The following is a 65,469-nucleotide window of genomic DNA, read 5'->3' on the forward strand; positions in this document are numbered from 1 at the left end:
TGTGAATTAGCATGATACCCGTTTGTTGTGGTGCCATTCACAGTTTTATTAATGAAACCTGCATGAAAAGACACACGTGTGACGATCTGACTTTGAGAAGCCATGAGGGTGTTGGCCACTTAGTTAATAATTCACTTTTATGTCAAATGTATTCAGATCATAGACTGTATAAAAGAAGTGGACTAAGCAAGTGTGACGTCACCCATAGCGTTCACCGCCACTCAAATTAAGCTTGCGATGCTAATAATTACTGGAACGAATCTGGAGCCAGACTCTATGTTATGAATAACATTTTTTTGATGGACAAAATAACAAAATAATAATAATAATAAAAAAAGAATCAGGTTCACGTAGGGTTAATACAAACATTTTATGACCAAAATGACGAAGCTCACTGCAGCAGTTACAGAGAGAGGGGCAACAAGATCATAATGTAAGTCAAATGGAGCCAGGGTCAGAAGAAGCCGAAAGAGCCTCCTGATGAACTTCCTATTTGGTACGAGGCGGCTGGTGCAATAGGTATGTCCACTCATATATACGGTCTATGATTCAGATTAAACTGTTTTAACAGATACTGTAATAACACTTCACATACACTGCTGCATTAAATCTGACTGCTGGTACTTTGCAGTGACATCATGCTGGGGGTGTATCTATGTATTTCTATGGCAAAATGTTCTTTAGTTACCATAGTGACACAATGCACACCAAAAACACCAGGACGTGTTTAAACACCCATAACTTTATGTGTTAGAGACATTTTTAAGAGCACAAATAATCTCACCTGTTGTAGTTCCAACCAAGTCACTTCTTTCAGGTCAGATTGTGTTAAAATAAAGACCAGATTAAGTCTAAGTTGAGTAACAGAGTTTCAGACAGTCGTGCTTCCAACTGTCTTCAAACCTCCAGGAATGCTGATAGCGTCTGCTGCAAAGTATCAGTTGACTGAATCTTTTATTTCTGAGACAAGGGCATTTTCACTGAGCCTGTTATAGACCATGTACCTGTAGGTGAATCATTATCATTGAAACAGCAGAGGTATCAAATATCTCATGTATTTTCAAAACACATGTTCTTTAAGCTGTGGATGAGTGACCTAAATGTATGAACATCGACATTTGTCTCCCTGAATTATTCATGAATGTAACTTTATAGTAGCCTACGGTTTATTTTTACAATGATCGACTAGGGTAAAAATCAACATTGGAACATAAATATTGTTTCTAACCACAATTATGATTACAATTAATACTTTGTCGCAGATTTCATCAACATCCCCCGAGAGTGTGATGCTAACTGTAGGCACTGCTCTGTCTGAAGCTCTGTTACTCAGGTCAGACTAATCTGAGCTTTGTTTTAACTCCATCTGACCAAAAAGAAGTGATTTAGCTGGTGAACTAATTTATGCTGTTAAACAAGTCCCTCTCAAACGGCATTACAGTCACAAAGTAGCTAACATTAATGAAAATCAAACCCAGGACCATGAACGCTCATATTGATCACAAGTTCTTGGAAATGTTTTGCTCAAATCCATTTGTTTTTTTTCTTTTCCTTGAGTTTAAAACAGTTTTGGCTGTGCTTGCCTGAGCTGTGCCAAAAATCAAAAGATCGATAAATTGCGATCTCAATTTTGGTGGATCTTGACGATAAGACAAGGGCATTTTAATCATCAGGTCTACAGCCAGTCGTGGCAGTAAGAACGTGTGGTGATTTACACACTCTTGTTTAGGAAAAAAGCAAGCAGTTCTGCAGCCCTTTTCTTTGTTTTCTTACTGTTTCATAAGTTTTGAGTTAAATCTTCACAATTTGACTAAAAGTCCAATGTCTCCCTTTCTGATCCAGCGCCTCACCTCTTCCCCTCTTTCTCTTGTGCTTATGACCTTTATAATCAAAGTTGCGAAAAGTTAAATAAAAAATTTTAATTAAATAGTAAAACTATTTTCACACCACTTATGAGTGAAACAACACCTCATTTAGCGCGCAGGCATCGCATGTGTTTCTGTTACCTGCGTGAAGTTGGCCCCCCATCAAACTCAAACCTTCAAGTTACTAAAGACACATACATACTTTTCTACAGCCTGATGACATCATTCAAAATCAAAATATATGTTTTGTAGAGTTTTTTTTCTAAATGAAAGCTGCTGTTGTCAGCTGAGAGGAAATTACATCATCTAATTTCAGCAAAACTAATAATTAATAATTTTATACTCGCACAAATGAAAATTGTCAGAGCACAAAACAGCACAAATGAAGCATAAACAACTGACACCATTTTGGGCCGTTTTAGAGCAGTTTTTGGGTAGTTGTGCTTTTAATGGGGGGCCAGCTTCATGAAGGAATTTCTCCAGAATTATTGGTCCCTTCAACACAAAATAAAAATTGTAGTGATCCTGATCTGACCTGTTCTACCATCTATACACCTTGTTCTGTGGTTTCAATAAGATGGAAGAAAATCAAATTGAAAATCAAGTGCTCGCTAATGTGTGCATGATGTCACTGTGGTCACTTCAGAAACATTACGCCAATGCATCATCACCCCTGGCATCCCCAGTAGTATTTGATGCCAATTATTTTAAACAATCATTTGAGTCTTATGGTTGCAGTGATGTGTTTTCAGCTTTACATTTTCATATATGTAAAGTGGCTGGTCGTCCTTGCTCATAAACAGTGAAGGTCTCAGTGGGAAATGTGTTTGTGGACACGGGTCTGTCTCCTGGAGCTGCATCATTAGCACTGCATGTTTTTAGGAGCACCCAGAGTACGTCACAAGTTCCCATAGTGAAAGTTGCTATAGTCTCACCCAATAAAAACACACCGGGGTAAACACATATACACACAACACTTAAACCGCAGCCAGAGTGAAGGAGGGGGCAGGATGCTCTTCATTCAGGGACGGATTGACACCAGAAGAAAAATAGCTATAGGTATAATCAATTTGAATGCCTTCTCTGGAGACACACACCCCCACAACGAGCTATGCGTGCGTGTGTGTGTGTTTGGGTTTGTGTGTGGTGTGTGTGTGTGAGTTGAGCAGCAGGCATCAGCAGCCTTTCCGCTCAGTCAGCAGTCATCCTGGCAGCCTTCGCACGACCACCCTCATGAATAGCTCAGTGTGTGTGCGGCGTGTGTGTGTGAACAAGTGTAAACTCACTACCATCGTGCTTGTGCATAATATGGTCCCCATTTCATTATCTGTTCGCAGGCCTGTCATGATAACACATTCTGAAGCACGCTATATCACTACAGAGAAATATTGCGATAAGCGATAATATTGAAGCTGCGTTATTCAGGAGGCTGTATTGTCCCATCTGTATTTTTATCAATCAATCAATCAAACTTTATTTCTATTGCACCTTCCACCAACCAAAGCTGACCAAAGTGCTGTACAACATTAAAACAAGATAAAAAACAATAAACATCATACAAATAGTTCAACAAAGCACATTACACCATTAAAATAAAGAAAGTGTCACAGGGCCACAAAGTGTTAAAAGCCATTCTAAATAAGTGGGTTTTTAGTGCTAACAACACTCGTACCAGTTTCATTGCTGATTGGCTCCTGAGTTCCCTCGTTTTCCTGAAGTGCACTGATCTTTGCTGTTTTATCAGCCCTCTATTTGGACAACCAATCAAGTGTTTCTCAACTACATGCAGATCATGACATAAAAAATATCTTGTGACCCACCTGAGGGTTGCAACCCAGTCTTTGGGAAACAATGATTTATTCTACCCTCTACAGCTCAAACTTGACCTTATTACAAACATTATTGCAACTAAATTGTACACACAATTAATACTGAGCCCTAAAATATATTGTTCTAACTATCATAATTGAATAAGTCAAAATAGTAATTATAGTGACAGAGTTATCTGTTCGATCAGTCCCAAAGATGAACATTAGCTGGGTTAAAGTTACACCATGGAACTTTTCTGCTAGAGGGTCTGCCAGTCTCCAGGTAAATGCTATTTCTTTGGCTAGAATGTTCCTCAGTATGGAATTAGGATCAGGATGTCTGTCGTACTTTTATTAAATCACCTTTTCTTACCTGCTTGTTTCCATGGTAACAGATAACTTTAATGCCATTCTGTGGAAGACTGCAAAGCCATCCATAGAGAGAGAAGTAAGGTGGCGCCAGGGCGGACCCCCCCACACCTTTAAAGTTGATCTTACTGAAGGATCATAGAAGAAGGAATTTTAAAAAAAATAATTATGTAATATTTTCCTTACTGCAAAAGCTTCATGAAACTTAAAAAGTGTTTTGATGTCATGGCTTCTCTCTATTGAAAATGTCCTTGGCATTTTACCCCAACAGAAAAACATTAACACATTTGGGAGATTTCATTCTTTTTAATATTAGTACACTGTAGACTGCATGCTCAAGTGCAAAATGTCAAATTGAAGTAGCCTTTCTTTTATTGAATTTTTTAAACTCAAAAATTTGATTTGGATTTGAAAACGCTGCAATAGTAAAATACCTTGAACTAGAGTAAGTTCTATGAACACCAAGTGTTTTGACACATGTAAAAATAAGGAGATGGGAAGCTTTTTTCCTAAGTACTACAATTAGCAAAATGTCTGTATTGAAATGATGTGTGAGATGTGTTTTCTGTAGCCACATTCACACATAAGATACCAGCTGCACAGTGAAGGGGCTTATAATATTTTGGTATTGGTCTGAGACACTTCACCCTCATTGTCCATGTAGTCATTGTACTGTGAGTGTTTGTGACTGCAAGGGCATTTTGATTAAAAATCTGCATAATCCCCTTGCGACCATGCCAAAGCAACCCCATTACAAAGCAAAAGTTTTAACAGCACCCACCTCGGTCTGTGGGGTACAGGCTCTGTTCATTATACAGGAAAATGCAAACGACACAATCTTTTTTCCTTTACGGGCCTATTTATTTTGTCTTTGTTTGCGGTCAATTTGTGACTTCTGTTATATAATAAATGCCATTTCAGACCACAACTACAAATGAGTGGAACAATATTAGTGTTCTTGCCAAAAAGAGAAACCAGACATGAGGAAAAATGCTACAGCTATAAGTGAGGGGGTCACTGGAATCTGAAGTATTACATGAATGTTTGTTCTAAAACTCTCAGTGGGAGCCAAAAGATGTTTGACAATCATCCATTTACAAAGTACAGTGTGTCATGTAATGTTTTGCTTTATGATTATCACTGTAATCTTGTCTGGCCTCTGAAGAGCATCCCCCATCGTGTGATTTGAAAATAGTAAAAAGTAAATAGTTTCACATTATTCTTTCTTTTGTTCTACATTTAACATATATGATTTAACATTGTGGATGCTAAGTTTTAGTTTGTACTCATTTGAGAGACAAGAAAAAATGTGATTCCATAAAGAAAAATGTTTATAAACGAGCCAAAGCGCCAAACCAATAGTGTTTATCAGGGCGGTCCATCATCTTCATTGCTTTTATCATATTTATGTCCCTCACATCACAATCAAAAGAGTTTTGCCTGGACATTTGGATGCTGTCTGTATCTATCACTCAGCCCTCTGTGCTGTGGGCCTCCTGGGCGCAGTCTTGGTTCACATATCAAATATTAATGCAGGCAGGCTGAGCAGAAGCTGATCAGCTGTCCCTTCTCTGGTCTCTATCACTATAAGAATCAGTATAAGAAGTTAGTGAACTCCCATGTCATGTGTAGTGTCTCACTTCAAAAGACAACAGTGCACTGTAGAGTAAGCAGAAAATATATTTTTATGTTAAAACAACCTTTCTCAAGAAATGTCTGTTTGCAACTACCGCCATCTCCACCCAATCCCAACTCACTTCAGTTGTTCAAAGGATTCTGACTTCATGCATGTGGCTTAAAAACTGTCATGAAGACATTTTTCAAAAATAAAAACAATTGAAAAAATTTAAAATCCGCTGTTTGCCACAATAAAATGCCACTCTGAAGATGCGGGGCCTCTAATTTCTGCAATTTTGAACAGAAAATCAGTGGCTTCATTTCATTTATAATGTTGTTAGGTTTGAAAAAAAAAAAAGATCTGCAGATGTTATAGTTAAATACTAAATGCCAGAAAAAGCAAAATAAGTCTTTTTTAGCACTATGGCATATACAATCAACATAATACATTCAACTACTGTATATGAGAGCGAGAGGCCGCTGCATCTACTTGCACCACCATACATGTCATTTTGTTTAAATTAAAGTCAAAACTTTAAACGAATTCAGTGCTTTAGAGGCTGTTACACACACAATATTATGGATGGGCCACGGGCATTTACAGTAATCTAACATTTATAATGTGGTTATTGTCAGGACAATTTCCTGTGATATTCTCACATATGGGTTCCACTTTATGGTCCACTTCTATACACTTCTGTAGACTTCTATACACTTCTATACGCTTTTATACGTTATTATGAAGAAAAATACATGTTGTTGATTTTCCATTAATGAGGCTGAGGACTATAAGGAAAACGCTCTCTCCTCTGAAGTTGCTTCCTGATCTGTGCCTTATTGACCCGACAGTCTTCTCACAGTGTGTGGAGAGCTGTACATAGAGAAACATGCATCTGTGGTCTTTAGTGTTTAACAAGGCTGGTGTGTGAGCCCCTTAGGGACCACAGCGTGAGCCTGGTGAGGTTCAGTCAAGCCTGCTGTCAATTAAAGAGATGTGTCCGGTATCAGTGAGTGAACAGTTTATAATGATTATATAGAAATAGTCTCATTCCTATGCTATTATGTCTCAGAAGAAGCCTATTTTCCCACTTAAAGGTGAATTGTGTAACTTTTTGTTTGGGGTCCATCATCTGCTTGTTTCTCTGGAAATCATTGCTCTGCTTGGAATGTTCCACAGTATGACATTAACCTGCTCTACCTTACGTTTATTAAATTAAAGATGGTTTTATAGCTCAAAATTACCTAGAATAGCAGGCATTCTGACTGTGAGCGGGGTTTCCTCTCCACAAATCAAACCTGTAGCTTGGTCTGGTTTGGTCTCCATGAAGATAGAAAGGTTTAATGCCGTACTGTGAAACATTCCAGACAAAGCAATAACAATCTCCACCAAACATTACTGTACAAAAATCAGCAACATTAGTGATACTAGTTTAAGACATTGGTACTTTTGCTTCATATTGCTTTCGTTTTAATGTGTTCTTGTGTTGAACTTTCATTTTTCCCCTTTTATGAGCCGACTGTTTATGTATTTATAGTTGAAACTTGCCAATAATACAAATGTTTGAGAAACCACAGTTTATAAAACCAAGACCATCAAAATGAGTCTAAATTAAATACAACATAAAATGACTATCGTAGAATGTGTGGTAAGATATTTTAAATGCATTTTGTATTCACACTACAATGAAGTGTAAAAAACCTTGATTGTGTAATAGTAATTCTACATCTACTATAAAAATACTATTCCAGGCAGTGTAAAACAAGACATCTGATGTAACATGAACAAAACTGCTCAGCTTGTGTCAGTCATTCTGGGCAGCTTTCCTCCTCAGGTCTTCATTAATTCTTGATGGAGATGAGTGAAACCAATAATCCTCGGGCGGATGCACAGCCCTGTCTTAAATCAATAGGTTTTCTGTAAAAAAATAAATAAATAAATACAAAATCATTGAAAGTCACAAGTCAGTGGAGTGTGTGGTGGGATAGGGAACTGCCTGTGTATGAAATATTAAAGAGGTGTTCCCAGAGGAGAGGAGGAGGAGTTGAGGGGGGTGCACTGTCTCATACAATGAAGTTACACTGTTCACCTGCACCTGACGGGACAGGTGCTGCTGCTGGGGCAGAGAGAAACAAGTCTGAGGTCTGTAGGAACCAATAATGTGATGACTGCCAGTAATATAATCATTGTGACTACCTGGCTTTTGTTTTTTGTTTTTTTTTAACATCATACCATGAAATTTTTACCAACTAAAGAGTGCAACATGTGCAGTTCAAAGGAAACAAGTAAGAAACTGTTGGGTTGTGTGAAAGTAACACCCGTGTACCCTGACTGCAACTGAAATGTCGTCACACTTTTTTCATGGTTTGGGTGGTCCTGCGACTTATACTTCGGTGTGACTTATTTATTAAAATTTTCACACTCACAGCTGCAAGATGCTCTAGACTTGTGTGTCAGTATCGGCTGCTCCTGTTACTCTGTCCACTGTCTCTTCGCTCTGCTGCTCACATCTCCTGCGCATGAGCCTCTGTCCTGCTGCAAGTAGTGAAATATTCAGCCGAAAACAATAATCAAGCAGCAGAAAGAATGTTTGAAGTGAATGAGACTTGTGAGGGACTGGCAGAAATGGCAACTGGGAGGATCATGTAACTTTCTTGGAAGTCACTGGATGGATCGACAAACTTTAGTGGACTTCAGTGACAACTGAAACCATCTGTTGGGATTCAGAAAGGAAGACAGCTACGCAGAAAAGGAAGTGGTGCTCTGTTTACCTCCGGAGGTCACGGAGTTGTTCAGAAGTGACACCGAGGATGGAGAATTCAATGGATTTAGTGATTTGGAGTGAGATGGAGAGTTTGGTAAACCTGTTATGTTGTTTATGCTATAGTTATCTGAATAACTTGCCTTTCAAGATGAAATGTCGGTTCCTGGTCTTTGATTTTATACAATTAATGTTGCCCAAAAAGTGCTACTTATAGTCTGGTGTGACTTATAGTCCAGAAAATACGGTAAGTGGCAAAAATAACAAGAGTGTCAAATAAGGCATAATTATATAAATGCATGTGTACAAGTAAAAACTAAAATATAGAAATATAATAATACAAATATATCTCTCAGTTATATACAAGCAAAGTGCAAAGATGAAATAGTGAGTGACATACCAGAAGGTTATCTATTAGAAGAGGGTGAGTTGTTGTACAGTTGTATGAAGTATGAATGTAGTCATAGTTATTACATGATTAATACAAGGTCCTTCCATAGTTTTCAAAAGTTGTTTACAGTGCCCAATCACAGGTCGATGGGAGGTACAGTAAAGATGAAGTCAGTTTCCGTGACTTTACTGCAGTCAACAAGTCAGAGGCTCCGCAGAGATGCACTGATCCTTATGCAACTCCTAACTGTCGCCAGGCAAACGCTCCAATGGGAACAGGAGACAGAGCTGGAAAATGTGAGTAACGGATGTGCAAGGATTTGAAAATATAATGAAAGAATAAAGACACCAGATACAGTTTCTGACTCTTTCAATGATTTGCACAAGGTTTGAATGACTTTGAAAGAACAAAAAATTGTATTGCTATTATTTCAACTAGAAATGACTCCAAATATCTGGCACTGGCAATATTACCTCTTTGTATTATTTTAACCAAAAATTACTGTAAATATCTGGTACTGGCAACATTATCTTTGTATAGGTCAGTGATTTTCTTTATTTTTTTGTGTGCATTCTTCCTGATAAATAAACTAAACAAACAAACACACAAACCAAAACAAAAAACAAAAAAACACCAAACAAACAAACAAACAAAAAAACATTACAAAACATTATATTTGTGTTTTTCCAATTGTAGCCATTCACATTGCAATTTTAGTGGTGGAAAAAGTGCTCTGATATTACTTAAGTAAAAATACAGCTATTGAAGCAAAAAAAAAAGTACTTAAAAGTATATTGCACAGATGTTTAGGTCTTATTAGGATTCAAATGTATGGCTTTTAATAAAGATTTGTGTTGAACAACTAAAATGCAGTTTTTCTTTGTATATTTTTGTTGCTCAAACTAAAAATGTATTAAAAACAAACTCCTCGGCCTTTTCAGCAGGTCTCAAACCATAATAAAAGTACTTTTACTTTTCAGTCCTGTTCAAAAATGTGGTAGAGTATTCACACATCTACTTAAAAGTGCACTGTGTAACTTTTGATGTTATTGCTTTGCCTGGGATGTTCCACAGTATGGCATTAAACAAATATGGCTTGTATTTATTAATTTACAGGTGTTTTTATATATGAAAACTAGACACGTTTTCTCCAAAGTAGGCTTTTAAACTGAGAATATAGAGTATAATGTCGAGCAGTTACAAAAACTATATAGTCTGAAGTTTGTTTTTCTCTTTTACAATAACATAAAAAATCTTTGTGTTGTGTCTTGGTTGAGGACAGTAGTGTTAGACTTTTATCTTTGTACTTTTCAAACATGTCCTTTATAACAGCAGTGAGGTGTAACATGAAAGAAACGCTATGAATCCATTGTACTTCCCCAAGCTTAATGGTGTGAATACAAATACTTTCCTTTTATTGTGGATATTGAGTCTTTTGCATTTTAAGCTGTTCTCGGATGAGGCAGTGATTGGCTGCAGTGACAGGATCGTTTGTCATTTATCCTCTTGTAATCTTCTACATCAGAAACAGTGTTAACAGCAGATATCTGTTCATTTACTAATGTCTCTTTTCAGTGCAATATTAAGTACTTATTGTGCTATGACAGTTTATCTGAATAGAGACAGGTAAAATAAGGACAGGTTTGTATTCTTTATTTACAGAACTTTATTTACAAAACTTATTCAAGCTGTTTTATTTTGTGGATTTAGCAAAGTTTGTAATGACTTATACTGCATTATAATGTTTAGAACTTGGAATCAACTGAAATTACTGCAGTAAAAGTGTGAACTGGATTTTGTTTGATATCTGTTGGGAAAAACATTACACTACACACATTACACATTACACTACCATCAAAAGTTTTAGAACACCCTAATTTTTCCAGTTATTTATTGCAATTCAAGTCGTGCAAGTCCAAAGAATAGCTTAAAATGGCACAAAGGTAAATAATAAATAAGTCCAAGCTCTGCCAAAACTAGCTCAGGAAAAAAGAACAAGATGGTCAACTTGAAAACATGGAGTGTCCAGCACAGTCTCCAGACTTAAACCGCATCGAGCTGGTTTTGAGATGAACTGGAAAGAAAAGTGAAAGCCAAGAAACCTACAAGTGCCACACATTTATGGGAACTTCTGCAACAGACTTGGGAAGAACTTTCTGAAGAATATTTGATTTGTGTTGTAAAAAGTGTGTTCAGCTGTTATATCTGCCGAAGATGGACACTTTCATGAATCAAAAGTGTAGAATACGTTTTGGTCAACAGTAAACAGTAAAAAAAAATTGAAAAAGTGTGGTATTCTAAAACTTCTGACCGGTGTATTTGGAGCTTTATTTTAAGTTTATTTAAAAGGACAATGATAATAGAAAAAATGTAGGATGCACGAGATACAGAAACCTGGTAGATGTTGGCTTGGAATTGTAGGGATATAGAACCAGTCTTGCTTTGTTGGAAATCAATACAACAATCAATCAACACAATATCCATTATCACATTTCTCAGTAGGTGCAACTTTTCTCCATGGTGATGTTACTGTTGTTGATGTTTCTGTAATTTTCCACAGTAATGCATTAGACTTAACTTGTCACATATTCTACAATAGTCATTTTGTGTTGGCCGTACCGACTTGTCAAAGCCTGATCTCGTCTGATCTCAGAAGCTCAGCAAAGGCCGGGCCTGGTTAGTACTTGGATGGGAGACCACTGGGAACATCAGATACCACAGTGGGGCTCCAGTGAGAAAAAACGTAGTTGTGTCCTTAAGCAAGGCACTTCACACACATTGCCTAGCATGAATGTGGTGGGTGTGAGTGATGGTGGTGGTCGGGTGGGGCTGATGGTGCAGATTAGCAGTGTTGCCTCTGCCATTTCCCCCAGGGCAACTGTGGCTGCAATATTAGCTCATTAGCTCTGAGTGTGAAGTGGCCATACCAACTTGTCAAAACCTGATCCTGTCAGATTTCAGAAGCTAAGCAAGGCCGGGAAGAGAGACTGCTGGGAAAATCGGGTGCCACAGTGGGGTGGCAGTCGTAAAAACTGTTGTTGTTTCATACTAGGCAATGTGGGTGAAGTGTCTTACCAAAGGACACAATGACCGTTTTTGCCACTGTCGCCTGGGTGTGGAGTGAATATAAACATATGTCTGTGAAAAGCGCTATATAAATAAAACTTACTTACTTAAGCAAGGCACTTCACATACATTGACTAGTATGAATGTGGTGGGTGTGAGTGATGGTGGTGGTCGGGTGGGGCTGATGGCGCAGATTGGCAGTGTTGCTTCCATCCGTCTGCCCCAGGGCAACTGTGGCTGCAATATTAGCTTACCACCACGGAGTTTAGAGTGAATGAATAATGCTCTGTAAATTAACCAAGCCAAGTTACAGGTCACTTCTGTGAAGAGTATAAAAAACAACTGTAATTGAATTAAAGCCAGATAGACAAGTTTAATGCCACATTGTGAAATATTAAAAACAATACTAATAACATCGCCATAGAAACAAACAAGAGGCGGACGCTCAACTAAACAATTTACACAGTGCTCCTTTAAGTCTGACTGCACAGCCACTATTTTCAGTTTTTGTTTGCTTTCACTCAGTTTTCTATCTGATCCCTTTTTGTGAAATGTAGGCCAGCCATTTTTGAATAGCGGGACTTCAAAAAAACTGTGAACTAAATTAATCTATGCAAGCCAGCAAAGCATGTACAGAGAGTGAGAACATGAAAGCTGATTCGACTTCAGTCACCTCCAGCCTGTGTTAATTATGGAACAACACTGGAGGGATGGCTCAGAATTATTTAGTGCACTGGAAGAGTTTCCCTTTAGAAAGTGTGAACAAACAACTACAGGCGCTGGTCATGTTGAGAACCATGTTTACAGAGCTCCAAACTTCACGGGAGACCACATTTTCATAAAGATGATTACTTTGAATTAGATTTGTATTTTTGTCTTTTAACTTTTATCCAGTCTAGCTGAAAATTAGAACTTTTGTTTCAAGTCTCATGTGATGGGGGTAATCGGTACGGTGTTTGATATGAACTGCTCACATGATAACAGCGTAATCTGTTTACTTCATACAGATAAATGAAGGAGGTCCGATGTTAAGAGACAGAGTGAATCGAGCCACAAGAGAAATTAAAAACTTTTATAAACATAGAATTAACTTGTTTTCCCCATTGTTTTTCTAATCACAGATATCACTTCATTTAGTGATGTTCCAGTTTAATCCAACTATTTCTAATGCACTTTTTACACTACAATAATGATAAAATAAAGCTGTGATGATGGCCCTCGCTCGCCCTGGTGTGCACGACTCCACACCTTAATTATTATATTTTTATTTTTATCTTTGCAACCCTTTTTTTATCTTTGCAGCTGTGAAAAATACCCCATAATACTTTTTTTGCTTGTAGTCATTCACAGAATTGAATCCCCAAATTTGAAAACACCGTAAGAAATATCCCAAAAAAGCAAATAATTTATGTGAACCTATGTCTCTAAATGTGACGTACCAAATGTAAGCTAATTTTGATCAAAAACCGGGGACTAGTCATGTTTTACACACACGCAGTCAAAACTGGGGCAAATTTTTTTATCCAATATTGCTGATTTTCTGTTCATCATAGGGGTATTCGCCAATTCAACTTTTAGCTTGTCTTAGTTGTTCTCTATTACTGTTTTGAATTTTGCCCAGAGCTGTCACTAGCCATTTACGAGGATTCACATGATGCCCCCACAAGTACTTGGTGCCTTGTGTGTAATGTGCGTAATGTGAAGCTACAATACTGCATGTGCCAAACTTCACTTGTCCCTCCTCCCATAAGGGTCCACTTTTAGGCAGCATTGTTGAGTTGAGTCATTTTGGGCACTGATGCATTTTATCAATTTATTTACCGGACCAGTCAATCCCATACCCAGTTTGGGAACTTTTCATCAACAATTTGGCCCTCATAGTCACAATTGTTTGCAAGAAAAAATAATAATAGAAAAGAAGAAATGGGCAAAGAACTAAAGCCAAAGACAAGAAAAATAGGCATAGATTTCAAAAATACAGACAAACAAAAACTCACTCTACACTATAAAAGTTGATATTAAAGGGAAAATTTACTCTTTTGAGCATTAAGCCATGTTATAATTAGGGGTGTCAAATTATCGCGTTAATTGCGATTAATTAATTACAGTCATATTTAGCGCGTTATGTTTTTTAATCGCGTTAATTTCATTTTTAATCTCTAACTTTACTGTTTCTGTATGCAAGTTGCTTTATTATAAAACCTGTTTTTATGTGTTGTTGGGACAACAACAACACACACACAAAAAAAACACATTTATACATTTTTTTATTTCGGTAATTCCACTCATTGCCAGAAACCCACACAAAACACGCGCAGTAAGAGCGATGTAAACATCATGTTAACGTTGGCGGCATCAGTCACACAATGGACGAAGTCGAAGAGCCAGTAGAACAGAGTCAGCAGTGCACAGGTAAAAACACATTCGTGTCTTGGAAATTATTCTCCCGACGTGAAATATAAAAGAAAATAACTAATATAATATCGCCTACAACTTAAATGTCACTGGTGAAAACAACCTGCATAGACTCATGATGTCTGCACTACTGTCCTATAGTGACCTGCCACATGAGGGGACACGCACACAAACACAACACACACACACAAACACAAACACAAACACACACACAAACACAAACACACACACTTCATCATCGTCATTAACCTGAGAACGCGCGGACCACGTTTCCTTCCGTAGTTACTGCGCGGACACCGACGTGCTCCCGTGAGCCGCGTGTGGATCATGTTTTCTCGCGTACGCGGCGTAAACCGCGCTTCCTCCTGTGCGCCTCTAAACCAGAACTAACACCAAGACTAAAACCAGGACTTATCCAGTCCAGGACTAAACCAGGTCTAAACCAGGACTAAACCAGAACTAAAACCAGCTCTAAACCAGGTCTAAACCAGGACTAAACCAGAACTAAAACCAGAACTAAAACCAGGTCTAAACCAGGACTAAACCAGAACTAAAACCAGAACTAAAACCAGAACTAAAACCAGGACTAAACCAGGACTAAACCAGGACTAAACCAGGTCTAAACCAGGACTAAACCAGAACTAAAACCAGCTCTAAACCAGGTCTAAACCAGGACTAAACCAGAACTAAAACCAGAACTAAAACCAGGTCTAAAACCAGAACTAAAACCAGGACTAAACCAGGACTAAACCAGGACTAAACCAGAACTAAAACCAGAACTAAAACCAGGATTAATCCATTCCAGGACTAAACTAGGACTAAAGTAGGACTAAAGCAGGTCTAAACCAGGACTAAAACAAGGACTAAAACCAGTGATCTCATATATAAAGCATTTCTCTATCAATAATATTTTTAATATGGTTAAGGAAAGACTGGACTTTTTTATTGTCTTTAAGTAGACAAAAGTTATTATGTTCAGATTTCCTCGTCTTTGCTACTTTACAGCAAACAGTTTCTTATTCATGGAGACTTGGGCTCAACAGCCAATTTGGGGAGATTTGTTAAACAATAAATGACTTATAAAGTCACTTTTTTTTGTTCTATATCAGTCTTTTGATCTGCCACAATAATGTAATAATGAATTTAAATGAAAATACCTCAAATTGAAGGCTTTTCTCAGCAATTTTAGGTGAGATTAAAATGAGATTAATTAGATTAATTAATTACAGATCATAATTAATTAATCTCTCAATTTTTTTAATCGCATGACAGCACTAGTTATAATGTTGTTACCTAGTCAAAACATTCCTGGAGTTGTGTTTTGTTTCATTCACACATGTCTGAGTAACCCTTACTTATTATATCAGTCTGTCTACATCTCTGAAGCTCAAAATGCTCTGTTCCACCTTGTGATGTCATGAAGCAGTAGTTTTCAAGTTAACAGGTTCCTTTTATCTTTAGTTAAGTAGAAATAGGGAATTCCAGAGCTGAATTTATCCAAATGAGTTTAGTTAAAGTGTATGGAGTTTAAAAACACAGTGGAGCACTACTTGTATTACCACATGACATCACAAGGTGGAACAGAGAGTTTTCAGTTTGAGAGAAGACATGTGTGAGTTAAACAAAAACCCAACTCCAGGTTTGTTTGTGATGAGGAAACAACATTATAACATAGAAAAGAAAATATAAGCCCCTTTAGTTTTTGACATGAAAATCTGCTATTTCCAACAAAAGACATTTCTGTTGAAAGAATAGTGTCTGTAAACATCCTAAACCTTAATAAGTTAAGACTGATATGATGAGTATCTTCTAGAGGGTATATTCTTTGATTTTACTCTTCCCTTTTGCTTGGCGAAGGAAGTAGCTGGTTTATTCAAAGATATTTAACTCTCTGAAGTGTTGAGTAGTTGACGATCGATACATGGACTTATTATTCATCATGCAGAAATAAAAAGTTGCACTTCCGCAGTATCTGATCTATTCAAGGTGTCAACAAATGTAATGTTAGACAATAGTGGCCTTGATTTTTCGTCTCCATTGCTGTCAGCACTTAAACTACACTTCCCCATCAGTGTGTAGCTGTATTTTTGTTAGTATTTGGTAGGCGGGCAGTGGACAGGCTGTGGCGTGTCTCATCGGTGGTGTGGTCCATCCATCAGCTCTGGGCTTTAAACACTGAATGAGGCAGAAAGTGGAGCCACAGCAGTTTGCGTGTGATGGATCGCCATGACGATCTCAGTCCATCAATGGGACAAATAAGCTCCAAGACGCCGGCGTGATCTGCACCAGCGTCACTCTCACACCCACAACATCAGCATCGGCAAGGCCATAGATTGTGGTGGACTTTGTATTGATACTTTGCAGTGACATCACACTGGGGGTGTTCTACCTGTATGTGTATTGGCAGAATGAGCAGAGTTATTCAAAGTTATTAGCTCAAATTGTTCAATATCATTCAATATATTAGATATTTTTCAGAAAAACTTTGTCATCCAAGCCAAGGTTTTAATCTGTGGATCTTTTGTCATAGAGATCAGCTTTCATCAGATCAAGGTGGACCATGTAACTTTTCAATAGAGATTTTTTTGGGTTTGCTTAGTAATATTTGGAAAAACTTTTGTGCTTACTTTGTGTAGGGTTGCTTCTTCACAGATCTGACCTGTAATTTGGCCCAGCGGCATCACCTGCTGTGTACAGATATAGATTCTATCTGTATGTGTGGTTTCACATGTGTGCACTTTGTCTAACATGTATTACCTTTCTTGTTCTGTCACAGTGCTGCGGCCTTGGCCTGTCGCGGCTGCCTCCGCCCGCAGGTGTCACTCCATCTATAAGGGCTTCGCTCAGTGTCTCATGGCGCTGGGAGACAGTCTGACAGACAGCGCACGCAAGGACGAAGACACACACGAGATACACTCCATCTGCAGGTCAGAGCTGCTCAACACTGCACACAACTCTCTCCTAATGGCTCATTACTTTATATTTAAGCTGATGTTTATGAATTTGCAATCAAACACTGTGTCCAAACACTAAAGCTGGTCAAATCTGGTCATTCTTCCATTATTTCACTTATTTTCCAACAATACTCAGAGACAACTTGTATAAAACCATGCACATTTTCCAAGTGATCCTCATTAAAATCCCACTGTAACCAAATTTTTCCATCATTCTTGGACTTACTGCAGCCAGCAACAGGCAAGCCCCTTTGGAGGAGGAACTGAAGTCAGATCCCATAAAACTAACACAACATAGTTTGAAAATTACTCAAATAAATCCCTTTTTTCTACACGGGGCTCTGTCCACTGTGTGTATGTGAGTATTTATAATGTGTTCAGGTGGTTTGGCTATAAAAACAAAGCTGTTCCTCCCCTGGGAAAATATTGTACATTATCTGAGCATAAAGGCAGGGTTTTATAAAAAGAATGAGACCAGCATTTTAGTGTTTCTCGGCTCGTTCTTGTGTGTTATATTGATAGGATGGTGCAGCTGTGGTCCATAGATCGAAGACTAACTTGTGTTATTCCCCACTGTACTTACTCATCATCTGTTCTCAGACAATTAAAGAAAAATGAATTCAATTCAGAATGACTTATACTTATCACTGTCTGTGTGTGAGCAAAGAGGCAGTCATGGGTTCAAGGCAAATTTTTACTATGTTTTTCTCACTCTAGTTCCAAAAGGAGGTGAATATTAGTTTAAAGGACCCATACTGAACTATTTTCTGATCCATGTTCTTATGTTGTTTTTGCATCACAAACATACCTGGAGTTGTGTTTTGTTTCATAACTAACATAATTTCAGTCCTGGAATTGCCAAACTCTACTGAACTGAAGGTAAAAGGTATCTTGCGATTTGAAAACTACAATTTCACGACATCACAAGGTGAAACAGAGCATTTTGATCTTTGGAAATGTAAACAGACTAATAATAAAGGATTACTCAAACATGTTTGAATGAAACAAAACACAACTCCAGGTATGTTTTTGAGAAGGTAACAACTTCATAACATGGGTAAAAGTACACACTAGTCAATTTTGCGTAATATAGGACCTTTAAAATAATATTAACACTTGGAATTTTCAATCAATAGACCCTGTGATTTCATAAAACATACCTAAAGAAGAAGTGCAAAAATTAGAAATGTTTCAACAAAGTGCTACCCTATAAAATATATTTCACAAGTAAGACTAAACTATCCGGAGAGGTTAAATTATATTATAAAGTTACACACCACTTTATGATGTCATGAAGAGGTAGTTTTCAGGTTAACAGCTACATTTTACCTTTAGTTTAGTAGAGACTGGCAATTCTGGGACAGAAATTATCGAAATGATTCTAGTGAAGGTGTGTGGATAGTTTAAAAACACAATGGAGCACTTCCTGTATTACCACAACACATCATAGAGTGTTTTCTGTTTGAGGGAAGAACTCAGCCTAAATATGCAGGATTTGTGTGTTAAACGTGTGAATGAAAAAAAAAACAAAACAACTTCAGGTATGTTTTTGATGAGGAAATTACATTATATTAAAAAATACTGTAATATAAGCCCTTTAAGTAAATGTAGCTCCCACCTCTGATTCCAGAGTGTATATTTTATCCACATAAAACAAGAGTTATTGTGTATTTTGACAGTCTGTATTTACAATGTTGAGCTTGTCTCCCTGAACCAGAGCGTGGCTGGTTTAAGGCCTTTCCTCTGACTGCTTTTCCATAGTCATGTCTTATTGATCCACTGTTGCCTCTGTTTTATCTTGTACTTCAGTAACTCACTTCAGAGCAGCTCAGTTCTGTTGCAGTGTTGATCACCTCCTCTGATTTAATCTCAGCAGCTCTCATCAATCACATTTAATGATACCTACACTATTATGCGCCATAAGTGCCTCAGCGGTGCAGTGTACTCTAGTACCAGGGACAAGCTGAAAACATGGATTTTTATCACTCTACTTCTATACACAGGGGTGGAAAAATGCTGAAAATGTGTACTCAAGTAAAACAGCTGTTACGTGATACTTTGCAGCTGACATCATTAACTTTCCCGGGGGTTGTGAAGCTAAATGTGGGCACTGCTCTGTCTGAAGCTCTGTTAGACTTTAATGTGAGGTTTATTCTAACACAATCTGATCAGAAAGAACTGATTTAGCTTACAATCTTAAAACTTTTTTGACAGTATTTGCGAATGTGTGCATTGTGTCTCCATGGTAACTGCTGAACATTCCACCATTAAGACACATGTAGAACACCCCCAGCAAAGGATCAACGCAGGACCTCTGTGGACTTGTATTGTATTGCATTATGATTTTAAATGTACAGTTACATGGTTACAGTTACACAAAGTTACAAGTAAAAGTACAATTATCCCAAAAATAAAATGATGCAAGTTGTTTTCTGTTATTGTCATCCCTTGCTTTTGTAAATGTACCTGTATGATAGAGATTGTTTGATATACATCACAAATAATGTTTAGACAAAAAAGACAAAATCTTAACTTATCTTCTATAAATGAAATATTTATCTTTTTTATATACTTTTTTATTTATTCAGGTTTTTCAAGTTTTGTGTAATAAAGAACAAAGAAACAACCAATACAAAGCTTGGGGCGTTGTTCCACTGTAATAAGGATGTTGAAGAGTGAATCAAGTCTCTTTTTGTTTGTATTTCAACCATTTTGTCCAGCGTTTGATGAAGAAATGTCCTTTGAGTTGTAGAAAAAAAGTTAGTTGTTCCATGGAATATATTTCTTCTATAATGTCTAGCCACTGATTCAATGACGGTGGGTCCTTTTTAAGCCAGCTTCTTGTTATTGCTTTTTTGGTGCCAATGTCAAAATCTTAAAAAGGTATCTGTCCGCTTTTTTGATCACCTCTCCAGGCAGAAGGCCTAATAAAAATATCTTCGGGTCCTTGGGGACAACTTAAGTCAAGATTGTATCTGTTTTTCCAAACACATTGTCCCAGAATGATTTTAATTTTGTACATGTCCAAAAAATATGAGAGTGATTGGCATTTGAGTGGCCACATTGTCTCTACAATGACAATCAAACCCTTATACTCTGGCAGTAATTTGAGGAGTAATAAAGAATCGTATAAGACACTTCCACCCAATTCCCTCCACCTTTTGGAACCAGTTGTTGTTTGTTGTGTGCTGCATATAAAAAGCCAATCCCTCTCTGATAAAACAATATTCAGCCCCTCTTCCCATTTAGATTTAACATGAAATGTGTTGTTACCCTTTTCTTTTTGCAGCTCTTTATAAAGTTTAGAGACAGATTTGCTGGGCAGAATTTTAGAAGCATTTAAAACCAATATTACTGTTATCATCTTGGCTTATATCTGTGTTGTAAAAAGCACGTACCTGTAGATATCTAAACAAATCTGTGTTATCTAAATTGAATTCTATTTTCAGATTTTCAAATGATTTAAAAGTTTTTCCCTCCACGAATGTGCAGAAGGCATTATTTATCTTATTTTAATTCATTATTATTTCACATAAGACAATCTATTAAAAATACAAACATTTAACATGAAATATTGAAATAGAGCCGACATTTCTGCCTTCGAAGAATCCATTGTCATCACTATAGTATCCATCTGTCTTCACTCGTGGTGTATGAGATGCTCTCCCCTGTCAGGCGGCTCCTGACCTGTGGCAGGGTCGAGCTCCTGCCGCTGTCTCTCTCACACTCCACATGTAACACTTATGTCAACAGGAGAGTGGTCACGCATGACAAACTGTCCAAGAGGAATCACTGAGGAGGGGAGATTGTGTCAGAGTAATGAATTATGTATACAGATATTGGTTCTTTGTTGTTTTAATAACATAGAACATTATACAGTGTTTTTTCATTGATGTCTGATAGAGTCTGATTAAAGGTGCGCTATTTTACTTTCAAAAACATGTATTCTTATTGTGAATGTGACTGCCTCTCCACAGATCTGACCTGTGGCATTACCTACGTGTCTGTATGGTGATAGATATGTTTAAAGGACACAAAATTGACTCTTGTGAGCTTTGAGCCATGTTATAATGTTGTTACCTCATCAAAAACATACCTGGAGTAGTTTTCTCTTTCATTCTCACATGTTTGAGCAGCATGTTATATTAGTCTGTGTAATGAACCAAACAGAAAGGCAAAAAGATAAGGTATAAAAATATGTTTAAATGTAATAAAGTTAAAAAAAAAAAAAAAAAGATTTAAGATTTTAACAAAGGCTCAAATTAGGTAAATCATTAACAAAAAGAGCCGGGCCCAACTGGGATAATTCAAATCAAACTGAACAGAGCAAAACTAACCCAACCAGACAAAGAAACAGTGGTGTTTAAATACCAAGGACCAACTGAAACTGAACACAAGAGAGGTGAATTACACTAAATAATTAACTAAAACTACTAACTTAATCAAAATAACAATAAGGCAAATAAATATAATACAGCAAATAATAAGTGCTAATAAAGTGACCTTAAAGCAAACTAGAACAAACTTAGTAAACCAAACTAAAGAGTGCTCCCCCCTTTATTGATTCATGGATGGTCTCAGCCAAGGATCCTCCGGCAACTAAAACAAACAAAAAGAAAAAAACAAGTGTAAGTATACAATTTAGGCTTATACTAAAATGTGTGCACCCAAATTAGAATATAAGTCTAAAGAAATGAATTAAATTATATGTTGTAATTAACTTAATGTAAATGTAAATGAAATAATACTAACACTGTGGAGTGGCAGAGGTATCTGTTTACACCTCCAAAGCTCAAAATGCTCTGTTCTACCTTGTGACGTCATGCAGCCGTAGTTATTCAAGTTTAGTTCGGTAGAGATTGTCAAATCCGTTTCTAAAATCATCCAGTTTATTCTAGTGAAGGTGTATGGAGTTTAAGAACACAGTGGAGCACTTCCTGCAGAGGTGGGACCGAGTCATTGTTTTGCAAGCCTCAAGTAAGTCTCAAGTCTGTGATCTCAAGTCTTAGTCAAGTCCCAAGTCAAATACAGGCAAGTCCAAGTCAAGTCTCGAGTCACTGGCTCATAAGTCCAAGTCAAGTCCAAGTCAAGTCTGCTTTGAGCTTCAAATCATTTCAAGTCCTTAAACCAAAGTACCAAATATAGCTTAGATTTTTGCAATTTATATGAATTTTAAACTAAATTGTACTTAAAAAGTGATACATTTATATATGAATATTTATATAAGGGCTGTAGAAAAGGTATTATTTCCTTTTTAAACATCTTGTCAAGATCTTAGTGTGAATCATTACAGTCAGAACAGAAAGAATTCAGATTTAAAAGTGCTAAATAACAGTTATTTTGTCATGTAGTTCTCTATAGTTCCCTCTGTTGTACTGTATTGTACTGTATATTACTGTACTGTGTATTACTGTAGTACATTTGAGGATACCATATCAAAGCACTGCATTTATCAACTGTAAAGAGAAAAGTATTTTATAAAAACATATATTTTTAGGAGAAGCATCAAGTCTTCTCAAGTCACAGGCCTCAAGTCAGAGTCAAGTCCCAAGTCACTGACCTTCAAGGCCAAGTCGAGTCCCAAGTCTTAGTCCATTTTATCAAGTCAAGTCTCAAGTCTCCTAAAAATATTGACTCAAGTCTGACTCAAGTTCAAGTCTTGACTTGCAAGTCCCCACCTCTAACTTCCTGTATTACCATATGACATCATAAGGTGGAACCGTGTGTTTTCTGTTTGAGAGAAGAACTAAATATACAAAAATAAGAGGAAACAACATTATAACACATCAGAAAGTACCATAATATGGGCCCTTTAATGCCATACAATGGGAAATTTCAGTTTGAAGCTATCACATCTCTCACCTTTATGTCTATTGCTCTTTCCAGATTTAAAACGAAGACCCTCATAAATCTATATAGCAGGCCACATCGCAGTACAGTAAAAAAGCCCTTATAAGTAGAGTTAATCTGCCGCTAGTGTTTCCGTGATGTCCTTGTTAAAATTCACGAGGTCTTCTCATTCACTTCTCTATATCCTGTACCTATCCATCATGGCCGCCCTCCCTTCATCCATCTTCACATGAGCTGCATCCTCTTGGACACGCAGAGGGATATTAATATGTGAGTGATACGCCGCACAGTCGCTCATCTAGGCGCAGTGTTTCTGTCAGCGCCCATTTGTAAACTACAGTGATCAATGAGCAGATTGAGTCCTCAGCATTGACAGTCTACGTCCCGGTCAAAGTTCAGCTGCCAGGTCAAAAGAATAAGAGGGAGTTAATGTATGGAGTTGATATAAGTTAATTAATAAAGTGCAAATTGAGATAGAGAAAAGGGAAAATACCAACAATAGCTGGTAAAATATTCTTTATATCTTGTGAATATGCAGCAATTCTTAAATTAACACCTATAACTAATAAGCCTAGGAATTGGTGATGCTTACGTCTGTATCACTCACAAACTACGTCATATATATATTCGTGGGCTGTATTTGTTATTGATGTTTTGCACTGACATCGCTCTGGGGGTCTCTAATACATTTTTATTGGCAGAATGTTCAGCAGTTTCCATGATGACACAGTGCACACATTTGCAATCACGGAAAAAAGTTTTAAGACCGTCTGAAAACTCAAGAAAAATACAAACTAGGTTTAAACTGCACATTTTCAGGAGCTTGCGATCAATACGAGCCTTCATGGTCATATTTAGGTGTTTGATTTTCAACAAAAAAGGTGTGTGACAAACTGGAAAACTGATGACTGAGAGACGTAGTTATAGTTCCAAATCTTCCAAACATTTCTAATCAGATTGTGTTAAAATAAAGATCAGATTAAGTCTAATTTGAGTAACAGAGCTTCAGACAGGGCCGTGCTTTCAGTTAGCGTCACACCATTAGGAAATGGTGATGACATGAGCTGAAAAGTATCAATAGTAAACAACCTTAGACTTAAGAGAATATACATACATACATACACACATACACGCATACACACACACACACACCCACACACACACACACACACACACACACACACACACACACACATACATACATACATACATACATACATACATACTTGTTTCCAGATTTGATTTTCCAAGTTACAGTTTTGCATTTAAACTGGCACACTCTTTCATTAGTTTTATACCTTTAAGGCACTGTACCTTTTGCTGTCTTCAAAATGTGGAAAAACAAAACTAGTTCATTTTTTAAAAGTTTTGCCCAAATATATTCAACACACAAATGCTTTCCCAGCAAATTAATTATTCACCACAATGACTTTATAAGCTCTTTTCATGACTGTCATCAGAAATCAGTATGGAGATTTACCAACTAGCATGCTGTCGTGCACTTCCTGATTATTGGACAGTAAGATGCTCCAGAACTTCCAGAGCTGCTTATACAATATATCCATACTGGGGCAAGACAAACTTTGCTCAAATACGTGGGAAAATGGAGTACAGTTCCTTTAATACTGCAGCATTTCAAGTGGAACACAGGAACTCACAGGAGAAAACTTGTCTCCGAGGTCCAAGTCCTGGCCTCCAAGGACAAGTGGAACGCAGCATAACTTTTCACAATACTTTACATAGCTTATATATATATAGCCCCTTGAAAAATGTCATATTTTACATCAGATACAAACTAATCTTTTTAGAAACTTGTCTTAAGTGCTTGAAGGTCTTAAACTGAATAAAAGAGGGTAAATAAAACTTGAATGAAAGAATGCAGGAGGTTCACTGGTCAGACTAGTAAGGATTAATGCTGTATATGTATGGTAATGAGGCAGGATTTAAGTTTATATTTCCAATTTATCCTGTTGTGTTTCTGCTGTATGCACAAAGTCTCTGTGGGCAGATGGGGGAAACATGTTGTGAATAAAACACACTTGTGAGGATTCCCTTCTGTTCCAGGGACATTTCATTATAAACGATCAGGCGTGACATTAGCGTCCTTATGGGGGCTGTAATGAAGTTATGAACATGAAACAGAGCACCTCCAGTGAACGCGCGGCTCCAGACTCATTATTGCCTGTTTTATATGTGGGACTCTCTCACTGGAACAAAACTGCAGGTCTGTCACATAGGACATATACAGTGTACTTCTTAATTAAAGTGCCATTATATATTATGCAAAATTTACTCTTGTGAGCTCTAAGCTATGTTACCTCCTCAAAAACATACCCGGAGTTGTGTTTTATTTCATTCACACATGTTTGAGTAATCCTGCATTATTAGGATGTCTACATCTCCAAAGCTCAAAATGCTCTGCTCCCCCTCTTGATGTCATGTAGTGGTAGTTGCAGTGTCGGCAGTGATGCAGTCACTGTATCGGACCGTTGTGGTGAAGAAGGAGCTGAGTCAAAAGGGCAAAGCTCTCGATTTACCGTCAATCTACCCTCACCTATGGTCATGAGCTTTGGGTAAAGACAGAAAAGACGAAATCATGGATACAAGCGTCCAAAATGAGTTTCCTCCGTGGGGGGGTGGCCTTTCCCTGAGAGATAGGGTGAGGAGCTCAGTCACACGGGAGGAGCTCGGAGTAGAGCCGCTGCTCTTCCACGTTGAGAGGAGCCAGCTGAGGTGGCTCGGGCATCTGATGCGTCTTGGGCACCTCCTTCAGGAGGTGTTCTGGGCATGTCCCACTGGGGGGCCCCGAGGAAGACTCAGGACATGCTGGAGGGACTATGTCTCTAGGCTGGCCTGGGAACACCTCAGGGTCCCCCGGAGGAGCTGGAGGAAGTGCCCAAGGTGAAGGAAGTCTGGGAGTCCCTACTTAGACCCTTGACCTGGCCCCAGATAAGCAGAAGGAAATGGATGGGTGGTATTGGTAGTTTTCAAGTTGACAGCAATTTTTACCTTCAGTAGAAATGATTCTAGTGAAGGTGTATGAAGTATAAAAACACAGAGTTTGTGTGTTAAACATATGTGAATGAAACAGAACACAACTCCAGGTATGTGCTTGATGTGGAAACAACATTATAACAGATGAGAAAATAGCGTAATATGGGCCATTTAAGTAGCACAATGATTAGGTATAATATTGTATTTATGATGATAAAGATAATGTGACGTCTCTAGAGTTTGGTTTACGGGTCCCACAACTGAGCATATTAGAACATTAACTATTATGGAATATTCCAGCTTATTAAATATTGTAAATTATGTGTGAGACTTTTGTTAACAGCAAAAATCAACTCAAATCAGCTCTTTCTGGTCAGATTGTTTTAAAATAAGGCTCAGGTTAAAGCCTAACAAGCCTCAGATAGAGCAGTGCTTACAGTTAGCATCACACCCCCAGGGAATGTTGATGATCAGCTGCAAAGTATTAAAAATAGGCATTTTTTAAAGCGTCATCATTTCAGTTTTGGAGACAAAAACTCTATGTCCATAATCACTCTTCTTCTTTGTCTGTGGTTTACCCTCAGTCTCTCAGCCTGTATCCATATCAGAAATCCCCCAGAGGTTTTCTCAAAGGTCACCATTAGCATCTCTTACAATACCATCAATATTTTTTAAAATAAATTACCATATCTCTTAGTGTATTGCCCCATAATATTTACATTTTTGTCTTCGTAATAATGAAGTTTAACAGTGAGAGGTGTGCCATTCAAAACCTCATCAGTGGCGTTTTTTGTAAGACTTTCATTCTTTTTTGTATCACATGTGTATTGGACAATATAGTGAATGTAAATACAGTAAATATCTCAACTGTATATAAATATTGTGTAAAATTTAAGTTGCGTAAATTTTAAGTAAAAGTAAGTGTATACATAAGTAAGTAAGTGTATAAATAATATATATTTCCCATTATCATTTAGGACCTAATATGGAGCCGTGAGGAACTCCACACTGCAAATCAGCTCTATCAGAAATGCAACCATTGATATAAACAAACTGGGATCTATTGCAAATATAATTCTGTAGCCACTTAAAAACTGTTTTATAAAAACATATTTATATAATTTTGCAAGTACAATTATGTGATTGACTGTATCAAAAGCTTTTGACAAATAAAAAAAATAAATAAATAAATACAAGTAAAGTGACTGTTGTCTAATGCCAATGTTATCTCATCTAATAATTGAATTAAAGCCATGTAAGTGTTGTGATTTTTACGGAAGACATATTGATACTTATAAAAAATTTAATAATTTTTTATATGAGAAAATAACCTTTTCTAATACTTTTGAAAAGCAGGGTAAAACAGATATAGACCTGTAGTTATTGAAATAGGCTCTCTCCTCTGCTTTAAATAAGGGAAATAAGTTACCTGTCCAACTTTCTCCACAGACATGGACCAGCTCTAGTCAGGTCTGACCTGCAGCTGTTCAGTGCACTACAGGTTCAAAACAAGAGATCACTGAGTATTTGAATCTCTGACACCAAAATTATAGAATGCACTTTCACCTGATCTTTTAACAGCAAACTCTGTTAAATCACAAACATAAAGGTGCACTATGTAACTTTTTGATTTAGATTTTTATGATTTATGATTTTTATGTTCTATACCTTGAAAATCATGCATTCATACATTCATGCATTCATACATTCATACATTCATACATTCATACATTCAGTGGGCTGCCTGTAACCTGGCCTGGTGGCATCACATACTTATTATTTCCATGGAAATATACATGTTTAATGCAATACTGTGGAACATTCTAGGCATAGTAATAACATTTCCATAGAGACAAGAAGGTGACAGTTAGCCAGGCTGGTGCCACCTCGTGCCTCTGCTCAATTTCATTTCTCTTCAGCGACTAGGTCGGGAATCGGAATACACCAGACAGTTTTCAAGAAGCCTGGAAGTGCGAGTTCAGGCACCAGCCAATCAGCGAAGAGCCATACATTCTTTGTTGGCAACGAGAATGTTTGGTGAATTTTATCAAGGGGAAAGAGGTTATTGCCCTTCTTTCTACGGGATTTGGGAAAAGCTTAATATACCAGTTAGCCCCGTTAGCGGCACATTACATACGTCATGACCAAATAGCAGTGACTGGTTAAGTAAAAAAAAGTACCCGCCTACCATGGAGCAAATGGATCCTAATGCTGTAAAGTCAGCCAGTTTCTCTGAAGTGAAACCGGCTGATGAATCAGGTTAGGTGACGGTCCCTCTACCAGCAAAATGACATAGTGCACCTTTAAAGACTCAAATGTATGTTTTTTTTTCTGTGTATTTCTTTCTGTTTTTCTGATTGTATTATATTGATTGTATTTTATATTTTGTTTCTGCATTTTATCTGTTTTTATTAAGAAAAATTTAGTATTAATATTTTTAAATTAGTGAAGCACCTTGTGAGCTGATCTCTGTGAAAGCCACTCTATAAATAAATGTTAGAATTTAACCTTCTTTTAGTTTAAACCATAGATAAGTGAATATGCCTTTTAGTATTTGAAAACGGTAACAACATTAAAGTAGATGTCCCCCTTAGTGGTGAAAATGAGCTTTACAGCAGTAGTGTGAGTGTTGGTGTCACAGTGGCCTCCAGAACACTAAAGTAGGGCTCTTGACAGTTCTTAGTCTCTCTATTCCTTCAGGCTCCAATTAAAGTCCCAATCCTGAACCAGAGCACTCTATAGAGCTGCTTGTGTCCTCACCTCGTTCTTCTCCTCTCTCCTCATCACTCTCTCTCCTCATCACTATCACTCTCCCCAAGATGAGTCTGCAGAGAGGTTCATTACAGTCGTATATGGCCCTAGTGTTTTCCAATGTAGAAAATGGGTGAGCCCAAATTAGGACAATTACAAAAACATCATCCTTTTTCAAACTGGAGGTCAGAGGCAGAGAATAAGACGATTAAAAAGAAAAGAACAGTCATAAGTCAAACATTATTAGAAAAAACATTTGGGATGCAAAATAAACACTTAATTAAAGGTCGTATATTACACAAAATTAACTCTGATGAGCATTAAGCCATGTTTATACGTTGGTAACTCCTCAAAAACATAGCATGAGTTGTGTTTTGTTTCATTCACACATGTTTGAGTAATCATTTATTATTAGTCTGTCTACATCTCCAAAGCTCAAAATGCTCTGTTCCACCTTGTGATGTCACGGAGAGGTGTAATTTTCATGTTACACTTACCTTTTTTTTTTTTTTTTTTTTTTTACATTTTGTTTATGTTTAGAATTGGCACACATGTTTTCTGTTTGAGGGTTTGTGTGTTAAACATGTGTGAATGAAACAAAACACAACTCCAGGTCTGTTTGTGATGAGGAAACAACATTATAACAGATCTGAACTTAGTGATATGTGGGCCCTTTAAGTTTAAATTAAGTTAAGGTTAGCCTTTATTGTCATTTATTTTTCTTTTCCATTTCAAGTTAGAACATGAATGCAGCAGATTTCAATGAAGGCACACATATAAACCAAAGCAGGGAGTTTAATTAATGTGCATCACAGACTGTATAAAGAAGTGGATTAAAGGAGTGTGACGTGACCTGTAGCATTCAATCGGGCAGCAGTGATAGGAGTGAATTTGGATCTGAGTTCCATATTAGGAATAGGAATTTATTTACGGACAAAATAGAGAAAAAGAAAAACACTAGGATCATGTATAGAGGGTCAATATGAACATTTTAAGACCAAAATGGTGAGTCTCATAGCAGTAGTTACAGACAGAGTTGAGACAATTTTTCAATCTAAAGTCAATTAGAACCAGAGACGATGGAGCCAGAAGCGCCGCCATGCTCACTTCCTATTTTTAACACAGCAGCTAACAGATTAGCTATGTCCATTTATATATACAGTCTATGATGAGCATCTAAATGAATTTGATCATCAAACCACGATTGAATAATTTTTTCCACATGAGAAACAAACATGAAAAAAATATGGAGGGCAGGGCCAAAATGCTTAACTTAGTTCAGCATAATATTAACTATATAGAGGTAAAGCTACACATGTGAAAAAGTGAGGTAGCTTTACAGAAATGTAATTTAAAGAAATATCTCAAAAATAAAAGCAGTGCAGCTTTAGTCCATGCATGAGGTAAAGTTATAAAATTAGTTTATTTGTAATTCCAAATTATCTTAACCAGGCCGCTCAGAGTGAACTAAAGGACCATATGTGGCCCTGGAGCTGTACAGTGCCCAGGTCTGCTATAGTAGGTTCTGTGGTTAAGGTTTATTCTTAGGACAAATATTCACAGGTTGTCATGATGTTGGAGGCCTTGAGTGTAATGGAAAGACATGTGGTTTTTACTCCTGTATAAATACATATTTAGTCATTTTTAATCGTTTCTATTGTCTGAAGGTGAAACAGATTGAACCTTTCTGTAGCTGCATGCACGCACTCACAGCCACATCTTCTGTTCACTCGACGGGACTGCGTTCATTTGCATCTGGGCCAAGGCTGCAGCAGTGTGAGCTCCCAGAGGCCCTCGACTGCCTTTATTCTTCATATTTACACTGGACATTTTGCATTCCCATTCACTTTGTGCCAGACGAGGTGTGAAAGAAATACTTGGCCTAAAGACACTCTGGGGTTTGCTACAATAGACGGAGAAAAGATTTGTGTGAAAAATTGATTGATTTTACAATAAAGCAAAGTTACACAAAGCTTACTTTTAATGGGCTCACTTGTAACTATTAATAACAGGGGTCTTAAATCCCTTGTTTAAGCTGCGTTCTTCAGTAGTAAGCAAATAAAATGCACACGTAAGGACAATGCTGCTTACTTGGTTGTTATTCTTCTCAGTCTATTGTGGATAAAATGGATTTTCTTTAAAGGGCCCATATTACACTATTTTTTGATCTATGTTATAATCTTTCCTCAGTGCAAACATCTTGGAGTTATCTTTTGTTTAATTCACACATGTTTAACTATAAATTCTGCATATTTAGGCTGAGTTTTTGTCTCGCATAGAAAATACTGGGTTCCACCTTGTCATGTCATGTGGCAATACAGAAAGTGCTTCACTGTGTTTTTAAACTCCATACATGTTCATTAGAATCATTTGCATAATTTCAGCCCTGGAATTGTCATTCTTTACTGAACTAAAAGTAAACAGAGCTTAAAAACTATACAGCCTCACAAGGTGTAACAGAGCATTTTGAAATTTGGAAATGGAGACAGACTAAAAATAAAGGGTTCCTCAAATATCTGAATGAAACAAAAAACAACTCCAGGTATGTTTTAGAGGAGGTAACAGCATTATAAGACGGCTTAGAGCTCACAACTCACCACAGCCAGCTCTCCATTTTAAAATTAATATGATTTTTAAGATATTAAATGTTTAAGGACAGAGCACTTGAGCACTAGAGAAGGTCAAAGGTGTCCATATGGGGCATTGCCTTATGCTCATTTCTTACCCGATCTGCTAAATCTACATTATGCTAAACTGCCTAAAACGATGATATGACAGTATAAAGCCCAGAGGTCAGAGGTCACAGCTAATTATTTGTTGCTAGGAGATAACACAAGACTCCAACTCTCTTGCTTTGAGTTCAATATATTGTCACAAAATAGAGTTAGCACAAATATTAAAAAGCTGCAACTTAGGCTACGTTCAGACTGCAGCCTGAAATGACCCAAATCAGATTTTTTGGCTCCTATGTTCCTGTATCTGATCTCTTAATGACAGTCTGAACGACACAGATCGGATTTTTTCAAATGCAACCCAGGCCACTTGGATATGTGGTCCTGAAACTGATACATATCCGATCTTTTGACATGCGACTTCAGTGTGAACTGCCAAAGCGCATTCATCCACCTACATGTTATCAACAAGCCACAAACGTCACTATTCTGCGCTGAAGTAGACGAAAATTGTTAATGAACTCCGTGTCACTGAAGCAAAGCACATCACCACTCACCACTCTTGGCTACGTCTCCACATCCACATGTTCCTTTCAACGGACGCTGCTGCCACTGTCCAACAAAACACCACAGCCAAAAACCTCGTCCTTCTCCTTCTCAATCTCCTCCTTAAAACAATTAAGTTGTTCATGTTCTGGCTCCGGTACGAGAGGAACTTTAAAATCTCCAGGTACTCAATGCTCGCGTCCATGTTTGGACAACTTCCATAAACACAGAGCACGCTCACTGCGTCGTCGTGTCTCCAGTGCACATGTGGGACACTTTCGGGCCGTTTAATGTTCACACTGGAGTCACATACAAGTCGCATTTAATTGGAAATGTGAACGACTTCGCAAAAACATCGGATTTCACAAAAGAATCTGAATTGAGCATTAAGCCCTGCAGTCTGAACGTAGCCTTAGATGATAGAATGTCCTCTGCAATGAACAAAAAAATCTTGTTTTATAGTAAGATCTAGTTATTGCAGCTGACATCATTAACACACTTCAGGGGTGTGATACTAACATAAGGCACTACTCTGTCAGAAGCTCTTTAATTTCTTTAATTTGGGTTTTATTTTAACACATTCTGTCTAGAAAGAGCTGATTTAGTAGAAGCTACAACAGGTGAGAGGATTTGCACTGTTAAACAAGTCTCTCACTCCTAAAATTACAGCCACACCCAACAGTTTTTCACTTTGCCACTCTCACCTTTTTGTTGAAAATCAAACTTGTAAACGGGATTAGGATTCCTCGTATTGATTGCAGCCTCCTGAAAATGTGTTGTTTAAATCCATTTTGTATTTTTTCAGACTATATGAAACCATTTTTGCTAATGTGTGCATTGTGTTGCCATGGTAACTGACGAATATTCCACCACAGAGATACACCTAGAGCACCCCCAGCGTGATGTCACTGCAAAGATAAAAGTTTACAAACATGTTCTGAAATTCATGGGATTTTGCTATTGGTTTATTTTTCATATTTCAGTCTTCTCAGTTTTCTCAGCTTCAAATTCAGTCTCAAATAAATCAAAATGCAGTCTGATATTTTATTCGCGGAAAATTTTGCAGCCCTTTCCCCAAATCTTATGACATTTATTCCTGTTTACTGTATGCAGCTCAATAAGAGAAATGGGTTACACGTATCTAAACAAATATGACAAGTCTCTATTTGCCTATTCCCTGACCCTCTCCTGAACTCACAGACCTGTAAACCAGACCCATGGATTTAGTGAAATGTAACATCTTAAAAAACATTTTGACAAGCTCCAAACATGAGTGAGAGACCACTGTGAAGCCCCTGACCCCTCTGAAGGTCACTGAGTGTGGCTTTAATCAAACGGGATTCTCGTCATTTCTCTCTTTCTCAGTCTCTTTCAAAGTGTGTTACTTCAGTTGATACCTGTTTATTAAATACAGTATGTGCTGAACTAAACTACTCTTTAAAGTGCCAATGTTTACACTGGGGTTATGCTTTTTGGATGGTCTCTTGCACTTTTTATATTCCACTTTACATCAAAACTACCAGACCAGCCAGTCTCTTCTACATTTGATTCATTGTGTTCCATCCTGCTAATGTGTATAAAGTGTCTCTCAAATGGGGAAGACATTTCCTCTCCAAAATTCTTTAAAAAAAAAATACAATCGTCCCTCATTATAACGTGGTTCACCTTTCATGGCCTTGCTGTTATGCAGATTTTTTTTTTTTACAGCTTATGAACATGCATTGCTTTCCTCCCCCTGCGTCCTGGACGTTAGTAGGGCTCCATTACGGAATAAATTAATCTTCGGTTCGTTACATAAAGAAGGAGGAAAATAACATATGGACAACAGCAGCAATTTGTAACTGTGCTGTCTGAGAAAAGTGTATAAAATGTGTGGTAAGAGGTTTTACAGCCTTAAAACATACATAATAATTTTAAAATATAAAGCTGACTACTTTGCGGATTTCGCCTATTGTTGGTTATTTTTAGAACGTAACCCCCATGATAAATGAGGGACCACTGTATATAACTTCTTTTACCTGAAATAAGTAATAATTTGGTACTTCTATTTTTTTATGTTTGTTTTTGACATGAATGGAGCTTGCGTCTCTGTGATTGGTTAATCTGCCTGTCAATCACGCCCTCTTAAATTTGGAAGACAGGATACGACTCCAGATCTTTGTGAAGTTTTGTCAAAGCGTGTGGATCTGGCTGGTCAGCTATTCAAAACTATGTAGCGTTTGATGCTTTAAACCTAATTTAGCTGTTTTCTTTGACACTGAATAAAAGCTTGAATCTTGAAACATCGTGTATTGGACAGCAGAGTCACGAAGCGCCCTCACCTCACATTAACAGCTAACACTAATATGGTATCTATATATATATCTGTATGGTTATTTCCAGTCTATTGAATAATTAGCGTGCAGCCAGGATATTTTTGTATTTGTGTTCTACTTGACCTTAAAATTACCTCATATGATGTGCCTGCGCTATTGGGAGTCTGATAAAAAGCCTCTCTTGTTGCAGAATAAAAAGGTGGATTTCACAGTGGTATAAAGAACGCTGCACTCCGCTCCAAATGACACATACAAATATAGCTCATAATTATGACAAAAATAAAAATAAAACTCTTGTTTGTCTGTTGGCACTAGACATGTTCCCAAAGCTGCAGAGTTCAGACTTTATGAGCAGAGATGTACAAGACCTGTTCAATGTTCAGTTTACCCCTGATGTGTCATATGGCAGTTTCTTGTTCCTTAACAATTTTGGGGAAATTTTCACCATTCAGACTATTGTTTATTTATTTATTTTTTCTAGACACAATATTCCAAACAACACAAAGCCATATTCATTACAGGTACTATATTATAAAGCACCTATATTACGCATAATCAGCTCTTGGGAGTTGATTTTAAGCCATTTTATAATGTTAATACCTCACACATGTTTGAGTAACCCTTTATTAGAAGGGTTATCTGTCTACAACGTCATAGCTCAAAATTGTTCTGTTCCACTTTGTCATGTCATGTGATTGCAGTTTTAAAGTTAACCTTTTACCCTAAGTTAAGTAGAAATTGGCAATTCTAGGACTGAAATCATCCAAATGATTCTACTGAAGTGGAATTTAAAAACACAGTGGAGCACCTGCTTTATTATCACATGACATCACAAGGTACAACAGAGTGTTTTCCGTTTGAGAGAAGAACTCAACCTAAATATGCAGGATTTGTGTGCTAAACATGTGAATGAAACACAATTCCAGGTATGTAAAACTTTAGGGGGCAGGAGTGCTACTTGATTTAGAGAGATTGTGCAGAATTGTCTTTTTTGTGGTGTAACAATTCTAGGTGTGTTTGTGATGAGGAAACAACATTATAACATAGATGAGAAAATAGTGTAACATTGGCTCTAAACCACAGACATCAGCAGCATAAGTGGATGGGGAAGGAGTAAGGAGGTTTCAAACCTTACTGAGTCCATAACTGCACTGGATTAATACATAAATACATATATTTCTTGTTTTGAATTGTTAATTACCATAGTGATAGTCGTAATTTCTATCACTCTGAAACTCATGTACATGTACTCTAGATAAACGCATGTATAAGCCAAAACAATATGAAGTAAACAATGGTAAAAATATTTTTCACACTATGGTGTCAGATGATGTGTGTGGTTTCACATTTAGAAAAAATGATTATTTAAAAGCATTTTAATCTCTCAGTAGATTTATTATTGGGGTAATCTCAAATTATGTGAGGTTTGATGAAATGATTTATACAGTATGTGCTTTATCTTATCTGGTACGGGACCAATGCTCCAGCAACAACAGTCACCAGGCGCCCATATTATGCTATTTAATCGGTTATGGGTTATTATATTGTTTTCTCATCACAAACATATCTGGAGATGTCTTTTGTTCCATTTGCACAAGTTTAACACACAAATCCTGCATATTTAAGATGACGGCTAACTGTTCCACCTTGTGATGTCATGTGGTAAACAGAATTTGCTTTGCTGTGTTTTTAAACTCCAGACAACCTTCATTAGAATCATTTGGATAATTTCAGCCCTGGAATTGCAAAACTCCACTGACCAAAAGGTAAAAGGAGCTGTTAGCTTTAAAACTACTGCCCCATGACATCACAAGGTGGAACAGAGCATTTTGAGCTTTGGAGATGTAGACAGATTAATAATAAATGATTACTCAAACATGTGTGAATAAAACAAAACACAGCTCCAGGTATGTTTTTGAGGAGGTAACAACATTATAACATGGTTTAAAGCTCATGAGAGTTAATTTAGTGTAATATAGGACTTTTAAACTTCAAACTCATTACTGATCTTTCTTTTTTTGAAATAACAGATACATATAATTAAGTAATGTGAAGCAATGTCTGGATGCTGTTGAACATTTTAACTCAAACATCCACATACAACCCAGAAGAAATACACTAATAATAAGTACATTTTGATGTTGTGTAAAGTGTCCCGTGGTGTGTATGTTGGAGGTGTACGGAGCAGAGTCTAAGCAGCACAGCCCAGGCTCTCTCCAGAGGTTTATCACAGCGCAGTGCAGCTGGTTGTCTGTCAGAGTCCTCTTTGGGTTTGTGCTGTCTCTGCACCACCTGTGACTGAGAGCTCACACTCCCATAATGCAAACGCCAGACCTGCTTACTCCGCCAGTTAACAATAGCACTTCTTGTATCAGTTTGTTTTTTTGGCATGGCACTAGTGATACTTTCAACATCTTAGCATTTGACAGTGGTGTTAACTCGTAAGGTGAGACACTGGTGAAATGGGAGAAACAAGAAAAAAGATCAAACAACTAACTGTGTGCTATGTAAAAATATCAAATTTGGCCTAATTTTACAGAAATAAAATCATGATTCATTAAAATTATATCAGCGAATGATTCTCTACGACCTTGTCAAAATGTAATTACACATTTTAAGCTCCTATATTACATAAAAAATTGACTCTTATGAGCTTTAAGCAGTGTTATACTGTAGTCACCTCATCAAAAACATATCTGGAGTTATGTTTTGTTTCATTCACACATGTTTGAGTTTATTATTAGTCTGTCTGCGTCTCCAAAATGCTCTGTTCCACCTTGTGATGTCATGAACCGTAGTTTTCAAGTTAACTTTTACCTTTAACTTATACCTTTAGTTTAGTAGAGAGTGGCAATTTCAGGACTTAAATTATCCAAATAATTCTAGTACGTGAACACAGTGGAGCACTTCCTGTATTGCCGAATGACATCACAAGGTGGAACAGAGTGTTTTCAATCTGAGAGAAGAACTCAGCCTAAATATGATTTGTGTGTTAATGTGTGAAAGAAACAAAACACAAGTCCAGGTATGTTTTTGGTGAAGAAATATTACAGCATAGATCACAAAATAGTGTAATATGGGCAATTTAAAATGAGATATTTGCAAATGATTCGGTACAAGCTGTCAAAATGTAGTTAGACTGTTAAAATAATTGAGATTTTTGTGCTAATTTAATCTGTATGTTGTATATTGTCTGTACGTAATTGGATCCACATGCTCCTATGGGAGAAAAATGCATTTTGAGAGAATGGCGTTTTAAGTTCCAATCTCCCATATAAATTTATGTGCGCGCGGTGATTAAATGAAAACAAAACATCTAAAAATGTTTTGTTTTGCAGATTAGGCAATGTTGCTGTTTCCTAATGAAATCTTAGATGCTGAGAGAGCAAATAGATAAAAAACAGACCTGTGTGTGTCACCATCTTTTTCGCATATGCCTGCTCGTAATGATCTAAAACACTGCACAATATAGCATTCTTAGAAACACATGATAATAACTAAACAGTATAATTTAGATTAAATTAATACAAAATTAGAGTGCTGTCCATGTTTTTGGTGATACAACATCTTGGCAGGGTTGCTTTTTTGTCCAATAGCTGTTTTAAAAATAACTGTGCATGCACGGACCAATACAGGCAAGCTTGGTCAACTGAAAGGGTCCATATTACACTATTTTCTGGTGTATTTTATAATGTTTCCTCATTACAAACCTACCTGGAGTTGTGTTTTCTTTCATTCACACATGTTTAACACACAAACCCAGCATATTTAGGCACCTTTCAGCCCTGGAATCTCTACAGAACTAAAGGTAAAAAGTCTCTGTTTTGCTATATAATCATAATATAATAAGAAGATTCTAGGATGTGAGATGAGACCTTTATTACGAAACAACCTCTGGTCAGATTATTCATGTAGTCTTGACATTGAAGCTTTTGCAAACAAAAGCTCCACTCTGGAACATAGCTCTGCCCTATGCTCTTCTCCATAAGCCACAGACCACTTCCTCTCCACTTCCTGACATGGTCATCGTGTTGGCTTAGGCCCACTGTAGACAGATGCTGCCCCATTCCTCCTCTCTCTCTCTCTCTCTCTCTCTTCCTTCTCTTTGTCTCTCCCCTTTTCTCTTCCACTCTCTCTCCTTCTCCCTCTCTCCTCATCTCAACCCCCTTCCCTCTCTGTCCCACTCTCCCTCTGCCCTTCTCCCTCTCCTCTCTCTCTTTATCCATCTTTTTCTCTTCTCCCCTCCCTCCATCCCTCTCTCTGCAGCAGGTAAAAGCTGCTTTGTCAGGACAGCCCTCCAGACTGTGAGGCTGGACTGGGGCCAGATCTCGCCCCCCACATGTGCACTGTCATTACGGGACACTCATCTATAAACCCAACCTCTACACCTGACTCATCTGGACACATCAGTTACGAGAGGAGTGACAGCAAGAAAACGAACATATGAGTCTGTCAAAGAGGAATAAGGAATGTTTGATCGTGTGTATGTTACTTTTAGACTTTATGATCAGAGGCAGACGTCCTTAAAATGACAGAGTACAAATAAGAGATGTCCTTCGAATTGTGCGTTTTAAAAATTCTTGTGATGTTTAAAGATCAGTTGTGAGATCTCGACTTGACTTTTAATACTGCAGAAAGCAAAGAGTGTCCGCTCTTGTCTCGTCTAGATTTGTCTGTATGTTTCAAGATAAGAGTCTGATGTAGCTGACATTGCCAAAGAGTTATTTTAGGATTTTATAAACAGACTCCTGACTCCTGACTGTGATTTGTCTGGTTGGCATTAAACTTATCTCCATGGAAACAAGCAGATGATGCCACCAGACCAAGTAACCCTTTGAATCTGTGGAGACAAACCTGCTCACAGTGAGATCCCAGATAATAAATAACATCTATGTAAGGAAAAGCAAACTCATCTCCAAGAAAGTTATTGAGAAAAGAGGAAGAAAGTCCATCTTTGATATCTGATGTGCGTGGATTATACGATGTTAAAGAATGATTGACTGTTGAATATTGGAAACCCAAAGAAGAGTGGTTCCTTCTCCCTCTTGTTTCTGAATGGATTTTGTGTGTTTATTTTTCACTGGGAGGGGGTTTAGAGCATGAGTTTCTGTGTCGGACACATTTGAACAGAGCCATCTGCTCTCGTGCTTTGTGCTGCTGCACTCACTTCACACTCACTGTGGATTTCCTAAGAGACGCCTTTGCGGGAAGAATTAACAGGCTGTTATTATACTGGGAAAGACACAGTCTATAGGGTTTAAGCAGTCCCTTTATAATTGTATATTTTGGACTATATGCAATCTAATCATGTAAACAAAACTCAAATGTTCTTTTTCAGTCTTGTTGTCACATGTCACATGTCTTTCTTTTTTTATGGTGGAGAAATGGACTGTTTTTTTTGGACTGGGACCACCATGTTGGGTTACCTGCAAAATGTTTAAAGGTGCATTGTGTAACTTTTTTGGTGGAGGATTCTGTCAAATGGTTTTCTCCATGGAGATATTGTAGCTTTGTCAGGAATGCTTCACAGAACACACAGCCTTTCTATCTTCATAGAAACCAAACTAGGTCAAGTCACAGGTCAGATCTGTGGAGAGGCATTCCCACACACAGTCAGAATGTAGTTGAATAAAAGTGAAGTAGAGCTGTTTAATGTCATACTGTTGAACACCAAAAAGTAACGTAGTGCACCTTTAACGCAGTAATTCTTTCGTGCAGTGAATCATAGAACTTCCATGAATCATGTCTAAGAGATGCGGGACAGTTCCTTGACTCTTTGACTTATTGATCACTGTTCTCTGTTGTCTCATTGTTGTTAGAGGAACACACATAAACCTGTGTCTGTGACATCTATTACACGCGTCATAGTTGAAACTAACCTTCAAACAATAACTCACCTTGAAGGTTCAGGTTGATGAAGTTTGAAAGGAAAGATTGATAAATTCAAAGGTCGTAAACCAGGTTTTACCATAGTGGGATACAATCAATACTCTGGATTTGTATATTCAATAAAGAAGGCCACATCCTTATTTTCACTTATCACCAATTTTTTTCCTTGGTGAAAGATTTTGATAAGCTTAAAATCTTCCCAAATCATTTGGTGTAAAAATCAATTTCAGTCTTTACTGACCAGTTAGATACTGAATCTACTCATATATTTGTCTCCATATTTGTCCCCAGGTCCTGGGATGAGTTCCACGACTGTGCTAATGTGGCGATGGCAGGCTGTCCTGATGAGGCGGCAGCGGTTTGGGAGTCTCTGCGTCAGGAGTCCAAGAAGATGCAGTTCTCTGGGAACCTGTACGAGATGTGCTCCAGACGCACCAGCCAGTCTTCAGCCTCCAACTCCGCTTCCTCCAATAACCAGGAGAAGATCAACCAGGAGTCCCTACGAGGCAGCTCCCCCAGGCCCACAGCGGCCCCCCTCCTCCTGCTCCTGCCCTCAGTGCTGCTGCCTCTGCTCTGGATATAAGCACCAAAGGACCTCACTCAAACATAAACTGTATTTTCTCTCCCGTCTTTGGACTTTCCACTGGTGTCCTCAGCTTGGTCAGGGCTGAGGATTTACAACTGCATGTTTAAAGCCTGGCGGCCTTTTTGATAATGTATCTTTAAAAGGGTGTTTCATTCATAGTCACTGCCTTTCAGTTTGGTAATTTGTTGGAGAAAATCTAAACCTTTTCATCGTATTATAGCTTTGTACACACACAAGTTTCACAAAGTTAGAGACTGTGATGACTCGTGCTTCACTGTACCAACTTGGAAACAGATTAAAAAACAACAACAATAATATTAACAATACTGGTGGGAGCTTGTTTTTATGATAATAATGAAATTTAATGACAAACATGATACCTATAATTGAGACTTTGCAGTGGCATCACGCTGGGGGTGTTCTAAATATTCCGCCATACACATACATGCAGCAGTTACCATGGTGACACAATGGACACATGAGCAAACACAACCAAAAAAAGTTTTAGGATAGAGTGAAACCAAAGAAAAAAATGCAAAATTGATGTAGGCCGATATGATGAGGGTCTGAACAGAAGACACAAAAGTGGTGCGGCGTCTTCACTTTTTATAACGCGTTTAGACGAGTGTTTTCGGGAGGATATCTGTGTGTATATGGTCACGTAAAAGTGTGTGGAATTCGATTGGGTATGCATGCCAGGTTTCTGTGTACTGTATGTATGTGATGTAAACACGTACGGAACATGAGTAGAGCTGACCAGAGTTTTGCGTCTTGGGCAGTGTAGACGCTACGGCAGAGCTTATTCAACTTTTCCACTCTGGAGGGTGGTTTTAGATTTTGCCTTTTTAAACTCCAAAAATGCTGTCATCGTTTAAACAAAAGGCACTTCCAATAAAATATTTTGTTGTTTTTACCCGCAAGCCTTCTTGTGTAAACAGATTTTCAGGAGCCTGTGATCAATACGAGCATTCATCTTCCTGTTTAGACATTTGATTTCCAACAAACCCGGTGAGAGTGACTGACTGAACAACTGGTGGTTAATGCTAGCGAGCTTGTTAAACAATAAAAATAATAAAAATCAACTCACCTGATATAGTCAGTTATTTATGGTCAACTTGTGTTAAAACAAACCTCAATATAAGTCTAACACGGACAGACAGAGCAGAGCCTACAGTTAGTATCACACCCCCAGGAAATGTTGATGACATCTGCTGCAAAGTATCAATAGCCTATTCATTTGTTATGGAAATTTGTGTAATCCTACTACAGATTTTGAAGAATGTTAATACAGTTGTATCTATCCTAAACTCGACTTGAGACTCGATCAAACCTCTGACTTTTGTATAGTGACTAAAGAAAGCAGGTAGAGTCAGGGTTACTTTAAAGGTGCATTGTGTATCTTGGTGGAGAGTCTGCCACCTACTTTTCTATTGCTTTGTCTAAAATGTTGCACAGTATGGCATTTAACCTTTCTAACATCATGAGACCAAACCAGGCCAAGTTACTGGTCAGATCCATGGAGCGGCACAGTGGGACTGTCTGTTTTTGTAGGTATTTTTTAGCTATAAAATCACCTGTAACTGAATAAATGCAAGGTAGAGATGTTTAATGTCATACTGTGGAACATTTGAAGCAAAGCAATGACACACCCATAGAAACAAGATGGAAAACAGAAAAGTTACATAGTGCACCTTTAATATTGTTAATCTAATAATCAACATATTTTATTGAATGAAATACTGAAACACATTGAAAATATTGGTCAAACACCTACACACTAAAACTTCTGCTTTTCACAAGGCCAAGCACAGATCTGGAGTGAGATTGACTCTAGTAATCAAATCGAGACTTTCTAATTCTGCCTTCAAGGAATCACAGAAACCAAATTTGCTGTCTCAAGATTCCTGGCCCAATAAAGTCCACAAATACTCTGTCATCTGGGGAGGCACTGAGACGCCCCAGGCCCATCATCTGAATAGAGCTTCAGAAGCATCCAAATAGACGGGAACTGCCACCAACTAGACACTGAGTGAAGATCATTGTTACAGAAAGGACAGCGCACGATTGATTTGTTTTTATACGTGTAAAAGCTTAAGTCAGTTTTTCATTTTTGCAGCATGCTGACACTGAAGGTTGCGTAGGGTCAGCTAAATAAATAAATGAATGGTGCATTTGCCAAAAGTGTCAGCTGCAGTAAAATGGATCAAAGCTGTTACTAACACACAGGTGGTAAACTAAAAAAGTCCATGGCAAACAAAAGAACGTAACATTACAAGGAAAAACTCAATACTACAGTAAAGATGTTATGAAACATCTGATCCCTGTTGGCTTGTTCTAGGTAGATAGATAGATACGAAGAAAGATATTTTATTGATCCTAAAGGAAACTCCAAATCCAGTCTTAGTCAAAGGTCTCAGTGCAGTTTAACAGGAGGCTGGTCATGTAGGGTCAGCAGATTCTGTGTCAGGGCAGTTTGAGGAGACAAACTTAAGTCTCACTCTTACTCCACTCTGTTGTTTCAGTTGGAGATGAGACAGCAGTTGTTGCAGATTAAAACCTGCTATCCTCAGAGTGTTGATTTAAAAAGGAATCTATTACAAATGTTGACATAGAGTTCAAGCTGTTTACTTTTTAAAATTTTAGTTACTTTAGATCAGGGGTCACCAAACGTTTTTTCTCTGGGGCCTACATTATTGCTCCTGACTGTGATGGGGGGCTGGGGTTGGGTAGGATGTATAACAAAATTGTATGACACTGATGACGCAGATTTTTTTTTTGAAAACTGCCACACTTCCTTTACATATCAGACAAACTGCACAGTCCTTACACTGAATAACAAAATAATCAGTTGTCCACTGGTCTTTGAAAACTCTGCACTCTCTGTCAACTTTTCATATTTTAACACTCGCCATTTTGCTGTCCTTAACTGCACTACAGTACTCTGCGCGTGCATTGACTGTCACTGTTTGATCTCCAGCTTGTCAGATGATGAAAATTTGGCGTCAAATTCAGCGACAAATGCAAATCCGTCATATAATTATTTTAATATAGATACTTCATATACATATCATTTATTCATTTGAAAAAAAAATCTACAAAATACTAGATACCTACGTGTTATTATTTGCCAAAAAGTAATACAAAAAAAATAAGCTATGACAACTTTTGAGGATTGCCTCATAGGGCCAGTTCAAGAGGTGGGGGGCAGAGAGGCTAGGGGGCCAGTCAAAGGGACATGTCAGACTGGAGTTAGGTTGATGACCCCTGCTTTAGATCCTGTATTGGTTTTTGATATGGATGAATAAAAAGCACGTGTATGAAATTAATTTATCAGGCACTATTAAGGTCCCTCGCTTTATTGATGTTAAAATATTCACACAGAACATTGGTGAGAATTATACTCAAGAGAAATCCTCTCGAAACACCTCCTGCGTCCTTTTCTGTATTACACATAGTCCTACAATATTTACCCAATCTGTGCTCCTTCAGCATCACACCCAGATGCGTGCCAAGTGCGTTTGACGACCCCGTACTTGGCACCAGCCCTGCTCTGCGCTGCTTGTTATTCACCGGGGCGGGAGGTAACAGTTGTTTCCGTCTGGCCCTGGATCAGAAGTACCAATAGATTAGAGACGGAGAGAGAAAGAGAGAGATGAGGATAGACCTGCAAAACAAACACCATTGTGCAGCTATTGAAGGTCTAAGTCGAATCCACCTGTCTAACCGTGAGTACGCTTTACACAGGAGGGTTTAGCTCTACTTTTGTTCTCCGCAAGAAAATAAATCAAAGTGGCACAGCTTTAAAGCAGAGGTGCGCTGAGGCTGGATAGGAGCTGGAAAGGTGCAGATGTGAGATGAGAAAGTGAGGAGTTTTATCAGCGAGGTGCATTTTAGTAAAGAGCAGTTTTAGTGAGGTTTTCAGAAATGCAAGGCGAGTTGTCAGTTAAATGACAGCTATCTGAGCAATTTTGATTTACTCCCTGCAAATTTGAAGCATTTTTAGAATTTAAATAAGAAACTGGAGGATTCTGTGAGCAGTTTTAGGCAAAAGCAAAAAAAAAAACCCAAAAAAACCCCCAAAACAGTATATTCCAGGGTTTTGAATACTAATTATTCCTAATTATTGATGTGACATTCATGAACGAGTGGGCTCTTTTGAACTGTTCCTTAAAAGTGCACTGTGTAACATTTCTGGTGCAGGGTTGAGGGATGTTTTTATTTCTCAAAACTACAGCAAAATAATGAATTATTTCTGTGAGCAGGCCCACTTCTCCACAGATCTGACTGGTAACTTGGCCTGATGATGTGACTTGCTTGTCTTCATGGAGATGTTAAATTAAATCCCATAGTGTAGAACATTTCAGAGATAAAAACAACATGGAGTCAAGTAGGTAGACCCTCTAGCAGAAAAGCTACACAGTGCACCTTTAACATGAATGGTTGAATCTGGATCTAATTTTTTAAAAGAACCTTTTTTTTTCTTTTTTCTTTCTATCTCCTATGCGTTTTTACACTGACTAACTCTGAAGTAACCCAGCACAGAAACAGACAATACGAGTGAGAGCTTTATGCACAAACATATTTGTGATCATAATTTGTTAGTTTTTGATTATTTTTATTATTGTAGTGCAAAGATTTATTTGTGCGTAGTTTCAAAACGTAAGCACACTCCCACTCTCATTTTGAAACATTTTAAACAAATCTGGACCTTGATCATTTCTCTCTGTGACGACTTTGTTGTTAAAATTAATTCTCACAATGGCTTCTGTCACATACATAAATGTAAAAACAGCTCTTTTATATGTAGGATTGAAAAGATTCTGATCCGATTAAAAAAGCCAAAAGTCCCATCTCTAGTCTTAATGGGTTTTAATGGGCAAAGTTAATTATTATGATGATTATATATAATGATTATAAATGTATTCCCTTGAAATGTAATCTATTTGTGTTTGTGTGTCAGCCCAAAGCTTGGTTAAAGGTGCACTGTGTAACTTTTCTGGTGTAGGATCTGCCATCTGCTTATCTCCATGGAGATGTTATTTCTTTGTCTGGAATGTCCCGGTATGGCATTAAACATGACTATTGTGCATTTACTCAATAACATGGATTTTTACTGAGTTAAAACTTGGTCCTATTGCATCACCTCCTGTCTCTATAGAGATAAATAAGTGTAATGCCATACTGTGGAACATTCCAGGTAGCACCTCCATGGACAGAAGCAGGTGACTGACCCTCCCCTAGAAAAGTTACACAGTGCACCTAGAAATTCACATTTGGAACAATCATTACCTTGTGAACCTGAAACTATTTGAAATCAACAAACCAAAAAACTAGAACATCTACATTTATAAAATATGCCTCAATAGCAATATCTTATATTTGTGGGCTCGTTCAGGAAACCCAGAATCTGTAGCTCATTAGTGAAGTACAGTGAGTAAAATCATGGCTTGGCTTTAACACCGACCGTGAAGTGAGCTGTGGAAATAAGAAAAGCCCCCTCCTCAGCCCTGAGCTATTATTTTATCTACACAGACACTCGAGTCTGCGATGTGCTCGGGTGGTTATAAGACTCCTGTTTTAAACTTTAATTAAACTGACAGGATTAGCAATTAGAGGGCTCAATGGCTGAACCACCAGGAAGCTTAAACTATGGCCACTCAGAGGATGTTGGCACAGCACAGCTCTGAGGTCTCTCCTCATTTATAAAGAGTTTTAAAATACATCACAACATTGGTTTAGAGGTTAGACTTTAACTTTTTGAGCTGGAAATGTCCAGTTGAGCTGATAACATGTTTATGAGTCGATCTGTCTCATGTAAAAGGAAACTTCATTGTGGAGCAGTGTTCAGGTCTGTGGAGCATTATGGGATGGGACGATGGGAATTGTTGTAAATCTCGTTTGAGCATGTGGCCCTATGGCAGTTAAACAGGAGGAATGGACCGCAGTGCAGGAAACCCTCTAACACTAGTGTAAGTTAAACATTTTATCCATAAACAACAGAAAATGGTTGAAAAAAAAATCAATCCACACTGACGGAGAGATTTCTGTTAATTATTTAACTGAAATGCTGTAACTCTATGACTGATAACAAAGGAATCTGGAAGTGAGTTTTTTTTCTCCTGCTGCTGCCAAATGAACCTGTTGTTGTTACTCCTTGAATTTATTTGCACATTGAGTTTACACAGATTTTTCTGACTCCAGATTTCCCAATTTAACTCTCTTATTATATAATTATTCAGATAACATTGTTTTATAGTTCACACTCCTGAATTGAGTTTGAATTGTGTCTTAAAACACAATTCAAACTGACCCTTAGGCCTTTGTAAGGACATAATGCTAACAAATCCAAAAGAATCCTTTGAAGTCTCTTGTCCCCTTTTAGCACATTTGCTCAGTCAAGCTCAGATTGGAGTTGATCAGGCACTTGTCTGTGCATTTACACTTCAAAAGATCCTTTCTCTAAAGGCCCTTTAACTCCCCCTGTCAACAGTGAGCACGCTCTAACCCTCAGTGTGAACACAGGCAGATGGTGCAGTGAAATATGTATGACTTCACCAGAGGTTTGGGCTGAGGTGGGACCGACCACAGACAGACAGACGGACAGGAGACAGCGGGGTCACCATAGAGACCGCAGCAGCTACAGCGAGAGGCAGGGGGCGCCACTGTCAGAGCACAGCAGAACGATCACTGAGAGGACAGAGACAGTACAGACTCAAAATCAAAACATAACCCCACAGCGATGGTACTTAGGGACAGAAACTGACTGTGCTAAAATAATCTTCATCATCACACAACACAACAAGTTCAATGTGCAAAATCTCAAAACACTGAAACACTCATCGTCGAAATTGGCCAATTGTAAAGCATTATTACAAGCAAAATAATACAAGCAAGATAATAATTTAATTAAAAAGTATACAAACCAAATATTTTGATATAACCTAGTGGCAATATGTAAATTAATCAGAAACCACTTCCAAAATGGCTGCCATGATTGTTTGTTACCTGTCAGATGTGTTTTAGTATTTGGGTTTGTAGATGACATTTCATTTCTCTGTACAGTGTGAATAAACTCCACAGAGATGAATGTACATAGCAGTATATTTCATATGTAGATAGTCATATACTGTACGTAATCACAGCAAGTGCGACTTTGAAAGCTTTAACATTTTCATTTGTTGTGTGGTTTTACAAATGACACTAAAAGTAGGCCATTCTCATCATGTGCTGTTAAAAGATAGCGTGAATTGTTGCATTTTCTTTGTTAATAAACCCTTTGTGATGGAAACTGTTTTCTCACTTGTCTTAGATGCATTTGTTCTCTTATGTTAAAAAAAAAGTTAACATGCAAAAGGAACTAATCATTCATCCACTCAGTGTACATACTCCACCACTGCTTTTTGAAACGCTTCTTGGTGCAATACTGCTGCTTTGACTTTGCCTTGCTTGTATGTAGCAATAGCATGTAACTTTAAACATCACTATCTGTACATTGATCTGTCTGCTGGCTTTGTGTACGAGTCAGACAGTGTCCATATTGGACTGGTGCACTGGTGTCTGAGGCTTGTAGCGGGGGAGTGTGGATAAAACAGTAGATGCTGTTGAAAGCAGCACAGTGCAGCTGATCGGGGCATCAAACAGAATGGAGATCCAAACTAGAGGGATCAGCGAAGAAGACGGGACCATTCCAGGGATAACAGTGATAACAGAGACTATGTGTGCCGTTCACTTCATGAATTGCATTGTGTGGACGACAAAACAAAACAGCAAAGTTTTAATTAGGAATATGTCTGGATATAAGTTGTTGTGAAAACTACTGTACAATCTGGGTTCATCAGCAGTTGGAGCTTTTCTTGTTCTCGTCTTTGTCATCAATATTCAGTGTGTTTTGCTACCTTTATAAAAAATCATTAAACTTGTTCTGACTGACAGACTGTCAACGTGAGTTTATGTTGCTTTGCATAGTGAATAAGAAGCACAGGTCAATGAGCTGCTGTAGCTTCAGACTCATGCCAATTTCACGTAAAACTACTCAACCAGTAACAAGAGTTACTAGAGTAGAACCATATAGTGACCAAATCACTCCATTTACAGTACGCACACCTTCTAATGCAGTGTGTGTTTACATGTTTACATGATGAGAGACTGTTAACCTATAAAGTCATACGGCACAGGCTACGCTAACTGTAGACCAGGGTGTCACACTCATTTTTACCAAGGGCCACATTTGGCTCATGATTGGCATCAAAGGGAAGGTTGTAAAGTTAAGACTATAACTGTAACTGTAATATTGGTATGTTACAAATAATTTCATATTTATTAATTTAGTTTATTTTTATGTTTTTTACCTTTTTATTATTTACTGGTATTCTTGCTCTTATTTGATTTTACTAGTTTTATTGTCTTAATGAGGACTAGTGGTAAGTAAAGCTTTACTTTATATTTCTATTGGATATGTTTATCTGTATTGTGCAGCACTTGGGAAACTGTTTTGTTTATGAAATGTGCTATAGAAATAAAGTGGATTTGATTTGATTTAAAGGTTTAAGTTAAAACATTCACATTACTCCTTCAGTAACATTCATGAAATAGCTGTCCTTCTGTATCAATTTTTTTTTTCGTGGACATTTTTGGGGAAATTTGATGAGTTTTCTCGGCCTCTCTAGCAGCGAGATGCAGTCACTTCACGGGGAACAACTGCAGTGCATTGTGGGAGATGTAGTAGAGGTACAACATACTAATAAATTATACCTTTTAGCCCCTTGTGGGCCACATAAAATGGCTTGGCGGGCTGGATGTGGCCCGCGGGCCTTGGCCTTGAGACATGTGCTGTAGACCCAGCTCTGTCTAAAACTCTGACTCAAGTTAGATCATAATCTGACCAGAAAAAGCTGATTTGGTTGGAACTACAACAGGTGATCTGATTTCTGCTTAAACAAGCCTCTCATCAAATTACAGTCACAAGCCAACTAGCATTAGCCAACAGTTTTTCAGTCAGTCATTCTCACTTTTTAGTTGAAAATCAGAAACATGGCCATGAAGACTCTTAAAAATGTGTTGTTTAAATCCATTTTGTTTTCTTACATTTTCAGACAATCTTAAAATGTCACCTTGGTAACTGTGGAACATCCCACCAACAGAGATAAATGTAGAACACCTCCAGCGTGATCTGCAAAGTATAATTAAGATAGCCAACAGATTATCCTACATAAAGATATATATATTTTAAACAAATGACTGTGAACGTGTTGAGGCTTATATTGTATTTTACAACAGCGTAGCCGGACAATCTGAGGACAGAGTTATCCCAGCTGACAGGTACAAGATAACATCAAGACAGATTAAACCAATGCTAGTACCTCTGCATGCTAACTTGTGAGTAAGTCTTCGTTGACTCATTTTGTGTGTGACAGACAAATTATCATTTTCCTTCACACTTTGCAGACATTGCGCTGTAGAATATAAACCATTTCTTCAAGTTTTGTCTTTAATGAGGTAAGATCTAATTAGAAATTAATAATAGCAAATCACCTTTCAGCTCAGATCAGCAGGCTTTACTTCTCTGTCAGCATGTTGGAAATCTTTAGTGTTTTTGAAGTTCATACATTGGCTCCACCAGACTTTTTGTCACTATTTCAGCCTTTAAGTCTGCATACCAAGCATCCTAATTATTCACTGTGATGACTTTATAAATGATTTTCACAACTGTAAGAGACCAGTGCGCAGTTTTGCCTTGACTATAACGCTAACAACAACTAGCATGCTAAAAGCATTCTATCTAATTATCTGACAATAAACTGCTTTATACTTAATTGCTCACTGACTTTAACCACAAGAACTAATCATGCAAGACAGAATTTGGTCAAATAGATGGGATTAAATCAGATACATGCTAGCAGGCATTCATTTTTCCTGGCTGCAAAAGTCTTTCTTTTTTCCTGCAGATGCCAGTCTAGCACTCTCTGCTGGAATTGCATGGAGGTTACATGCCTAATAAGGTGATATATGGCCTCAAAATCTTCTTAGAACAAATACAGTATAAACAAGAGGGAGTGCACAGGTGAGTCCACAGGTGAGTCCACAGGTGAGTCCACGGGTGAGGCCACGGGTGAGTCCACAGATGAGACCACAGGTGAGTCCAGAGGTGAGTCCACAGGTGAGTCCACGGGTGAGGCCACAGATGAGACCACAGGTGAGTCCACGGGTGAGTCCACGGGTGAGGCCACGGGTGAGGCCACGGGTGAGTCCACAGATGAGACCACAGGTGAGTCCAGAGGTGAGTCCACAGGTGAGTCCACGGGTGAGTCCACAGATGAGACCACAGGTGAGTCCACTGGTGAAACAGATGAGTCCACAGGTGAGTTGTCAGGTGAGTCCAAAGGTGAGTTTGCTGTCATTTATCACTATAACTCCTGTGTTTGTTTTCCAAGGCTTTTGCAGGAGAGGGGGGTTCAAAATATATTTTATTGGAAAAGTTTATTAATGGCTGCGATGTGACTCAGGATACTGTCACTATAGTCTGGAGAGTTAAACTAAAACTAGGACAACTTTTAACCGTGGGACAAAATACTTTCATTCTGTTATGCTACACAAATTTATCCAGTTTGTCAAAATGGTAATTACCATTTATATTTAATTTTCTCAGTAATGCCAACTTAAGTCGGGGGGGTGGGAGTCAGAGCAGATAAGGCAGTCAGTGTCATAGTGAACCCATCTGACGACATTTCCATTTCTTACAAGGGACAGAGATACTTAATAATTTAAACACTTCATCTCCAAATCTCATAAACATTTATTTGTGTAGTTGTAACTCTATACACACACTTGCACACATACATATACACACGTACGTGCGCACGCATACACACACATACACACACATACACAGGGAAAGTTTCAGACCCTTATGCTAAAAGAGATTTCAGAGTCTATTATGTTTGACCTGCAGGCTATACTTTCATTGATTAGCATTTTATGCATAATCCCTGTAATGAAGTCATTTTCACATTTTAAAGTGCAGCTGTACTTTTGTACAATATAGAGACTGAGACAGTTCTGATATTTCAGTGATTCATGCAAATTTTGTTTACATCTGCGACTGGATTCAAAGGTGCGACAGGTGGCATTTTTGTCACTGGTCTGGCTAAAGGACTCGGCATATTTTTGAAAGCAACATAAATCAGGAAAGAAGCATGTTCATTTTACACTAGACAATGTTATGCAATAATTTCTTTGATGGGAATACTCATTCTGTGTCAGTATGGACTTACATTGTTGTTTAGGTGTAAGAATTACAAACAAATGGCCAGGGGTAGGATGTTGAGGACAGACCTTGTCCTTATTCACTCTTGCCACTGTAATGGCTCAGGTCATGGCTCTTTGATGCAGATTTGGAACACTTGGTCTTGAGCAAAGGTCCTGTCTCTGAGTGTCAGGTGCAAACATACAGCGAGCAGGAGAAGCTGGCAGTTATTTGGACGGTTCTGTGGATGAATATTTTATTACAGTTGGATGCCTCAGTAAACAGAGCTGCAGCAGTTATAGCGCTATGGTCCCAGAGCAGAGGGTTTTACACAGTAAGTGCATAAGCACGTGTAAACACCAAGACCACTGCACACGGACACTGCTCTTCCTCACTCTCTCCCAAATGTGCCTTTATTGTGCTTTCAGATCTGCACTTTTATTTTCTAATGGTGCTTTCTGTAGCAAACACAAGCTACATCATCAGACTGAATTCACAAAGTTAACATCAAAATACATCTCAGTAGAAGCAAAATGTTTGTTAATTAGTATCATACATCATTTACCACTATTTTATAAGATCAAAACAAAATGCATAAAACAGGTTATTGTATTTAACAAGTAGGTACATTTACCATTGCCCTGAAAACCCAGATGCTATGATCAAAAACCAACAGCTGGTAAAGGGATTAGTTTGATGAATGTTAGATTTAGTTATGCAAAAACAGACCATCACCATCACACTGTTACTTGTAAATGTGATTTTAAAGCAGATTCAGCCATAAAACTACAACTAAGCTACTACAGAAGTCTAACAAAACACTGTTGCACCCATTCTTCCCTGGAGTCAGATTTGCAGTAATTATTCGACTTACGTACTCCCTGAAATTGCAGAGACTGATTGGGTCAGACATTAAAATATTGACAGTGTACCAACACAAAATCTTGGTCATGGTGAGTCAGCAAATTAACAGCAGGTAGCAGAGGAACTTTATAGACAAAACTTCTTAGACATCACAAACTCTGATATAATCTTGTTGTCTGGCAAATCAACAGAAGACAGCCTAATGGATTGGACAGTCCCCTGGGAGAAGCACTTGAAGGGGCCCCGAGAGGAGGAGGAGTGAATGTGCTGATGTGGAGGAAGGAGAGACTCTGTGAACTTGGGGATGACTTTAGGACTGGGTCTGTTGGGAATCAGTGGACTGCACCGTCATCAACAATATTTTGGATGGCTCAAGGGCAAAGGTGGACAAAAGGTAAGAACAGTACCTATAGCAGCTGGGAGTGGGTCTTTATTATGGGGAAAAACACATGGATCACATTTTATGAAGCACCTGAGACTGGTGTTATCATGATACAAAAATTTTAAACTTGATTTTGAAACTAAGGAAAAGCCTCAATACGGATTTTCGACACAATATCACACTCTTTCTCTCTCTCGTAGTCAAATAGTATTTTGAGTATAGATTCTAAGTTGTAGATCTGCATTCAACCTGTTAGAGAGAGAAATACTTTGTTGATCCTGAGAGAAATTCAAGTTTTGCTGCAGCAACATTTACACTGCGTTTCTCAGTCGTGTTTGTGTCTCAGTTAAAGATCTTAGAGCAGTTTAACAGGAGGTCAGGCAGGGTCAGAAGTGTCCCTCCTCTGTGTCCTGCAGCATCACAGCAGTGTCCAGGGAGGAATAGGTGAACACAACAGGAAAGGCCTCATCCTTACTCAGTTCTGGTGTTTTAGTTGGTGATGCCATTCCTCTAAGTATTTCCTCTGGAAGGTATTCTGCCACATTTGCTTCGATGTGGTGTAAAAACCCTGTAAGCATCTCAGAGATCCATAGCTCCATTGCTGTGTCACTTCACCCACATTGCCTAATATGAATGTGGTGTGTGTGTGTTAGAGGTGATAAACAAAAAGTAGCTTACTACCACCAAGAGGAGTGAAATAATAATGCACTGAAAATAGTTGGCTGTCTTGAAAGGAGCTATATAAATCCAATGATTCATTCATCTATTCTTTTTTTGCTTGGCAGTGCATTTGAAATAAACTGTATTTGTGCAGACTTTTTCATTGGAGTGGCACCTGACTGCTAGCCTGATTCATCAGCCAGATTCACTTTGTAAAAAACATCTGACCTCGCAGCATTAGAATTCGTTCGCAACAGTAGGCGGGTACTTTTTATCATTTAACCAATCGCTGCTATTTGGTCGTGACGTATATAATGTGCCACTAAAGGGGCTAACTGGTATATTAAGCTTTTCCCAAATCCTGTAGAAAGAAGGGCAATAGCGTCTTTCCCCTTGATAAGATTCACCAAACTTTCTCTTTGTTCTGGCTTTAAATCGTCGATCTTGGGAATCCTTGCCAGCGCAGAATGTATGGCTCTTTGCTGATTGGCCGGTGTGCAGTCTACAACTTCCGGGGTTCTTGCAAACCGTCTAGTGTATTCCAATTCCTGAACTAGTTGCTGGAGAGAAATGAAATTGAGCGAAGGCACTAGGTGGCGCCAGCCTGGCTACCAGACTATAAGGTGTTAAGTAAAATTTGAATTGAGAATTACAGATGCAGATTTCAGTATGTTAACAGCCTATTCCCTATAGTTCTTATGATTTGATATTAGGAATCAAATTAAATTGAATTTACTATTGATCCATAAATGCCTCTGCTCCACTGAGGGGTGCCACCTTCTGTACACGCCTCTGCTCCAATCAGAGAAATATCACCCATCTGTTTCTATCAGGGCCTGTCTCCTTGAATCTGCTGTCACAATAGGTCACTTCCATCTGAGACAATAGAGGATAAATGTCTGTCTTTGTTGTTGTGGTTTCAGCTTCCTCATCTTGTGTTTTTTTTCTTACATGAAGTTTCCTTGTGTAAATTGTCACCCCTGACCCAGAGCAGAATCAACTATAGCGCAAGAACAAAAGTCAAATAAATTCAAGAGTTATAAATGCGCGGCAATGAGCTGGGAGCTGCACAGACAACTAACATTTCAGCGTGCTTCTGACAGAGCTATCAAACACTTTCACTTCCCCCAGACAGCTCGACTAATGCTGATGTATGAACCATGATTGATGCTGGTATAAGCCCATGTCTCACAACCACTTTTATGTTCTGCACAAAGACACTACAAGAATCATCTCTGAGAAGTTTGATCACTGCATGAAATACTACTCCAAAATGCATGTCTTGTTTAATACATTTGAATTGTGATATACAGTAGAATCTGGAGCATAGGCTGTATATATAAATGGACATGGCTAACCCGCTTGCTGCTGCATTCTAAATAAGAAGTGAGCATGGGGGCGCTTCTAGCTCTATCAAATCTGGGTCCAGTTGACTTTACACTGAAAAATGATCACCCCTCTCTTTGTAACTGCTGCGCTAAGCCTCATCATTTTGGTCTTTAAATGTACGTATTAACCCGCTCTACGTGATCCTGGTGGGTTTTTTTTTTTTTGGTTCCTATTCCTAATATAGAACTCAACTCCAAATCCGTTCCTATAAGTGCTAGCCTCGTGAACAGTCCTTCTTTGAAAGCTACAATATTTATAATTTCATTTTCAATCGCTTTTGGAGGACATCTTGAATTGACCCTGGAGGAGAAATAATGTTTGTATTTTTTTATATCGGAAAAGGAATATAATGTGAAGGACTGTGGTATAGGAGAGTGAGATGGAGTGAGGAGGAGAAGTGAGAGAGTGAAGGTTATACTAGACTTAGTACTTAAGTGTTCCACTGACAAAGAAGAGGGCGAGCGGAGAAGAAAGCAGAGAGACATAAGGGACACGAGTGAAGACTTGGTGAGTGTCAGGGGACGCTTAGAGAAGATGGTCTGTAAAAGAAAAGGCGTTTTTCTTTGGCCTGTGTATAGGTCTGTAAGCATGTCCTTGGCCTTCTGCATGTAATTGTGGAGCAACTGACAGAGGAAAGTTTGTGCCAGGGCAGCTGCTTAGTGCTGGGTTTATGGTGGAAATACAGAGAGTAAAAATAACATGTACATTGAAAACATACAGTATTTTCTGTAGTTACATAACTGGTCTTTTTTTCTTTTAAGATTTGCATAATGTTACATTGAAGGGCCCATATGCACTGTTTTCTGAGCTATGTTATAATGTTGTTTCCTCAGTTGTGTTTTGTTTCATTCACACAAACCCTGCATATTTAGTTCTTCTCTCAAACTGAAAGCACTTATTTTCAAAACAGGAACTGCCACACTGTGTTTTTAAACTCCAGACACCTCCACTAGAATAATTTGGATGATTTCAGTACTGGAATTGCCAATCTCTACTGAACAAAAGGTAAAAGGAGCTGTTGAAAACTACCGCTCCATGATATCACAAGGTGGAACCGAGCATTTTGAGCTTTGGAGATGGGTTACTCAAACATAGCAACCCTTATAGTAACACAACTTCAGGTATGTTTTCGATGAGGTTAAAGCATTATAACATGGCTTGAAGAGTCAGTTTTGCGTAATAACATTTAAGTTAGTCCCTGCCTCAAGTGAAGGAGTTCAAGTATCTCGGGGTCTTGTTCACGAGTGAGGGGAGGATGGAGCATGAGATTGACAGGCTGATCAGTGCGGCATCTGCAGTGATGTGGTCGCTGTATAGGACCGTTGTGGTGAAGAGGGCGCGAAGTTGAAAGGCAAAGCTCTCGATTTACCAGTAAATCTACGTTCCTACCCTCACCTATGGTCATGAGCTTTGGGTAATGACCGAAAGAACGAGATCACAGCTACAAGTGGCCAAAATTAGTTTGCTCCACAGGGTGGCTGTGCCCTCCCTTAGAGATTGGGTGAGGAGCTCGGTCGCACGGGAGGTGCTCAGAGTAGAGATGCTACTCCTTCACATTGAGAGAAGTCAGCTAAGTTTGCTCGGGCCTCTGTTCTGGATGCCTCCTGGATGTGTTGCGGGCATGTCCCACTGGGAGGAGGCCCCGGGGAAGACCCAGGACATGCTGGAGGGTCTCTCGGCTGGTGGTGTCATCTGTCTCCATGCCATAGACCATGCCAGGTAAGACCATCTGGCTTTATGGACAAGAGGAAAACCAAGATCTAATGCTTAGAGAATGTAGCTTCACTGGGGCTGGTTCATTTGTGGTTTACAAAACAGTTCAGCTACAACCAAATCCAAGAATTGTTGGAAAAACTGGTTATGATTTTTTTTATTTTATTTTTTATGCCGAGACATGGATCAATGCACAATATTGACTGGTGTATTTTTCCTCAAAGAAATACTTGTTCATCGAATTTATTATTCAGATTCAGATCTCACAGGAAACAGGTAACATCCGAGTTGAAGAATAGTAAACCAGGTAAGTGCAGAGCCAGAATAAAAGTGGAATATGTTCACACACAAGTAGTAGTAGTAGACCTACTATATCAACTTATTGTTCAATATGAATATGAAAGCTAGAACAATATATTTGGGGTCATTATTTATCGTGTGAACTTTTTATTTGTACAACTGAGAATTTAAAAATTTTTTGGTCATATGATAAGATTTAAAGGTGCATTATAGAATGTTTCTATGGAGATGTCATTGCTCTACCTGGAATTAAACAGCTCTACCTTAAATTTATTCAAATTTATGTTATTTTATAGCTCAAAAATACATAGAAAAACAGACATTATGACTGTGATTGGGGTTGCCTCTCCACAGACCTGACCTGTAACTTGGTCTGGTTTGGTCTCCATGAAGATAGAAAGGTTTAATACCATACTGTGAAACATGCCAGACAAAGCAATAACATTTCCATGGAAAAAAGCATCTGACGGACCTTCCACCAGAAAAGTTACACAATGCACCTTTAAGTAAAAAGTTGAATATTAATAACTTCTATGACTCATTACAGATGCAAACTAAAGTGTACTAAAGTGTTTCATTTTTCTCTTTATTTATTACAGCTCATATTTTTGTTTTTTTTTAGCAAGATGTACATTTAGTATAGTGTTTGTGCTTTAAATCTGCTTTAAATGTTATTGTTTATTGTCTATATTTACTTCAGCAATTTATCTCACTTGAAAATGTGTTATTGTGACAGGCATACTCTCAGTTTCTCAACACCAATGGTACCGAAGTCCTAAGCTTCACTGTAAAAAATTACGGGGGATAAAACTGACCCCTAATGGATGGGTTTGCATTTTTGTCTTTAACTGTGGAAACATACAGTCAAACTACAGTCAGTCCTGGTATTGGTTAGATAGTACTGTAGCATTTAGACAGTACTGTAGCATTTAATGGAAAAGGGCTTTATTGAATGCAATCACATGATGTGGAGTAAGTGCAGGCTCATTACACACAGAGGCATTGATCCAGTGTTAGAGCAGCAGTCAGATAAACAGCAGGGCCAGCGGGCAGGAAACACAGAGTTCAATTATATCTGAAAGTAAGTATTAAATACGATTGAAGGCTGTGCAGATCAGATCAGATCAGAATATAATGTGCAATGCCATTCTTGGCTTGGTATTTGACTTTAATTTAATACTGACACTTCAAATTCATTCTCTGCTTCTATTTCAAATACTTGAAGGACATTTTTTAGATTTGTAAATTATTCAACACTCTCCTAATGTAAAAACCATGTAGAGGACAAAACTGTTTAAATCTCAAATGGAGGGGTTTGCTGGTCCACTAGTTCAGCTCTGGGGTCTATAGCTACATGTAGCCTACAGCTAACCCCAGAGAGAGCAGCCCGTAGCCCCAGCTGTGGCCTGACCTTTCTCTAATTGACTCTAATCAATCGGCTCTATCTTTTTTATCAAGCTGCTTTTAAAGTGACTGTACACTAAGCCACTCTACAGTCCACCAACATGTGTGTTTAACGTATAACATACACTTTAGTTGTGAGTGTCTTCTGGGGGTACACCTTGTCTTTAGGTTGAAACAAAGATGTGTATTATCCCTTAAATCAGCGCTGACTGGATCTTAACCTGTTTTTTTTATAGTGTAATCCGAGATTAGAACTGGTTTAGTGGGTAAGGAAGAGCACTCTGTTCTACCTTGTGATGTTATGTGATAGTACAGGAAGTGCTCCATTGTGTTTTTAAACTTCACTACAATTATTTGGATGATTTCAGGCTTAAAATTGCCAATCTTTACTGAACAAAAGGTAAAAGGTAGCTGTTAACTTGGAGACTACCACTATATGAAATCACAAGGTGGAACAGAGCATTTTGATCTGTGGAGATGTAGACAGACTAATAATAAATGGTTTTACAAACATGTGTGAATGAAACAAAACACAACTTCAGGTATGTTTTTGAGGAGGCAACAACATTCTAACATGACTTAAAGCTCACCAAAATCGATTTCGCTTAGAATAAAACTTTTAAATTCTGGTTTTATCCTGTTTAATTTACTGTTGAAGTTTGGGTATTTTTCTGACTCAAAATAGCTCAAAATAAAATGTGTTATGTTAATGGTTGTGATGTAGCTGAACTGTAGTTATTTCTCATTTGTGTGCAGAAGCAGCTCACCCACAGCGCTTTGACAAATCTGAGAAGGCACGCTCCACATATAGCTCTTTGTGCGTTCTTAACCTCGGCTCTCTGGTGGTGAGAGGGGCCACGCGCACTTCTTCAAAGGGGAATGACTCTAATTGCGGTGCAAATGTAAGGTTATTTCTCAGTCCGGCTCACTGGCCCCCCTGAATCTAAATGTTGCCCTTGCTAAGGTCTGTTATTATTAAAAATGGTAATTAAACTCTGCTAAATGTTATGAGAAACTGAGCAAATAAATACAGTGTAAAGTGAAAAATTCACTAATAGTAACTACAGATAGACAAAAAAAAATCTAACGAGGAACCCCACAGTTCACTTCCTTACATACAGCATACATAGGCAAGGGGGGTGAAGTGTGTAGCTCAAGGAAATAAAAGCAGCATGACAGAGTTGCAGTTGGAAAGATTTCTGATATTGCCTTAGAGTAACTTTTTATGATGTGAAGACAATCCATCTATTTTTACTTAAAAGGTCCTATATAAAACAAAACTGACTCTTGTGAGCTTTAAGCCATGTTATAATGCTGTTGTGTTTTGTTTCATTCACACATGTTTAAGAATTCTTTTATTATTACTCTGTCTACATCTCCAAACCTCAAAATGCTCTGTTCCACCTTGTGATGTCACGAACCGGTAGTTTTAAAGTTAACAACTATCTTAAATTCAGTAGAGATGGGCAATTCCAGGTCTGAAATCATCCAAATTATTCTAGTGGTAATATGGGAATTAGTCCACTGTGTTTTGTTATTTTTTAAAATTTCATACACCTTCACGTGGCATTACAAGGAGTACTTTTTGTTTGAGAGAAGAACTCCCAAATATACAGGGTTTGTGTGTTAAACAAACAAAACACAACTATGTTTGTGATGAGGAAACAACATTATAACATACTAGTAGGTAAGAAAATTGTGTAATAAGGGCCCTTTAAAGGTAGCCAGGTTGGCGCCACATAGTGCCTCCACTCAATTTCATTTCTCTCCAGCGACTAGGTCAGGAATTGGAATTGGTTTGCAAGAACCCCGGAAGTTGTAGACAGCGCACCGGCCAATCAGTGAAGAGCTGTGAAGCCATGACTGGGTCCCTTCTGTGGTACTACACAACAAAGCAGTCGAGATGGATGTAGACGAAACCATACAGTCTGTGTTGGCAACGATTCCTGAGATCAAGGATTTAAAGCTGGAACAAAGAGAATGTTAAGTGAATTTTATTGAGGGGAAAGACGTTCCCCTTCTTCCTTTGGGAATTGGAAAAAGCTTAGCGGCACATTACTTACATCACAACCAAATAGCAGCGACAGGTTAAATTAAAAAAATACCCACCTACTGTCAAGCAAACTAATCATAATGCTGTGAGGTCAGACATGAAGTGAAACCGGCTGATGAATCAGACTACTTTAAAGGTGCATTATGCAACTTTTCTGGTAGAGGGCTTACCATCTGCTATTGCTTTCCCTTGAATGTTCTGACATGACATTGTGACATTAAACTTATTTAACTTGGAGACAGGAGGGCGATTCAGCAACTTACAAGTCAGATCTGTGAAGAGGTAGGGCTGCTCACAACATGTTTTCAAGGTATTTTTTTAGCAATAAAAACACCTGTAATTGAATAAATGCTGGACAGATGTTTAATACCATACTGTGGAACATTCAAGGTAAAACAATCATTTATATGGAGACAAGGAGGCAGCAGACATTAGAAAAGTTGCACAGTGCACCTTTAATGAACTACAGTAGATGCAGGAGTTGTTATTTTTGAAGGATGGACTGAGAATGTGACACAGGAGTGCACTTGTTTTCTGGTCACTAAACCTGTGGCTCTGTGTCACCTGTATGACGCACACAGCCGGTCCGCTTCTGTGTTCTCTTGGCTTTAACACGCATGAGATGAGACGCGCTCTGACCCACAGCAGCACCACTCCTCTGGGGTCAGCTGGGGGCGCCAAAAACACCTGCGTCTGCTCAGTCTGATCTGGTTTGTCACAGGGGGAGAGGTCAGAGGTGAGAGGTCAACCTGTTACCTAAAAAAGAGAAGTTTTGATCAAGTTAGTGCTTTATTTTGAAGGATAACCATGAGAATAAGAGATTATTTTAGCCACAATAAGTAGGCTATGAAGAGACTATAATCCTCTGACAGCTGATGCCGTCCAGACTCAAGGCTATAAATGAGTTTCTCTGATGGAAAGGCAGAGTAAAATTATACAACTTTACTATTTTAAAAATTTGAAGCATTTTTGTATTCCTTGAAATTTGCAGTCCATAGAACCTCAACCAGTACTGTTTTATTATTTTAATAATGGTGGGTCAAGTGTGCATGTGTAGACTAGACCTTAACTCATCAGAGTGTGAAACTGAGAAAATTACTTCCAAGTTTCTGTTTTGTCCAGACAAGAGTATAAAAGGTAGGGCTTCCAAAATTTGACAACTAGTTGCTATAATGAAGAAATATTTGTATGCGAAAAATACTGAGCTCAAAATTGACCTTTGACCTTTCTTTGTCAGTTCCTGTACTCTGCATTTGTATCACGTGCCAAAAATAAGGAGTGGTGCAAAGGCAAAATATAAAGGATGGAAGTCTGGGGAAAATCAAGCAAATAATTATCATGTCAGTTTTGCCTTTTGCCTTTGCAAAACTGACATGATCATTATTTGCTTGATTTTCCCCATGCTTCCGTCCTTTATAAGAACACCTCACCGATACCAAAGGTATATTTATTTATTTTTTATTTATTTATATATACCCCGTGCCAAGGCTGCAACAAAAAGAAGAAGTATTTATTAACTAAATCACAAACAAAACATACACTATTACTGCCTTTTGCCTTTGCACGACTCCTTATTTTTGGCTCATGATACAAAGGCAGAGTACAGTAACTGCCAAATAAGGGTCAAAGGTAAATTTTGAACTCAATATTTTTCACAGTATTTATTCACATAATAAAGGAGGTCTCAAATACCCCCCAAAATGACATTAATTCATTTTTGACTAAGCGTGATGTTACCGCATTCTACCTTTGTAGGGCAGTATCAATACTTTGCAAACTGAAAGCACTGTTCTGTCAGAAGCTCTTTTACTCACAATCTGACCAGAAAGAGCTGACTTGGTTGGAACTACAACAGATGAGCTGATGTGTTTTGATTTTTGTTTGATTTGATTAGGGTTTTTTTTGAGTTACATCGGGTTAGAGTAAGGGTCACTGCAAAGTATCAATTCAGTGTATCAACATATAATAGCCTATACTGCAGAAACTTTTTTCTTTCATTTGTGCTGGGAGGACAGACTGTATACATGACTGGGGTCAAACGTTGACCAAACTGTGTATTGGAGTGAGCATGTGTCACTATCAGTTTTGTACAATGTATTGATCTGTGGGTTAGAAAGTAGGTGCAATAGCAACAGTATGTATAACGGGTTTGTCAGTGCCCTGATGCAATACATTTGGCTTCTTTAAACCTTAAGCAAACGCCTCAAGCTAGAATCCAAAACCACTACAGTCATTTCAGTTATTCGGGGTCTACAGCTCATGGTTATTTGGGGTCTACAGCTCACGGCCAGCTACAAAAGCATCTGAATAGTAGTCATGCGATTTTGAAACCCAGTGCTCAATGCAGGAATCCAGTTTGAGTGAAAAGGAATGAGAAAAATGAAACCAAGGTCAAATCACCAAACTCATTCAAACAGACTTGAGAGACGGAACTGAAATAGGGCGCTCATTCATGTAGCCTGTCTAATGAAATTCCACACGTTTTCAACATCAGATATTTATGAAAAAATGTCCTTAGAGATACCCAAACAACCTAAGAAATTTGTTTTTCTTAACTCTGTTCATTTTCAAAATATCGTACATTATAGACCCAGCGTCAGTGTCACAGGGTCATATCAGTAAATACACAAACAAAGATGAAAAAGAAACTCATAAATATAATGTATGTATTCATATTTGTATTAATATATGTATAAGGGACATAATTATAAGGGACAATGAATCATAATAAGATGTTGAAATATGGAGTTTAGTGAGTGAGATATTTTTATTGCCAAGTACATCTCGAGTACATGTCTTCTCCAATATGACTTACATAATCTTTTGTTGAGCATTCAATATTCACGTACATTCATTCATCATATTCATTCATTTTTACAGATTTAGATTGAAACCTTTTGCTTACAGAATTATGGTGAAATTATCTATAGTTTTTTCTGAGGTAGTTGTTTGGGTTAGACAGTGCAGAATCTCTCTGTAATGAGGCCAATTCTCAGCAGCAGGTCTCTGATCCTTGTTCCCTGTACAGTTACAAACACACACAGTTACACACACACATGCATGCACACACACAGAGTTACAAACACATACCCACGCACGCACATAGTTACACACATGGAGCAGGTACAGTAATGGTGTGTGCGCTCAAACTGGGAGCCACTCCAATCAGATCAATACAAGCACACTACACACTCTGTACTCCAGTGCATTGACTCGATTATGGAGGCTCTGAAGCACGGAGGAACACTAAATCTGGCTTATGTTTGCTTTTTCTGAAAATTACAATTTCTATTTACAAACCTTAAAAGTCTCAGAATATCTAGTGAAACTATCCATAAAAATATTTCAAATGATGAGATGAATGACAAATTTATTTCAAAATTCTACCAATACCAATTATGGGTGTAACGATATCCAAGTCTCACGATACGATATCATCAAAGGTATGAATCTCACCTTACAATATTTATTGCAATATCGTGCTAGAGCTCATGATTAGGGATGTAAAAATATCTAATAATACATCAGTAACAATAATAATAGCCTTGATGAGACTTAATCCAAAGAACTAAGACCTAAAAGTGCTTAGAACTGTTATTTCTTCATGTAGTCTACACTGAAATGGAGCAAAGGATCATGGTCTATGTAGTTCTCTGTCTTTTGTCTATTGCTGCACCATAACTCTTAATTTAAGCAAAGAGACTTGTAATTCAATATATTGTGATGGTCCATGATATTATTGTGAGAAATTTTACATCTCTAATACCAATAATTAATCCCAGCTGACCTTATAAATGGTATATGGCACACAATGTTTTAATAAGTTTCATTGTATTGCCGTTTCACTTAGAAGTCCTTGAATCCAACCATGCGATATTCCTGATACTTAGATAATACTGTAAATGTGAAATCTGTGCGCAATGGTTCTCAAACTATTTCCACTACCAGATCAAACCTGGTCTAAAAAGGACTATTCTGGGTCTAACCTAGGGCTAAACCAGGACTAAAAAAGGACAACACACACAAAAATATAGAGGTGTCCTAAACAAGGTCAACCCTAAACCAAACGAGGAAAGAAATGCAACCTGAACTGACAGTTTGGGAATCACAGATGTACAGGATACAGAATGACATTGGCAGTGTGGTGGAAATGCAAACTAAAGTCACTTCCCTTTAAACACATTTCCAAACAGGCCATTAAGATGTTAGGTTATAAGCGACGGCAGATCCACACACCCTCAATCTGTCCCAGCCTAAGTGTGCAATGCCAAATCACCTATAAAACATGCACAATAGTTAAAATGCATGATTTGGAGCTGACCCGTGCGTGTGTGCATGTGAACGAGGTGCTGCTCTGTGCGTGTCAGGGTTATGGTAAGGTGGGGTGATTAATTTCCCTGTGTATCTGTGACTCTAATTCCCGACTGAAGTGGGAATGGTCCCTGAAAGTGTCCCAATGGAAATCACAGAGGGCAGGAAGGCAGACAGCAGCGCGCACAAACACTGATGAATTATCCATTGAGAGAGGGAGGAAGAGAGAGAGGAGAAGAAAGAGAGAGGAGAGAGTGAGGGGAGAAGGAAGAGGGGGCACAAAAGAGAGAAAGACAGAGAGACA

General features: G+C 38.1%; 1 protein-coding gene across 1 annotated transcript; it reads left to right on the plus strand.

Annotated features, from left to right (window-relative positions):
* The first annotated feature begins 11,596 nt into the window (after window positions 1-11,596).
* On the plus strand, window positions 11,597-40,883 carry nrn1la (neuritin 1-like a). Its single transcript, XM_055155894.1, has 4 exons — window positions 11,597-11,683; window positions 16,927-16,981; window positions 17,067-17,217; window positions 40,553-40,883. Exons 1-4 carry the CDS (start codon window positions 11,597-11,599, stop codon window positions 40,842-40,844), a joined length of 585 nt encoding a protein of 194 aa, XP_055011869.1. The 3' UTR covers window positions 40,845-40,883.
* The last annotated feature ends 24,586 nt before the right edge of the window (window positions 40,884-65,469 follow it).

This window comes from Boleophthalmus pectinirostris, unplaced genomic scaffold, assembly GCF_026225935.1.
Source record: "Boleophthalmus pectinirostris isolate CB_2022bp ecotype Guang Dong unplaced genomic scaffold, ASM2622593v1 HiC_scaffold_2, whole genome shotgun sequence".
NCBI lineage: Eukaryota > Metazoa > Chordata > Actinopteri > Gobiiformes > Gobiidae > Boleophthalmus > Boleophthalmus pectinirostris.

Excerpts from the sequence above, each read along its gene's own strand:
- nrn1la (XM_055155894.1), top strand. The coding sequence starts at position 11,597 with ATGAATGTGGTGGGTGTGAGTGATGGTGGTGGTCGGGTGGGGCTGATG. Across the intron at positions 11,684-16,926 it reads CCTCTGCCATTTCCCCCAGG|GGTTGCTTCTTCACAGATCT; the intron begins GCAACTGTGGCT and ends TACTTTGTGTAG. Across the intron at positions 17,218-40,552 it reads GAGATACACTCCATCTGCAG|GTCCTGGGATGAGTTCCACG; the intron begins GTCAGAGCTGCT and ends ATTTGTCCCCAG.